The 55,663-nt window shown below is 39.6% G+C and overlaps 3 protein-coding genes and 1 long non-coding RNA gene across 5 annotated transcripts; 1 reads left to right on the top strand and 3 right to left on the bottom strand.

Annotated features, from left to right (window-relative positions):
* Positions 1-4,552: 4,552 nt before the first annotated feature.
* On the bottom strand, positions 4,553-8,630 carry atxn1l (ataxin 1-like). 2 transcript variants are annotated; one of them, XM_002937576.5, is made up of 2 exons: positions 8,383-8,630; positions 4,553-6,951 (listed from the first exon to the last, which is right to left on the bottom strand). In XM_002937576.5, exon 2 carries the CDS (start codon positions 6,834-6,836, stop codon positions 4,740-4,742), a length of 2,097 nt encoding a protein of 698 aa, XP_002937622.1. In that variant the 5' UTR covers positions 6,837-6,951; positions 8,383-8,630; the 3' UTR covers positions 4,553-4,739. The 2 variants fall into 2 exon arrangements, with proteins under 2 accessions (XP_002937622.1, XP_004913686.1); XM_004913629.4 differs by lacking the exon at positions 8,383-8,630 and adding an exon at positions 8,286-8,357.
* Positions 8,631-11,374: 2,744 nt separating this feature from the next.
* On the bottom strand, positions 11,375-15,559 carry alg13l (ALG13, UDP-N-acetylglucosaminyltransferase subunit-like). Its single transcript, NM_001017108.2, has 4 exons — positions 15,459-15,559; positions 13,384-13,546; positions 11,807-11,945; positions 11,375-11,578 (listed from the first exon to the last, which is right to left on the bottom strand). Exons 1-4 carry the CDS (start codon positions 15,540-15,542, stop codon positions 11,467-11,469), a joined length of 498 nt encoding a protein of 165 aa, NP_001017108.1. The 5' UTR covers positions 15,543-15,559; the 3' UTR covers positions 11,375-11,466.
* A 981-nt stretch (positions 15,560-16,540) lies between these two features.
* LOC105947112 lies at positions 16,541-21,209 on the top strand. The gene is made up of 3 exons (XR_001170516.3): positions 16,541-16,743; positions 18,559-18,633; positions 21,170-21,209. It is a non-coding gene; the product is annotated as an uncharacterized LOC105947112 (long non-coding RNA).
* Positions 21,210-24,059: 2,850 nt separating this feature from the next.
* On the bottom strand, positions 24,060-38,437 carry LOC100496630 (carbohydrate sulfotransferase 4). Its single transcript, XM_018093517.2, has 2 exons — positions 38,307-38,437; positions 24,060-26,417 (listed from the first exon to the last, which is right to left on the bottom strand). Exon 2 carries the CDS (start codon positions 26,406-26,408, stop codon positions 25,245-25,247), a length of 1,164 nt encoding a protein of 387 aa, XP_017949006.1. The 5' UTR covers positions 26,409-26,417; positions 38,307-38,437; the 3' UTR covers positions 24,060-25,244.
* Between the last annotated feature and the right edge of the window lie 17,226 nt (positions 38,438-55,663).

Below are 55,663 nucleotides of genomic sequence, written 5' to 3'. Positions count from 1 at the left end.
TCCCTTTCCATCTCTATTTTAGCTTGCCTGATAGCTATTTTGCATGCTTTATTTGCTTCTTTGTACCTGATGAAAGTTGCTGCTGTCCCAGCTAACTTGAATGCTTTAAAAGCACGTTTTTTCTTACCAACCTGGACACTTACACTTTTATTCAGCCATAAAGGTTTTACTTTGCGATGCCTCTCCTTGCTTACAAGGGGAATATACTATTGTGTATATCTGCAAAGCAATGATTTAAAGATGTTCCATTTTCCTTCTGTGTCTAACCCTATGAAAAGCCTTTCCCAGTTGACACATTGCCGAGATGCCCTTATACTGGCAAAGTCAAGCATTTTAGTTACTCCCTTATAGAGCTGTCTCTGCAGCATTATCTCAAAGGAGACCATGTTGTGATCACTGTTCCCCAGATGCTCACCCACACAAATGTTAGAGATGAGTTCATTATTATTAGATATTACCAGGTCCAAAATAGAGTCATTCCTAGTAGAACCGCCTGAAATAAAACCGCCTGAAATAAAAAGTTGTCATTTAACATGTTTACAAACCTAGTTGTGAAGCCTCCTCCACTTGCAACGGTAGCTGGGTCTCATTCCCCTCATCTATACGGGTGGTTTATAGCATACACCAATGATCATTTTCTTTGTAACCTTCAGCCCTACTGAAATTTCTACCCAAAGAGATTCAACATTTTCATTGGTAATGTCTTTATTACATGGCTTTAAATCTGACTTTACATAAAGACAAACCCCTCCACCCTTTTTAATCTCTCTGTCCCTCCTAAAAAGTCTGTAACCATTTAAATTCACGACCCAGTCGCATTTTTCATCCCACCAGGTCTCAGTGATACCAATTAAATCATAATTTTCAATACATGCAATAGCCTGCAGCTCCCCTAATTTACCAAACAAGCTTCGCGCATTAGCCAGCATGCAGCGGAGATGACTACTTCTCCTTCTGATATTTACATTAGCTAACAGAGAGTAATAGCTAAGGCGAATATTAGACTGTTTCCCTTGTAACAACGAAATGTTGGGCCCTTCGTGAGGGCCCATTACAGGGGTCCCTCTATGTGAATGTAATAGGGACCTAAGACTAAGATTTTTAAAGCATTGCATACATTTTTTTGACACTATATTAATGACAGAATAATGAATATGGGGAGGTGCCCCTTACATCTTACAAAAAAAAGATGGGTTCAGCATCCGACCTACTTGAGGAGCACAATGGTTCAGCTATTAAGAATTGCCATGCCAGTTGGTGGGTTTAATGTTAGGGCTCTTCTACATCTGCAAGTGTAGTGAGCACAGAGAAATTTCAAGTGCAATAGCCATGTTTTTCCCCACAATGCACTTTTCCTCCAGGATTCTGGAGTCTCTTGATGCAGCCAAGCTATGCCTGCCGCAAATGTGTCCAGTTTTCCAAATCGAAAACAATTGTGTGTGCACTTTGTCTCAAAACAGGCGCAGTTTCCTGGCATCATTTCAGTGTTCAATGTGTTTGACAGGTAATCTTTTGGCACAACTGAACTGGAGCTACCACCTGGTCCAGACGTGCGCACAGCAGCTCTTAATCTGAAACATAAGGCAGGAAGGACTAAACAACACCAAGTGCAACTATAGGGAAGGAGCACAAAAACCTTTAATAAAAGTGGTTCTCTGGCCAACTGCAAACTCCTAACTAAAACTAGAGGCCCATTGGCCAAATGTGGTATGCCAAGTTATTTTTACAAGCTCATACCTTCCTATGAGCTTCACAGTGTACTGTGTATAACACCAGAATTTTGTTATAACCCAGCCCAAGAACCTGTAGTTGTCATCGGCCCACTACATAGGGAAAAATTGGGCAGCGCTGTGTGTAGCCAAGGGGGCATATAAGACACTCCCCCAATCCAAGCGGAGCGATTTAATACTCCTTTGAGGTGTGTATTAAGCTTCATTGCACTAAACAGTAACTGAAATTCTTCTTTTTTTTTTTCACTTGAAGAAGGGTTGCTACCTTGAAACGTGCACTATCCTTTTTCTTAAATAAATGTGGCTATAAGCCTTGCACCTTCCTTGTGTTGCCCATGTTCCTCTATATTTTTTTGTTTGCTACAGTATTTCTTCAGTGAATCTGGGTGCTGTTGGGACTGGTATCAGTAGTTGAAGCAGCGTCTGTTGCATACAAATAAAGGTTACTCTTTAGTGTTTTTGTCCAGATTTTTTAATGCTGCCTGTGAAAGCTAGTTTTTGGTGGAGCTGCAATTAACAGTTAATGGCTAGTGCCAGATGAAGCAGATTCTCGCCCTGCGTTTATACGTCAGCCCCTACTCTGGCATCGGTCTTTCCCTCTGCCTGCAACCACAGACATTGCACTGGTTGGGGTACAGGCACAAGGAGTACATTTTAGCACCAAAATCTACTCCATGTGCCTTCACCTGGGCAGATGCAACGGCTCTGGGTGCAGGCACAGGGAAAGGCAGGCCAAGAATCAGCCCCATCTGGCTCTAACCTTTGCAAGGACCTGCAGGGGGTAAGGTTTTCAATTTTGTCTTTTTTAATGCACAATGATGTCCAGCGCGCCAGCTCCACTGGCTCCTTGTGGATTCCTTCTGCTGGCTCTATCCTCAATACCCCTAAACATATCAATTTCTTATACAAGAATCCACACACACATACCCGGCAATAGCTTTGGGGTTTATATGCATTTTGGTACATAGCATACTTACATAATCACAGTAAATGTGATTTAGCAGTAAAGCACAATTTTTTTTTGTGTAGCAAAATTACATATACTTTAAAGGAAAAACAAGATTGCTCAGTGGATTACAAACATACAGTACAAATTGATTTATTTAAAACAGTTACAAAAAAAGCACAACAAAATATAGATTAATGCTCTGTTAAAGATCAGGTAGCATAATAGGATAGAAGCACCTGCCTATATTCTAAGGCTCCATAGGATGCATAATAGGTTACTGGTTAATATAAGATTTTATCTTCTTTAATATATTAAACACAATGAGCTCCACATCCCTTCTTAACATATAGGACGGTCCATCCAAATAAAGGATTATTTGCACGCACACACACTCGAGAGCTCTCAGGCACTGTACCCTTTTAACACTATGGTTTGCATTAGTAAAGTGCTCTTCTTACTGTTTTTCCTTAACTGCATTTTTCTGCAGCAAAAGGGAGCAAATGCACATTTTCTAGCCTTTGGATATAGCACTGATTTGTAATATGCATGTAAGTGGACAATGAATTTCCTTTACCAGTTTTACTTGATGCCATGAACTCAAGTTATCAAAACTGAAAAAGAAAAACGTAGTAATCTGTTAGACAATGCTTTACTTAAAAATTGTGCATATATGTAGTGTCCTGTAACAGGTAGAAGAAGGCATAAATCCACTCTGACTTAGAAAAGTGGGCAAAAAAAAAATCTAAAACAATCTTATATAGCATGACTAGGTGGGCAAAGATATGCCTCATAATAAATCTTAAGAACAGTGATGTTCAATAATAAAAAATGAACTTCCATAACTGCTCTTTAGGTATGTTTGTTATAGCTGGCCGCATATACACTGATTGAGCTTACACCAAATGTCCCAGCAGTCAAAATCCAGGGATGATAAGCCAAACTGTCAGTGTATAAGGTTAGTCTTACCAGTCTGTGCTGAGCCCCTGCATATGATCAGGATATTGGTCCCATAAGCCAAACAAATAGTTAAAAGGGGTTGTTTAACTTTAAATTAACTTTTAGCATGATGTAGAGAGTTTGTTTTCTTAGACAATTTGCAATTGGTTTTCATTTAATATTTTTTTTATATATTCAGCATCTCTCCGGGAATTTCAGCAGCACCCTGGTTGCTAGGGTACAAATTACCCAGTTTAAATGAGAGGCTGAAATACGAATAGGTGAAGGCTTTAATATAAAGATAATAACATTTAGCAATAACAATAAAACTGTAGCCTTATACAATATTTGCTTTTTTAGATGTTGGGGTCAGTGACCCCTATTTGAAAGCTGGGGAGAGGCAGAAGAAAACAAATAATTTAAAAACTATAAAAAAAAAAAGAAAAAGAAAAAAGAAAAATGAAGACCAATTGATAAGTTTGCTTAGAATTAGCCATTCTATAACATAGTAAAAGTTAGCTTAAAGGTGAACTACTCTTTTAAGTAGGCTCACAAAACTTTGGCAGTTAGGGTAAACAACTAATTTGTTTTTTATGGCTAGTTTATGCTGGCAAATGACTACCTGGGTGCCTATTTACTAGCAGGTAAGGAGGAGAAGTAGGAATAAAGAAAGCTGCAAAGAAATCATCATCATAGGTGAAGTGTGAAAAAACCTAAAACATTATAAAAAGTTCATTATGCAGTGTCCACAGCCATGCATGTAAGTTTAAAAAGGAAGACCCTAAGATCTGACACCAAACAGTACATTTTCTGTCCAAAAGACTTGGTCACATTGTAGCATCTGTCATCAAGGAGTAGGATATTCTGCCTGCCTCCAGCCTTAACCAATCCATTCCATATTAACAAAATAATGAGTACATTTTAAGATATCATGATGTGGCTAACAAAGCAATAAAAAAAAAACAAAAAAAACAATGTAGTACTAATAACAGGTAATGACTGTGTAGAGTGGGTTTTTCAGTAATACCTTACTGTGTTCCTTAATTCTGCAGCAAGGCACTTGCCACAGCCTGATCATCCCTGTACTCGGCACTGTGCAAATCATTTTGTTAAGGAGCGTGCTGTTACTTCCCTGCATTTGAACGCCCCTCAATGGACAGCTTCACCTCTTGGGGAATAAAAGAGTGGCGGGCAGGCGAAAGCTGAGTATCTGCAATAGGTACATTATGTCTTTGGACACCTGAACTTGACCAGCTGGATACAGCTGAGGAATGAGGACACAAGGTCTGGACGTAGGAACTTTGACCTTTCTTCTTAAGCTGATTGTTCTTCTCGCCATCTATCTCAGGCAACAGACACTCTCTAGAATATAACACTGCTTTCTCGGTGGCATTTGACAGAGTCTTACTTGCAGAAGTACAGCTTACTGTTGAGGCATCATTCTTAACTGCACTCTGCAAACTGATTGATATACAAACGTCCCCCACCTGAAGCCGATGGCAAGGAAGTGCAAAAAGTTGAGCTGTCTGCCTAGGGCTACAGGAAGACCAGCCTTGTCCATACACAAAGAAAGGGTGTTCAGGGGGGACATCAAGACACACTTTACTCTGCTGTTCACCCACAATAAAATGAAGAGTCACAAATCCTGGCCACTGACTCTCTTGAATGTCCACAACAGTACTGGAATCTATCTTCAGGCCCCCGCTCACTTCAGCGCTCCGCACAAAGTCTTGGGTTTGAAGGTCTTCTACCTTTTTCAGTTCTCCAGTGGCCAGCTGAATAATGGCACCTTTCATAAAGTGTGAAGGTAAAGCAGTGGAATGTGGAGGCTGTTTAGACGCTACAGTTGTATGTGGGGAATGCCTATCTGAAGGAGTGTCACGGATATGCCTGTCTGGTGCCCCTTGTAATTTTGAGCTTTGACATGCAGTTGCTAGGAATGACTGCTGTGTGGGACAGGTTTTCATTTTAGCTGGCTCCCCATTTGCTGTTAATGTTGCTTTCTCTGTGTATTTAACAGGCTGTTCTGTATACATACTAATCTGTCTTCTCTCAGGAGAAGTGTTAGTCAGTTTTCCATGAACAGAATCTCTTTTTGTCTGCACCTGCTGCTCAGTTGCATTTTGTGAAAGATTTAATGGGCTTAACATATCTTTTTTCTGAACAGATGGTGAACAGAAATCTTGAGAAGCCAGACTCCCAACAACTCTCTGAACTTCCAAATCTGTGTCTGGGGTGCTCCTGTGGGTTAGCAAAGAAGCCTCTGTCCTTTGTGTTGCCAGTCCTGTGTAAACATCACCATCCACCATATTTTCTTGCCCCCTTCCAAGCTGTTCCTCTGCATTTTGGCTGTAAAGGTCTACTACTTTACTGGGCCTATGGCCAGAGACATGATCAGGCATCCTTTGTGTCCCATTTGTAGAAGTGATTGGAATATCTCTGTCTTTACCCGCATGGGGAGGAGCACAAAGTTCTGTGTTAGAATGGCATGCCAGAAGCATTTCGTTCACAGGATAGGCTACTGGCAGCTGAGAGGAATGCTGATAGAATACAGGCACTCTTCCCTTTGCAACATCCACTGGCACCACCCCCATTAGGACTGAAGGAGACTGTGCAGTGTTAAGTTTGCTTATGGAGTGGGGAGACTGAGCCTCTGAGGGTGGAGTCACACCCTCAACAAGGACAGAATTATATGGCACATAGTGAGGGACATGAGAAGCAGCTAAGTTGGCAGGAGGTGATATCACTGCTCGAGAAAGAAAGCCTGGTGGAACTGTATATGGAACTGCGTAGGGGGAACCAAGGAACTGCACAGCAGTATGTGGAATTGGAGCATAATGAATAGGTGGATAAGTAATACCTGGGTGCTGTATCAAAGGAGAAGCTACATTAAAGGATGATGGGATGGAGCTCATATTCATCACAGGATGGAGACCAGGTGGGGAAAAGGAGGCAGCAGGCACTGCAACTTTGTAAAACGTTGCATACTGATCCACAGTTACAGCTTCTGCTTCCTCCCCCGCAGCTTCATAACTAACTCCATGTCCCTGTCCTGCTGCCACATACACACTCCTCGGCCATCCTGAAGCTTCACTTGTTGTACTTTCATTAGCAGATGAGCCAGGTACCTTGGGTTCCTCCTCCACATTTACACTGTTTTGTGACAGATCCCGTTTCTTTGGTGGAAGACATTCCTGGCTCCTCTCATGTGCAGGCTTCATATTGTCTCCTACTCTGCCTGGGATCTCTGTAGTTTATTAACTTCATTGATGCCTCACAGGAATAACCTCTGATAACTCCATTTACATCCCTTGGATGTCTTGTAAACTCTAAGAGCTAAACAAAAGGGAATCTAATTAGATTAGTGATTAGCATAAGAGACACTAGAATAAAACAAATGAAAATAGCAAATCTAGAAAAATACAAATTATAGGCCTATATATAGTAACAAGAACAACATTTTCCTAGATCTAGTAACCCATAACATCCAACCAACAGGTAGCACTCAATGTTCCGTTACAGCATGAAAAACATGAGAAACACTGATGCAGCTGCTATTGGTTTCTAGACCTCAGTAAACTCTTCCCTGTCACTGCACCACCACAATAATGTCAGGATCAATAAGACAACTTATAGTGACCGACAAATGATAACAGAACAATATTCAAGAAGCAATAAACTGCAATAAGCGCTCCCCACAGCCCTCATGCCAACAGTCTATATCCCATCAATGTGATCCAATTGTTTGGCCCTCAGGCCAAATGATCAGATAAATCTAATATCGCCCACCCCAAGGTGAATATATTAGGAAAAAGTTCTGCTTTTTTTGGAGACCTTGAGTCGATCTTACAGTGTATGGCTGTCTTTTCTATTCCCTTCTTTTCATGTTCTGTAACATATCTGAAAAGGAGAATAATAGAAGAGTGCAAAGAGGAGACCTGATTTGATACATTTATTTTGTAATCAGAAGGGAACAGCAAAGTGCAGACAAAAACTGCTTTCAAATACAATTTAATTTACAAGTAAAACGTTGGATAGCACCGACCTAGGCATATAAATACATTTGCATTTGGGATTCAGGTTCTCACAAGCAGCCTACCCCATTTGATATACTAAGGACAATTTTAAAGTATTTTTCTGCAATGCTAAGACTAATATGCATTTATAAAATTACAAATACAACACAAAGCAAAGGTTTTTCTGTATCAAGCCACTGCGCACAAACACACAAAACTAACGCCCTCCCCACTCACAGGGGAAACCAATAAATATTTAACTCTGCTATAAATTATACACACGATATGTTTTCAAAGAGGATCTATTCAAACTTCTGTTTAAGGGCAACTCCACCTTCAACCCATCGTTAAAAAAGACATTCGGGCAGAAAGAGTGGGCAGCTCTTATTTTATTATTGTGTTGCAAAATGTTTAACAATTCTACTGAACACGCTAAATGTAGATATTATTCTAGTCTACTGGCTCCTGTCAAGGCCGCCAAGGAGAGGGGGGGGGGGGGGGGGGGGGAGTCGTCCTAGACCAGCGGGTTTTGAGCATTAAGGTGGGGGCCGGCAGTGCTACACCTACTTGGATACCGGCCCCCCTGCTGTCAGTGAGCTGCAGAGTTCGGGAGCTATTTAGGTTGCTACGGCGCCTGAATGTTCTTTGCCCTACTCTGCTTTATACTGCCAAATAGTCCCCCGCATTCCGTAAAACAGCCCAGCAGTCCCGAGTTCCCAAGCGCAGCCCGCAGTCCCGTATCGCTACTTACACCTCCCGTAAAACTGTTAACTGCAGGCTCCTAGCCTCCTGTCTTACAGCAAATCCCAAAGCCACAAGTCTCATCACGCGAGACTAGCGTCAGGACTAAACGTAAGCGCGATGACGCATCACGTATCCGCCTAGTGGAAGTGACGAGCCGGTGTAACCCAGTCGGACACTGCAAGTTGTTGGAGGTTCAATTGAAATCTATTTTTCCTTTGGTCGCACCTCCTACGTTTGTTGAGGACATGAAAAGAACCAGAAAATATTTTCTTGTTTTCTTGTTTATTTTTCGCCATTACCACCCAGTTTCTACCGAAGTTATGTATTTTTTTGTGCTGCTAAGAGTTGCTTACTTGTGCCAGCGAACTGGAAAAGAGGAGCCTCTTGTATACCGTCAAGATGAACAGCACTTTAACGTGCAATGTTGAACTATATATTGCTTGAGAAATACAGCCTGGCATATATAAGTTTTTAGTGTGTAGACAGAGTCCTCAGCCAGCCTAGTTTATTGTGACCCAGATGCTTTACTAGAGGCTTACATTATTCATACCCACCTACTTCTTAAATATGGGCCCAGCAAGCACAGAGGGCCCGGCGTTAGGGATTATAAATAGCAGCGATTTAGAATTCTATATAAAAGAGCCCTATATGTGAGGTCCTGCCAGCCCAAAAGCTTCTTACAGGAAGGTAATGTATTATAGTCTGGCACTTGAAGGGGTTGTTTACCTTTAAGTTAACTTTTAATATGTTCTAGAATGGCCACTTCTAAGCAACTTTTTAGTTGGTCTTCATTTTTTTTATTTTGTATTATTTGCCACCTTCTGCCTCTTTCCAGCTTTCAAAATGGCCATTGACCCCAGCAGCCCAAAAAACTATTGCTCTGCAAAGTTACAAATTTATTGTTACTTTTTTTAATCTATCTATTCAGGCCCTCTACTATTCATATATCAGTAACTCTTTCAAACCACTCCCTGGTTACTAAGGTAATTGCACCCTAGCAACCAGATAATTGCTTAAATGCCAAACTGCAGAGCTGCCGAACAAAAAGTAAAATAATTAAGAACCTACCAATAATAAAAAATGACCAATTGCAAATTAGAATAGCACTCTATATTAACTTATTGATTTTCTTGGAAAAGGCACAGTCTACTAATACTCTGTATATAGTTGCAAGAACATATAATTTTGTGCTAATGCAGGGCTGCCATCAAGATCGGGGTGGGGGCAGTTGTTTTGGGCCCCAAGGGTTTTGGATTTTAAGGGGGGGGGGGGCCTGGCTGTGCTGCACTTGGATTACCAGGTCCCCTGCCGTCAGTTGCTGCGCTGTGTACATGTTCTTTCCCCTACATAGCTGTCTCATTCACAGCTACACAGGACTGAGAGTGTGCTGAGTCTTTAGGTACCACCACAGTTACCCATGGGGTTCTGTATAGCCAACGTGAAGTTTAATCTTGAGTGGCTCCTAGTTACTGTATGTACATGACTCGTGGGTTTGTTGGAGCAGTGTGTTGTGACATTAGCTGTATCTATGGCCTGTGGAGGGGGATTAGGGTAGTGTGTTTGACCTTTAAATAGTTTTATAGTGTGTAGGACCCCTAGGTATGCTTGTGGCCTTGGGTGGGTAGTGTGTGGGACCCTGTACAGGTTTATGGCCATGGGGTAAGGAGTTGGGGCAGTGTGTAGGGGCCTGAGGTATGTTCATCACAGTAGGACTGATTTGGTGCAGCATGTGGGGCCCCTAGGTATATCTGTGGCTTTTGGCAGGGTGGAAGTGTGTATGTCCCCAAAGTATTTGCCTGACTGGCAAGGTGAGGTGATTAGGGCCCTAGGTATGATAACGGCCTTGGGTGGGTTTTGGGCCCCTGGTATGTTTAGGGCCTTGGTGAGGTTTGGTTACAAATTTGGTATACTCATTTAACTCCAAATCTGATTGATAAAGCACATGAGAAAAGTTTAGGTCTTACAGTCTGCATTAGACATACAGACATTCCTCCTGCATTATTTATCACTACAAGCATCCATACGCACAAACAACTTTCCAGACAAATATTAAGATGAAATATATAAAGATTTCTCAGATTGAAAAAAACACAAGCAATCAATAGTGTGAAATGGCATGGAGAAATTCAGTAGACATTAGGACACAATGTGATAGCAAAGAGGAGTCACAAAATCAACAGGGAAAAGAAGAGGGGACCTAAATGGAAGGCACAAGAAACTTTGTAAAGAAAAAAAAAAGTAAAATAGCTGTCAGAATAGAGAAACAAAACCACTGAAGAGGGGGAGATGAAGAATGTGAACTTAAAATCTCCTGGGGACGGGTCAAATCAGAATAAGAAAAACAGGACGTAAGATGCAGTTTTAGCTCTTGCCTTATTCTGGAACTTAGCTGTAGCCAAGGGGACCAACAGTTCTTGGTAAACTTAGATACTACTTATTATTTATGCTTTTGATTGTTCATTATTTATATATTTTGTACATGACTTACAATTCTTGAATATTCCTTGGGTTGTCAACTTCTTAATAAAATATAATTGTATGCATTTGATTTCATTGTATAGCTTGATTTTTTTATACATGTATTAAGTATTTCCCATTCAGACACACTGCAAAAGTCACAAAAGTGAAAATACGCTGAGCAATTAGAAAATGGCTTTAAACTAGGCTGTCCATCTGGAGACTAAAAGCCCATATGTGGCCCTTCAAGGCATTTTTGTGGTCATGAGTCTGCCCATGAACTCCATAAACTATTGCATCACCATTTTAGTACAAACATGTCTTCAATTAGGTTATGGGCCCACAGGATAAAAACTGTTTGGTAACACTGGCTTAGAACGTTTACATTATAATTGTTCATTTTTAAGTAAACTTCCCCTTTAACCTAATAAGTCTTTCACCTCAAGGTGTAATACTGAGGGTGGCCTGTTAATGACCCTAACCATTTCTTTACAAAAAAAAACACTCAGAAAATTGAATTATAGAAATAATAAAAAAAAAAGTTTAAAACATTTGATTTTTATTGTTAAAATAAAGAGTGCAGAGCATTCATAAGTCATAATTATTTAAATCTAGGTACAAGTATATATTTCTATTATTTCATTCCCACAACTTTATCTAAAAATGCAGCAAAATTTTCAGGCTTTCCAGGAGAAAAGTTCTTCAAGGCTGAAAGGTTCATTGTCTGTAGTGTGTTTCCAATGGTGCTATAAGTTAAAATAAAAATAAAATTTTACATAATAAAACAGTTATATCATATGAAACAGTACAGAAACACAGACACAAACAGAAAATGGCAATTAGTGTAATAAAGATAGAAATAAGCCAGTATACTACCGGAAAATTTTTTTAATATACAAGGTGCGGTAATTCTATGACCTTTGAATACTGCTCATCGGGTGGTTTCTGAAAGTGGGTGACAATTCTGCACTTACCTGCATGTGCAATAATAGAGGTGTCCATCTTTATAAAGCTGCTTTGCTAGTTCTATTTGGTGATTGGACATTAGCTGCTCATTTATCACAACAATAAGGGGTTTCCCCTCCCCAAGTGTCTCTAAACAGCTCCCAGCACCTATCAAAATAAGGAAGTTAATAAAATTAAACAGATTTTATGCAGTGCTGTCAAGGAAAGTCTTTTGAGCCAATCTTTGAGATAAAATGTTGCCACTGAGCTAATGCACAACGTTCTGTAAAAGTTTGATAATGCCCTGCTTGTCATTTCTGTGACTTTTAGGCTAGAGCAGAATTAAATTACTTAAAAATTATACAGAGGCACCTGCAGCAGGATTAAGGGCCATGTTACAACTGACATTTTCTTCTTCACTGTATCTTCACAGACACAAAAAACGCTAATTTGCTTCCTTTGGCTCCTAAATCACTGTGCATTGACCCCAGCATCAGGTAGTGCACAGAACGGATAGAAAATTGTCTGTTTTGAGTGCCTTCCCTTTAACATATGACTAGAACCCCAAAGATTTAAAGGGATGGTTCACCTTTAAGTTAACTTTTAGTATGTTATAAAATGGACAATCCTAAGCAACTTTTCAATTGGTTTTCATTGTTTATTTTTATTTATAGTTTTTGAGTTATCTTGTAACTTTTTGCAAATGGGGGTCACTGACCCGAGCAGCCTAAAAACTATAGCTCTGAGAAACTACAGTTTAATTGTTATTGTTACTTTTTATTACTTATTTTTCTATTCAGGTCTTCTCCTATCCATATATCAGTCTTTCATTCAAACTACACTTTGGTTGCTAAGGTCATTCTTTTATTTTTCATTTTGAAATTTAATGCAGGGCTAGATATTTCCCTAGTTTCTCAGGTGCCCTCAGCCATGTGACTTGTGCTCTGATAAACTTTAGTCTGTCTTTACTGCTGCGCGGCAAGTTGGGAGTGATATCTCCCCCCACATTCCCCTCAGCAGCCTATTGACAGAACAGGCAGGTGAGAAGATAACAGCTTCCTGGCACCACTGCCGAAGGATTCAGCTCCACGATTCTATGCTATTGTCCCTGCTCTACTTTGGGATAATAGCACTCATGGTAGAGAAACCATTCTGTGGAAAATGGGCCAATACCAACTCCCATTAACTTTAGGGTGATGGCACACAGGGAGATTTGTTGCCCACTGGAAATATGTGCTACCCATGGGTGACAAATCTGAAAAATTAAATCTATTTACATGGGTGACTTCAGGCATTTCTCTGGCAACTAAAAAAAAAAACAACACTGTGGAAAACTGCCCAATTAGCCTGAATTAATTGTTGAAGGATTATATATAATATAATATATATAATATATGAAAATTAATAGCTTATCTGAAAACAATTCTTTCTGAAAGCACAGGGTAAGGCAAAATGACTTGAGATGGTTGTCATACATTTATTGGTTTAAGAATACAGTTTAAATGGTAGAATTTGTTATCTGCTATTTAGTAATAAAAATGACACCATAAAAATCATAACAGGATCCCTTTAATGCTGGGTTCTACAAAGAAAAACCAGGAAATACCTGCATGGCTTATTACAAGATCTGCACTCTTGATGTCTTCCACAAGAGAGTCTTTGTATCGAAAAAACTCCAGCAAGAAGTCAGAAGTACAACATGGCGCTGGTTCTATAGTTCCTCTACCAATCTGAAGAATCAGTCTATTATAACCAAGGCCTTTGAGGATCTTGAGAGAAAGAGGAAAATAAAGAACATCTTGCTTTAAACGGATAAATAAAGCCCAAACTAAAGTTATTTTTCTTTGATTGTATTATGACTATGTGGATGCAGGTATAAGTAACAAATGGGTTCATCACCTTTTAAGTACTTTAAAAAATGTACTGCACTGTGAGGCTACAATGCTTATGTTATTATTACTTTGTATTACTTTTATTTCTGATCAGGCCCCCCTCAAATTCATTTTCCAGTCATTCAAACCACTGCTACGGTAAAATGGATCGTAGCAACGAAATAGCTGCTGAAATTCCAAACTGAAGAGCTTAACAATTCAAAACCCACAAAATAAATACGATCAACTGTCTACTTCATAATAAAACTTAATTTAAAGGTGAACTAACTATTTAAGTTGTAGCCACTGCTCAACCCAAGCACATATATTTTTAGTTCCTTTGATAGGCTAATTCTTAGCTCCCGACACTCTGATCATGTACATATTAAAAAGGTTTATTAGTGTACAGCCCAACAAAGAATGACTGTCTATGGCATCTTACAGCAGCCCCTCTGGCATTTGCCTGAATCTACAGATTGCCAGTCCAGGCCTGGCCGTTGCAAGAAAGACAGAACTGGGCTCTGCAAGGAGACTGCAGTCTGGAAAGAGACTCAGTCTTAGGGCGAAGACACACAGGGCGATTACTTGCATGATTTTTTAAAAATTCACTGTGGCTAATCTGCGTAGTGAAAACTCGTGAAAGATTAGTCACAGCAACTTCTATTCTACCCTGTGGCAGAAATGTTGCAGTGACTAATCACCCCAAGTGTCTTCGCCCTTAAATGTTCCACGTTTCTTTTACATATCGTGATGCACAGGTTAGCGAGGGGGATGTGGCATATATGGGTATGCTGTAGTGATGTGTGGGTCGAGAAATACTCAACCCACCCTCTTCCAACCCTAACCAGCTTCTCTCCCCCCTCTATTTATAGACCCGCCCATGACATCACAAAAGAAGTGGGGTGGCGAACGCCTATAAAGCCAGAAACCAGGAGTGTAAGGTTGTGAGTGGGGAGAGCTTAAAGGAACAGTAACACCAAAAAATGAAAGAGCTTTAAAGTAATAAAAATATAATGCACTGTTGCCCTGCACTGGTAAAACTGGTGTGTTTGCTACAGTAACACTACTATAATTTATATAATAAGCTGCTGTGTAGCCACGGGAGCAGCCATTCAAGCTGGGAAAAAAAGGAGAAAAGGCACAGGTTACATAGCAGATAACAGATAAGTTTATTTATATAAATTATAGTAGACTTTCTGAAGTAAACACACAACTTTTACCAGTGCAGGGCAGCAGCACATTATATTTTAGTTACTTTTATACACTTTCATTTTTTGGTGTTACTGTTCCTTTAATCTGAACCCACCTGTGACCTGCAAATGGATTGCAGAGGTTGGCCTAAACCCACAGGCCCTGCGGGTATCAGGACATCACTAGTCTGCTTGGGAGTTGTTTGTCAGCAACTGCTGAATAAACATTCTGAAACCAAAAGACCTGGGGGCACCAGAAAATAATTTCCATCATAGATTATAGTTAGACATATTAAACTGAAAATGGGGATTTGCTGTCAGTCGACTATGTTTGGTGGTGTCATCAGTCAACTCTAAAAACCTGATCTGAGTACTAGCATATTTTTTGCAAACAAGAGAAAGAGAGCAAGAGTAAATAAATGTGCTGTTTATAACGGCAAACGTTTTTTACTTTTTATTTCCTTACTATCCAACAAAATCACCTCCATCTGTATTAGCACATTGACTGTCAATGGACACACATATTACAGCCAATTCAATGTATTCACTTTGCCCACAAGGCAATCCTCTAAATGCACCACATTGTTAAACAGCAGCACAGGATGTATGTCTTTCCTTACCCTGACTGTTTCTTTTGCAGACACACAGGAGATCAGATCGTCAAAGCTTGTAGTCCCCACTGTAACAAACACAGTTTTGCCCATACTCTACTGCAGTTCTTCCGTGCGCTTAGAGCCGGCTTCAGTGGGTAATTTCCTCATGTAATAAAAGCAGTTCTCTGATTGGTGGCTGGCAGTCACATGCCTCCCATTTCTAACTTTGTTTTTGATTGGATATAGTGCATGCTGCTTGTTCTAACTAAAGAGAAGCAGGAAGCTCGATTTTCAACAGGTTCACAGATTTTATTAAATCATTTGTTTAAGATGAGAAAAACAGATCCGTGTCAAACAAAACATTTACCCCATAGTCTGCTGTCACGCTTTGTTCCTCACGTGAAAAATTTCAAAATAGCTATTGGGTGCAGATGTGATTTTTCACCAGAGTGTGGGAAGGGACAACATCCAGACTTGGAACATTTTCTGCACAATTGTGTGTGAAATGCAGCAAAATTCATGCGCAAGTTCTCTACTTTTAACACACTGGCTGCATTGGCTTCAGGCATATCACCCCCTCTGCAAAAGCCACGATGCTCATTGCATGTGGAAAAAATGCTGCATTGTGGGTAAAAACATGGCAATTGGATCAAAAATTGCACTTACAACACTGCACTTGCATTAAGTAATTGGCCCCCAATATGTCTTCGCTCACAGTTTTCAAATTAAAATATATGACATGAGAATTCAGTAGCAGTGGCCATCAGAAATAAAGCGATACTGATATCCAGTAAATTTATTTTTTCAACCATGTCATTGGATTTTTAGGGTGAAGACACACTGGGCTACTAGTAGCAGCTACTAAACACCAGAAAATACCCTGCCATAGACAATACTGAGAATGGCCTCTCATTTCAATTCATACATTGAAATAGTCCACACATTCCAGACCAGCGTTGCTCTTTCTTTCTTCTCTGTGCGTGTAAGGCCCCACGAGGCAGATTGTCAGGCTGAATATAAGCACAGCTATAAGGTTAGAAAATCTTCTAGAAGCATTTAATCCACCCTGGTGTAGGCACTCGCAGTTGATATCCATAAACTAACGCAAAACTTGGAGTTTGTTGGCAGATATCACGTGAGTTTGTCTGCACCTGGGTAGATTCAATTCTTCCAGGTGCCGGCAAAATTAGAATTAGTTTTTTTATACGGGTGGATTGTCACATACAGCCTGAGGAAGCGCAGGGCTAAGAGAAGCAGATCTACTTTCTGTGGGTCCTTGCCCTTAGGGGGAAGAGCCCTTTGAAGCAAGCAGGTAGGTGACATAAATCAAGAATGAAGCGTGCCTGCTGTCTAGTTCTCTGTGCTGTAAAGAAGAGGGGAGATGTGGAAAATGAGTGGGTTGGAGCGAGAGCCCTCCTGCAGGCAACTTCTGATGTCATCTAGCTTAAGGCTAATGCCACACGAAGTGTAGGGCGGATATTTTTGGCAAGCGTAAAAGCGCTTGCTGAAAATTCCGCCCTAAGCGTCCTACATGTGCCTGCACCCGAATGAATGAGATACGCTCGGGTGCAGGCACATGTAGCCAAGATATGCATGAAAACGCGTGACTTTGCATTATCATGCGTTTCATGCGTATATCGGCTACATGTGCCTGCACCCGAGCGTATCTCAGGCACATGTAGGAGGCGTAGGGCGGAATTTTCAGCAAGCGCTTTTCTGCTTGCCGAAAAAATCCGCCCTACGCCTCATCTGGCATTAGCCTAACTTTTGACAGACTGTTTGAGAAGCTAGAGTAGTCGGGTTGCCAGACAGTTGGGTTCAGAATCTTCAATAGGATTTACTTATAGAAATAAATCTTTCAGGAAACAACAGCCAACATGACCTATAGGTAGGTTTGGGGCGGCTGGTAAAGATACAGATACACATAACAAGATGAGACAGCTGGCAGGCAGGTGCTGGTGGGGGGAGCCGCAAGTGGGGAATGTGGGATGCTGACAAGAGGACGCAGTGGGTGGGGTGAGTTGTGCAGACACGGGGGGTGCTGATGAGTTGGATACACATAAATATAAGGATGTTGGGGGTGCATGCGCAGTAGAGACAGTGAGGGAAAAAGATGGCGGCCCCGTTCACTGAAACAAGTATGTAGAATGTAGCAGGTGTATCTCTGTAAATCTTTCATTAGGGAAGCCAGAAATATAGTGTTTTTACACAGCAATAGTAGTACTATTTCATAGTGTGCTTAATAGATTTTGACTTTCCTTGTCCTTTAACCAGCAGTTTGATGAATTGTTGGAGATATAGGGTGGGGCAGAGTTGTAAACTGTTTTACATTTGTGTCATTAGTTTACGGTTTATCCTGAATAGTAGCAGACACCAGTAAGGGATCGGTAGTGTGGAAGGCACATCAGCACAGCTGTCAGTGCATGTTCAGAGAGCTACATGTTCAGAGACTGAATTAAAATCTTGGCGCCAGCTTGCCTGACACACATGCAGGAAAGAACCTAAGGTATTATTTGTGGATAAGGTAATGGTGAAAACGACACTACAGAGCTACAGAAAAGAGAGAAGGCAAACTGAAACAGGGCAATCTTACAAGGGCCAAGTGTATGGATAGACTAGAGTTCTGATGACATTAGCCACTACTAGGACGACAGCTTGATTCTTGCACAACTATGATTTTTCTGCAGTTCTACTTAATGTGGGGTTGCCTGCTCTTTTTCTAATAAAGTATTATTCCGCAGGACTCTGTACCTGCTCTTACCCAACATTTTATTGGCCTGACTATAAACCCAGCTGACACAGTACATTTCCTATGGCAACAGCACTGATACAACTGGTCACTGTCCCTAGTATTGCCAAGAATCATTCCTTCACATCTAAACAACTATAATTTACTTATTTATACATGCCCTTATCCTATCTCACCTGTACTAGCATACATCATGTACGGACCAGCCTGCTACCCTTCCTTCTCCATTTCATTTAGTAGCCAGAATTCTCTCATAAGTTATTACATTACTTCTTATTAAACTTTTAAAGCCATTCACATTGTATGGCTTACCTTTTCCCTCGTACATTTATTTCATGCTTTTGTTTAACTCTTGATTTCTATTGTCATTTACTATAGGGAATCTGACTGCAATACTCCATGTACCCTCATGATGGCAGCCCTGAGAGAACAAAAAGAGACCTTATATTAGAGGTTGTTATCATTTATTTTTTATTTTATGTCATATTATTTTTATAGTGCCAAATATTTCCGCAGCGCTTTACAGGTTAATCATCATTCACATGCCCCAGCCATGGCCTATTTAATTAGAAGGTACTTAAAGGAGAAGGAAAGGCAAAGTCACTTTGATGTGCCAAAATGTTAGGCACCCCCAAGTGACTTAAATTGCTTACCTTGTACCCCGGGCTGGTGCCCCTGTTTGGAGAAAACAGCACCAGCCCAGGGTACCTGTAGCGGAGCACTTCCTCCTTCCTGCTTCCTTTTCCTAAAATGCCAGCAGTCGGCGCATGCGCAGTGAGTGCAAAGCCGACTTACATAGTAACATAGTAACATAGTAAGTTGGGTTGAAAAAAGACATACGTCCATCAAGTTCAACCATAATGCCTATATATAACCTGCCTAACTACTAGTTGATCCAGAGGAAGGCAAAAAACCCCATCTGAAGCCTCTCTAATTTGCCACAGAGGGGAAAAAATTCCTTCCTGACTCCAAGATGGCAATCGGACCAGTCCCTGGATCAACTAGTACTAAGAGCTATCTCCCATAACCCTGTATTCCCTCACTTGCTAAGAATCCATCCAGCCCCTTCTTAAAGTTATATAATGTATCAGCCAGCACGACTGATTCGGGGAGGGAATTCCAGAGCCTCACAGCTCTCACTGTAAAAAATCCTTTCCGAATGTTTAAATGGAACCTCCCTTCTTCTAAACGGAGTGGGTGCCCTCGTGTCCGTTGGAAGGACCTACTGGTAAATAAAACATTAGAAAGGTTATTATATGATCCCTTTATATATTTATACATAGTTATCATGTCACCTCTTAAGCGCCTCTTCTCCAGTGTAAACAGACCCAACTTGGCCAGTCTTTCTTCATAACTGAAACTTTCCATACCCTTTACCAGCTTAGTTGCCCTTCTCTGGACCCTCTCTAACTCAGTAATGTCCCGTTTGAGCACTGGAGACCAAAACTGAACAGCATATTCTAGATGGGGCCTTACCAGCGCTCTGTAAAGGGGAAGAATAACCCCCTCCTCCCGTGAATCTATACCCCTTTTAATACAGCTCAAAACCTTGTTTGCCCTTGCAGCTGCTGCCTGGCATTGCTTGCTACAGCCAAGTTTATTATCTACAAGGACTCCAAGGTCCTTCTCCATTATGGATTTGCCTAGTGCAGTCCCATTAAGGGTATACGGGGCTTGCATGTTTTTACATCCCAGGTGCATGACCTTACATTTATCCACATTAAATCTCATCTGCCACTTAGCTGCCCAGATTGCCAGTTGGTCAAGATCCTGCTGCAGGGATGTCACATCCTGGATAGAATTGACTGGTCTGCAGAGTTTTGTGTCATCTGCAAACACTGATACATTACTCATAATACCCTCCCCTAAGTCATTTATGAACAAATTAAACAAAAGTGGACCCAGTACAGAACCCTGAGGGACCCCACTGAGGACCTTATTCCAAGTAGAGAATGTACCATTAACAACCACCCTCTGTACCCGATCCTGTAGCCAGTTTTCTATCCATGTGCAAACGACTTCACTAAGACCAATAGACCTTAGCTTAGAAAGCAGTCGTTTGTGGGGAACGGTATCAAATGCTTTTCTGTTAAAGTTAGGCTTTTCACACTACTGCGCATGCGCGCGCACGAGAAATAGGAAGAAGGAAGCGCTGCAGCTACCCCGGGCTGGTGCTGTTCTCTCCGAACAGGGGCACCAGCCCGGGGTAAAAGTTAAGAGATTTAAGTCACTTGGGGGTGCCTAACACTTTGCCTTTTTTTCTCCTTTAAAGGGAATTAGTAACATATAGTTACATAGGGTTGAAAAAAGTCCATAAAGTTCAACCCCAGGGTCGGACTGGGGGGTGAAGGGCCCACCGGGGCTCCCGTCCCAGGGGCCCTGCAGGTGCCCCAGCCAGGTGCATCCCCTAAACCCCCCCCGCAGGGTCCCCCACCCAACGTCCTCCCCCAATCTGTAAATTTGACACGTCAGGGGAGGAGCGGTCGGGAGGGGGAGCGCCGGCAAGGGTCGGGTCTGGGCCGCCAGGGCCCACTGGGATTTTTCCCGGTGTCTTTGATTCCGCCCTGTCCTTCACTCCTCATATCCAGTCACTTATCAAATCATGTCACTTTCACCTAAGAAATATTTCCAAAATATGATCATTTATCACCCAAGATGCTGCCAAAGTGAAGACCAATTAATAAGTTGCTTAGAATTGGCTTTTCTATAACATACTAAAAGTTAACTTAAAGGTGAACCACCCCTTTAAAGGAGAAGGAAAGGCATATTGACATTTTAATGCCAATAGATTCGCCCCATCAGTGCCACCTAGAACGCTATATTTAATCTGAAGAAAGCTTTACCATACCTGAGTAAACAGCCCTAGAAGGTCTCCCTGTTTGCTAAAATGCTGCTATTTAGCTTGGTCTCTGTAGCTTCAGTGCACCAGCTCTAGCTCAGATCACACATTATCATGGGAGGGGAAGTGAATTCTTATGAATTCTTATAGGAGGGGGAGAGTGAGAGAGCTGCGCAGACTCTGCCCCGGGAATGAAGGATTTTTCTGAGAGAGGAAGTCTGAAACAGAAGAACATATTTACAAAAAAGGAGACAAGAAAACCTGTGTTTCTTTTGATAGAGGACTCAGTGCAGCATTTCTGTGAGTGCTTATGGCTGTATTTACATAGACCTTTCTGATAAAGCTTACTTAGTTTTTACCTTTACTTCTCCTTTAACCTGCCTGTGTGGTTTTTTTTGTAGTGTGGGTGAAACCTCACACAGACACGGGAGAAGTAACTCCTTTGTATGTGTTATGAATGTGTTGTCTAAGTGGTCAGTAGAGCATATCCTGGGTACTGCTAGGAAGAATAAACATACATGAATAACAAAGACAAAAAAACCAACTAATTTTGTGGGGATACTTTTTGTTTTTATTGTATTTTTTGTTTTTATAACAAATTAGTAAAACACAAACTTCTCCAAGAGTTAAAAAAACTAAAATAAATACAATGCATTTCCTTTTTTAATAACAGACTAATTTGTTGGGTTATTTGATGATTTTGCTTTTAAATTAAATCACACAGTATGGCACAGTAAAATTGTGGCACACAAAACAATTATTTATGATTTTTTTTCTTGCTATTTTGTAAAAGGAACAGTGTTTAAAATATTGAAGCAATTTTTGTCCATGTCTTTTCTTGTTAACATATAATTAAATTAAGTATAATCATATATTTTAGTTCTGGTGCAAATGTAATCATAGAAATGCTATGTTATGTAATCAATATAATTTGTAGCCAATACCAAATATATACCTATCACAAGTATATCTGATGAAACATTGTTTTAGAAAACACCTGCTTTTCTTGGTCTGCTTTGTGCTTTCATTGTGTTATTTATGACATGGAACCAGCAAAACGTTGCCCCTCCAATATCATTGTGAGACATGCTTGCTAGCAGTGACATGCAAGGTACTAGGCATAAGTGACACTTGTAACAGGTATGTCAAGCTGATATACTTTGGATCAGTAAGTGAGACATCCAGTGATTCAAAGCTGAGCAGTAAAAAATTGCTTTGTAAAGAGATACAGATACCATATTTTGAGATATGTATAAAGCACACAGAAAACACCCAGTGGTGTAGTTATTGCTTGTACAGGTAGGACCCTTTATCCAGAATGCTCGGGACCAATGGTATTCCGGATAAGGGGTCTTTCCGTAATTTTTTGCATCCAATAAGGATTATTTATATCTTAGTTGGGATCAATCAAGGTACTGTTTTATTACTACAGAGAAAAAGGTAATCAGTTTTAAAATTGTGAATTATTTGATTAAAATGGAGTCTATGGGAGACAGGCTTTCCATAATTCGGAGCTTTCTGGATAACGGGTTTTCTGGATAAGAAGTCCGATACCTGTATATGGGATAGCAGACTATGCACATGTGGAAAAGACTGGTAGGCAGACATTTTTCTGACTTACAGTGACAGCTAGAATATCTGTGGCTCACTCATCCTGCCTGGCAAATTCTCAGTCCTTTTATATAGGCATAGATAAGGGTTGCCACCTCACCCTTTTAATACTTGCCACATATTGAATCAACATTCTGCATGGCTAAGTAGCAAGTAATTTAGATGCATGTTGCATGGCTGCACATAAATCAGTTTACTCTGCAGCATGCATCTAAATTAATTGCTAATTATCCTGCAGGATGTGAATTCAATATGTGGCTGGTAAGGGGCGAGGTGGAAACCCTAGCATAGATACATGACCTTCTTTATCAAGTGCATAGCTCCCAGCTGTCCAGATTTTCGCGAGACAGTCCCTCTTTTGACAGCTCAACCCCCAGATTTTTACTGAAAAATCCCCCATTTCCCTTTGATCTCCTGCACTGAATGCTTAAAAAGATAAAAAATGTAGGCTAATGCCACACATAGCGTATGGCATATATTTTCAGCAAGCCGAAAAACGATTGCCGAAAATAGCGCCATATGCTCCTACCTGTGCCTGCACCCGAATGAATGGAATACGCTCGGGTGCAAGCACATGTAACCAAAATCCGCCGAATATATGAAGTCTTGTGTTTTTTGGCGGATATCGGCTACATGTGCCTGCACCCAAGCATATTCCATTTATTTTGATGCAGGCACATGGTAAGCTAAATCTACAGTAGCGGGCGTATTCCTGGCAAGCGTTTTTCGGCTTGCTGAGAAAATGCCCGTGTGGCATCAGCCTTAAAGGAAAAAGAAAGCCAAAGTCACTTGGGGGTGCCAAAATGTTAGGCACCTCCAAGTGACTTTGACCACCTACCTTTTACCCCGGGCTGGTGCCCCTGTGAGGAGAGAACAGCACCAGCCTGGGGTAGCTGCCGGCGCTTCCTTCTTCCTGACTCGCTGCGCACGCATGCGCAGTAGAGTGAAAAGCCGAACTTAAACATTAAAGTCGGCTTTTCACTCTACTGCGCATGTGCCCACCGCTGGCATTTGCAGCAACAGAAGCCGGAAGAAGGAAGCGATCCACTCCAGGTACCCCGGGCTGGTGCTGTTTTCTCCTAATAGGGGCACCAGCCCGGGGTACGAGGTAAGCGGTTAAAGTCACTTGGGGGTGCCTAACATTTTGGCACCCCCAAGTGATTTTGCCTTTCGTTTTCCTTGAATTAAAAAGTAGCTTTTGACAGAGAGCACAGAAAGCTTAATGAGCTTCGCCTGCACTTAGAAACATTGTTTCTCACATTTAATTAAATAAGTGGGCTTTTGGCAGAAAGCCCAGAAAGTTAACAAGCCACACCTGCGCTGAGATACAATTGTAACTAATAAGCTAAACAGGTCTCTTGGGGGAACTGAGACTTGCAACTTAAAGGGCAAATTCAGCTTTTTTAACAAAACTGTAATAACACATAAAACAGGACCCCATGTTGCCGCTGCATGCTGCATTTCTTTTTGTCCCTCTTTCCATTTTCAAAATGTTGGGAGGTTTGTAAGTGGGTAGTATAGTTTTCCCTATCCGGACTTGGTATATATTACAGCTGGCTCAGGACATTGCAAAAAAACAAACACAAACTGTAACATGTTGGCTTTAGAAACTGCAGCTAAATCTGCATTGGAGCTTTGCATGATTCTACAGGTATCAACATGACGACAAGCGTTGCTTTGGGTGCTTTTGGTTGCAACACAAATTTTCCATGTCCTGTTTTAGTGTTTGTGTTCATATATCTCTAGATATATAATATTTGCATCAGTATAACCAGCAGCATCTTTGCTTATTGTTTCATTCATTTCACAGCTGAGAGATTTGGCTCATATACCTGTATTTTATTTTTATACTAGCAATACTTTTCTTATCCCACACCACAGCCGAGTAGTTGAAGACATATATGGACCAGTTGCTGTCCTTAAGAGATAGCTTTGGCACACAGACATGTGAACATGTGATATAGTAGTTCACTATTCACATGGAAAAAATTGGACAGAACTGTAATAACTGTTTTAATATCTGTATTTTGTGTACAATTAATAACTCTCCACTAGGTGACAGCTGTACAGTAAATTTGCAATACCTTCTACATGAGCAGTTGGTTTTATATAAATAACTTAATTTAGAATATATATACACATTGTATGGTTATTTGGTGGGTAATATCACAATTTTGTTAAACCAATAAATACCCTTCCATAAATGTAATCATTGCACCAGTCTCAGCCCTTTGTTTCATAACTGCAAAAGGTTGTATATTTCCTTGCTGCCATCTCATTTATGTGTTTTGCAAACATTGGCAAGTACTGCCTTTAAAATTTCACCCAAATGATTAATATTTTTAGCATAACATCATTGAATGGGATGAACTTTATGGGAGCTGAAACTTACAGACATCTTTGACTGCATCGTTTATCAAGTTACAAACAATGGACATTTATTCTTGGCATCCAGTTATTACTACTGAACCCAGAGAGTGATGCTTCTGTAATTCACTTGTTTTTCTTTTCACTGTAAATTTGACATTCAATTATAGCATGTTTTCCCTTCTGGTTAAACTAGAAGTACATATACTAAATACTAAAGTAGATATACTAAAATGTATATCTATTGCTAAGGTATATTGTTACCACTGTTAAGTTTAGTAAGAGGTAACAAAATATTATATGATAGGTTTTTCTGTTCTGTCTCTGTCTTCAAAATCCTGTAGCCAAAAACATTTAAAGCTTCTTTACAAATGTTTTGGATTTTGTAGACAGTTTTGAATGGAAGGCTATCCCTCCATGCAGTGGAGACATTGCGAGCATCTCTGGAATTGATTATAAAACTCATACCTTGGCCCTTACCATGTGTTATATTGTGTACCCAAGTCTTAAGTTTGGAGGTGAAGTTAAGATTTGCAAACTGGTACATCTGCCTTGCAGTTTCAATGGGATCATTAGCAATATCTTCATAGCGCACCATGTGGTAGCGGCTACGCAACCTATTGAAGTTGGGCATCATGACAGTTCTATACATCATTACTTGGCTCTCACAGATTTGTTTTATTATCTCATAATCTGCATCCCAGTTCTTTGACTTTATGGCCCCTAAAACAATCTTGGTGTCTAAAGCAAGGGCACCAGTTGTTCTTTGTCTTGAACGAAACACCGCACGAGGATCTCGGACTAAGTGAAGAATTTTCAGGTTTATTGCTGGATCATGAAGCAGAGGATAAAGGACTTTCAAGTCAAAGAATCTCACTTCTTTAAGTACAATATGACTGTAGCTTCTACATGCTTGTTCAGTCATATTAAATGGATGTTTGGGACATAGCAATTTACAGTGAGCTTGTGGAATTATATCACTTCGTTCAAATAAATCACATACTGGAGGGGAACACAGAGCTCTGCTAGTCTCCCACTGAAAAAAGCTTGATGTAAATTTTTCTGGTGGCATGTAGGCCTCAAACACAGACATGTCACAGAGAAAAACTGAACGGACCAGATCCCTGGCTGCCATATCCAATAATTTGATGCTGTTTCGATTCATTTTAGACCACACATGCCAAACTGGCTCCATTAGATAAAATACATCAGGGTGCTGACTGAACAGTTGCCCAGTGAAAGATGATCCAGATCTCCATGTTGATAAGACGAGCAAATGAGTCTTCTGATAATTTTTTACAGGTGTGGTATGGCTGTTATGGAATTTAAAAATGATACAGACAAAAGCTAAAGTCTGAGCCATTAGAATCAAAATGGAGAACTTGCCAGTGCTGAATCTTAACATTTTCATTGGGGAAACCTGGGAATTATATAAAGAAATCTGTTTTAGTAAAAACCAGTGCATATGATACAGAAATTAATAAAGGAATTTAATAAACTGAACAATGCATCTAATCTGAACAATTTTTATTTCAACTTTACTCTCGCTAAAACCAAGCAGCCTACACATTTGGAGCATAACAGCTGCAGCATTGTTTTACATTATTTTTTTAACTTTTAAAAGAAAGCAAATGCAAAACAATGAACAAAATTATACAAATATATTTATATATTACAGCATATATATATATATGCTGTAATATATAAATATATATATATATATATATATATATATCAGATTTAGTAAGGATATACATTGAATGGCAGTTCTTTATTTGAAACAAAGAAAATTTAGAAACTGCAACAGAGATCACCCATTAACAGTTGAAAGAATGTCACATGTTAATACAATATATAGCTTTAACCCCTTATACCTCTTAGTTTCTGTAATTTCCCTGCTTGATATATTAAAGTTGGTATGGGGAATTTGTTAGTGAAGAGTGAAATTAAGTTAAAAATTGGCTATATGGAGTATAGTAAATCGGTAAATGAATGTCAGCCATGGGGACCATACCTTTTCAAATAAATTAGTAAATAAATTAGTCTTTGTAAGGAGGTTACTACATAAAAAGTAACTTCTGGCCATTTCAATCAATTAATGCTTTGTTGGTGGTGGGGGGGGGAAGTCAGATGATTTCCATTTTATTGCACTTTATCTTCTTTGCATATGTAATGAGAAAGGTTATTATAGGGTTTAGCTTAGTATGATGTTGCGAGTAATATTCTTAGACAATTTGCAATTGGTCTTAATTTTTTATTGTTTGTATTTTTTTAGTTATATTACTTTTTGTTTAGCAGCTCTTCAGTTTGGAGTTTCATCAGCTATCTGGTTGCTAAGGTCCAAATTACCTTAGCAACCAGGGTGTGGTTTGAATGAGAGGCTGGTATATGAATAGGAGAGGACTTGAACAGAAAAAGAATTATAAAATTAAGTAACAATGAAACTGTAGCCTCACAGAATAATAGTTTTTTGGCTGCTGGGTCAGTGACCCCCATTTGAAAGCTGGAAAGAGTTAGAAGAAGAATAGTTCAAAAACTAAATCAAAAATAAATAATTAAGACCAATTGAAACGTTGCTTAGAACTGCTCATTCTAAAATATACAAACAGTTTACTTGAAGATGAACCACCCCTTTATCCTTCTTTCTGCATTTTGCTAGTGTGACTCCTGCTCAATTTAATATTAATACATCAGACATTCTAAAGGGGAATTATAAAGAAAAATAAGGCAGAAATTTTTTTTGAAAAACATTAAGAAATATAAAATATTTAAAATGATAGAAAAAATTGAAGGAAAATTAAAAATAGAAAAAACTAGATTATAACACAAAAATATTTAAATAAAATTAGGGATGAGAACCGATATTGTAGTAAACTGACAGTTTTAGGCTATGGTAGATGCGGCGATTAGTCACCCATGATAAATCTCCTACTATGAATGACTAATCACCTAAAAATGACACTGGCAACAATAAAAATACTTCAGATTTACATTATTGCCAGTGGGAATATATTTTCAGGAGTTTAGTTGCCCATGGTTTTTATTCCTTCTTTTCTTTATAATTCCACTTTCCTTTTTTATTCCCCGTTTTCCTTTCTCTCCATTTTTTCCTCTTCATCTTTTCATCTAGCACTACATCCCAGCTGAGACGTAGTCAAAAAATTTGCCCAGAAGAAGGCGCTCTGGATTCTCAGCTCTCTATATAGCAATTTTATGCAATAGTTGTAGTGGGTACACATACAAAGTCACGTATTTGTTTAGCAATTCCATATTATTTCGAAAAAAATTTGCAGGGGTCATGTGGCATCTAGGACAAATAGTTGGTATGCTTGAGCTTATTTTATGGAATATATTGGGAGTTAGATAAATCCTTTATTAAAATTGGATCATCCTAACTCTAATACTAATTAAGTGGACAGAATTAAGTACATCTTTATATATATCAGAGGGAATTTCCCAAATACCTATTGTGAATTTATTGCTGCAGCTATTATGATTCAGCTTTCTGGCCAGTGGCGTCATCATATAACACACCCCATGAACACATATCAGAACTCATTTAAGACTACAAGAGCAGTCACTGTAATCAGTTGCACAAAAAATCCCATACTTGCAACAACATGTGCTCCTTGCACTTCCATATAGTTGCGCTCAGTACCATTTTGTCCTTTTCCAGAACAATTGCTCTGTAATGATTTAAGAAGGCCACTGTTGGAACCCGGAGCTACCACCTGGTTGAAAAGGTGCAGTCCCAAAGCAACCTGTGTCAATAGCCCCAGCCCATTGTTCTGGAAGAATAGGGGGCACAGGTGGCTCTCATGCTCTACACCGAAAATTATGCCAATTTGATGCATTTCACACACACAGGCACAAACACACACATACACACATGTTTAAGAGTTGTAGCTATTGCACTCTACAGAACTTATAAACTTGGTCACAAAATAATTGTTCCTCTGAAAAAGGTCACAATTTTAAAAAATTTCAAAGAAACTAATTTCTACAAATGTCTGACATTTATCAAAAATTCTAAATTTGAAAAAGCACACGCGGGTAACAGTCACAGAAAAGGTGCAATTTTTTTGACTATAGCCAGCATAAAAAAAATCTTCAAAGCAAAGAAAGATCTTCCAGGGAAGGAAAAGTACATCTGCCATTGACTTCTACATGATCTTAACAAGTTTTGGAGCATTTTAGGACTCACAGTAAATCTTGAAAAACCAATAACTTTCTTTTGGTGACTTTTAGCTCTAAAAAATCTGAATCTGGAAAAAAATATCTGACCATTAGTAAATGGTCCCCTCTGCATGCTCTTTCTGATGATGGAAAGATGTTGTGATACACGTGTCTCTGGCTCGCTTATCAAATTGGCTTATATAATATACATGACCTGTTTTCATTTCTTAATACAACATCCCTCAGCATTTAGCTCCTCAAAAGGACTGCCACTCTCTACTTCACCCTTACAATCTGTCCTAACAACTGACTACCTATGGTTTCCTATTGATTGTCCGACTATACATTGCATCTGAGTGCTATGTGCTTTTGTATTATACATATACACTATAATACATAACCAACACATTTCAGGAATATATACTGAATATTCTTTTCTCTCAGTTGGTCTGTTAGAGGAGTTTCCCTTTGGTCAAGGGAGACCTGGAAATATCCTGAAAACGTTTTACTGTGTATTCCTTGTATTTGAGATTGCTGGCCTCTTTGTCTTTCAATGGGATTTCCAATTGTAAGGCAAAGCTAATCAGGCAGACCCCTAGGCTTGTCTGCCCATGTATGAGGCCTTCCAACAGGCCTATCAGACCAATATCTGGTAGAAAATTAGAGAGATGTCGATGGGGCAGGTTTGATTTTCCCGTCGGATTGATGGCATGTATCCTTGTCATTGTTATCCAATTGTTTGGCCCTTGGTCCAATATTGGGAAAAGATCTGATTGTGGAGTGGATCTTATAATGTATGGGCAGCTTGAGTCCTGGACATAGATGACGAGGAAGGCCTAAATAGAGAAACCCAGAAAAATACCTTTAGGAAAAAAGGGAGGAGTGGTTGTATCTAATTTGGGATAGAACTCCTATGGGAAGTCATGTGCAATAAATATAACTGAATATAATTATAAGTAATATACACAGTGGGATTTAGTTTCTCATTAAACTCCATGATATCTCACATCTCCTCAGAGAAAAAAAATTGAAATGATACTTAGCTCAGTTCAGGTTTACAATTCTTGAGAACTGTTATGATTCTGGCAAAGGAGTTACTGTATAAATGATGCTTATTGACCCGTGTTGCTATAAATCATGTTCGAGGACAATAAACAATAGAGACGTAACTTACAACAGAACATGAGTGTTTGAGCTGCTGGCAGCAGCACCTTGGGCCCAAAATTGTTTGACATTATTCGCCACACCTTACAAATTTTATTGCTGCAATTACAATGCTACTCTCTTTATTAGCATAGTTTCTACAGGAAATAACCGATTATGATCAAATAAAATAGGTGATATTCTTGGAATTGGATTCCAATTTAATAATATGGGAATGTCCTTTGACTTTCCTTCTGCTTTGCATGAAATAAAAATGAATGTGTTGAAAGAATAATTCTAATTAAATGTAGATCCCGCAGAGAACAAAGAGATTCATGGCACAACCACAAAGTAATGTGCATTCTAATTAAATTTCATGGCAAAAAAAATTATTTTGGGCACACCATTGTTTTTAATGTAGGTTAAAGGTTGAGGTTGTGCTCTGAACTTGTAATGACATGAGACACTAAAATGCTGCAGCATTACTAATATTACTTGTTCTGTGTTGACCCTAGATTAAAGAGTCCAGTAGATGACACCCAGCAATTGGTGGTGCTAGCACTTCTGTGGTGCCAATAGTGTTTTGTTGCGCTGAAGGAACTATGCAATTGCATTGTAAAAATAAAAGACCTTAATAACAACTCTGGCTTACATTGTATTATTACCTCCCCTGGACTGCCTACCCCCTATAAATGCAGTGCTGCCAAATTCAGACAGTGCTGTATTCATGCTGGAGCACAAAGTCCTGCACCCTTCTTGTGGGGCAGGGTGTAAAAGTGCATCAAGCCCTGCAATTCATAGATGAGGCCCAATCAATAGGAATGTCAGTATAAGTAAGCATGCACAGTCACAGCCGGGCATTACCTGAAAACACACTCCGCAAAGAGCTAAAGAGAGATAGATGCTTTTTGCCATTATGGTGGTTTCGAGGTGGTGTAGTCCTTCCATAAGCTTGAGTATAAATGTAAACAGTACTCCAGCCTATTGAAGGATGATACCACCTCCAGCCCTCCCATGAGTAATAATACAGATCCTGCACTCCCTGAATCTAAGGCATGTTGCAGTGACTGCATAACATAAGTACCACACACTTTGCTGGTTTGGACACCTTTAAAGCCATTCTCACCTAGTAATATTGATACATAACTGTCTTTTATAGGAACATGTCGTTATCACTACAGACAGAACTACTACAGAACTGCAGATCACTGCCCAAAGTGGCCAATACAGGCCTACTTTCTTTAGAAAGCTTACCAAAATAAATACCCCCATCCACTAAAATTTTATTAATTACTTCATCTGCTTCAAACTGCATATGGGGGCAAATTAATAAATGGCCTTAAGCTTTATACTTCTCTATTAACCCATATATCAAATTATTATTTAAATATATAACCCAAAGGCATTTAGTTGGCACACATGCAGTGACTCAACATAAAATCAATATAACCCAGGGGGCAAGGTGACCTGGCTACAGTAACAGGTGAAGTACACATTAAACAGACTTATTTAGAACACATTAAGGAGCATAATGAAATATAGTTTGAAGCAAGTTTCCAAAAAGGCCCAAATCGGCAACTAAAATTTACCTGTTTATTGCCACCTTAAGTTTGCCTACTTGACATTCAGGCCACCCGGGGGGATAACCCCCCCCCCCCCAGTTTGGATACCACTGATTTAACCTTTATACAGAGAGCTGATTTAAATACTAAAAAAATAATAACTAAAAAGCTAGCCAATAACCATGCTTCTAAAAGCAAGAATGTAGCAGAACACTGTTTAACACTTTACGGTTGATTCACTAAATTGCGACAAGCATTATCGCATGCTATTTTTGCGTTAAAATTGACGAGAAAAAAACGTGCGATTCACTAAAGTATTATTGCATGCGTTAAGTCGCATATCGTGTGCATTAAATAGCACGCAACCAAATGCATTCATTTTAACACATTGCCTTAATTAGCGCACAGAAATAATACTAACGCATGATTCACAAACACTTGGGCTAAATATCGCATTAGTCTATGCGAAAATTAACACCTACTTGGGGCAGGCGGTAATTATAGAAAAGTACAGCTCATGAGCTTTTGGCAACACAATATGGACTTTGCAGTGTTATTTATTCAAGTCTGTGTTGGCCCTAAAGTGATACAGCCTCCATTTTGCAGGGAAAAGGTCATTTTCTGAACAGTAGTTTTCCGAAAGTAATGGCGTGAATGGCTAATATGGCGTGCGTTTTTTTCACACGTGGTGACAATTTGTGCGCGCTGCGTTAATTAGCGCGTATTGCGTCAAATACCACACAAAAATAGTCTTCGCGACTTAAATAACACAAACAGCATCGCGTCTAAATTTGCGCAAGTATCCTTTTAGTGAATCACGCATTAAGCCGCAATTAAATTTTTAATGCATGCTATAAATATCGCTCGTTTTATTGCACTTTAGTGAATCAACCCTTTTGTGTTATATGAGCCCATCCAACTATTTGGAGAAGCAGTTATTACAGTAAAGTGTAAAAACCCTTATGCTGTTATGCTTAATTTACAAAACATTCATTCACAACAAAAGATACATGCTAATCCATTTCAAAAAGTAAGAGCAACAAGTTCCAATGTGGGTAACCAGTCTCTCTTTTCCAGGAAACAAGGCAATGGAAGAATATTAATAGGGGCTCCGGACAGCCCGCAGGTGCAGGGAGGAGGGCAGTGACAGAGCAAGAAGGCACAGGAAGTAACGCAGTAGGGGGGAGAGGAGACATGGGCGCAGTGCGCGAGAGAGGCAGCACCATTTTGAAAAGCAGAGCAGTGTCCCTCTCACCCGCCCTATAGGAGATGTTATGCTAGCGTCATGTAGGGGACTAATATGGGTCCAAAAATGTTGGTTGTCACAGCGAGTGGTGGAATGCTTGCCCTGGGCGTCTATGGCCATGTATTGTTACAGCTGAATGCCGACTGGTGCAGATGCAGGCTCTTGTCAGGCATGGGTCCCGCAAGAGGGGTAACAAGTTGGTTACCTGGTTCTCACTTGCCCATCTGACCCCCTATGGGGTTGGGTGGCCGGCATGCCAGGTAGCCCAGGAAGGAGTATAGCAGTGGTGGTTTGGGCAAGCATTCCTTGGATATGTTAAAGTTAATACATTGATGATGTTAATATAAATGGATTTTAATCTGTAATTAAAGCTGTGACCTTCTCTATCCCAAAACCTGGATGTCTTTATTGTGTCTCGAGGGGAAAGGGTTCCAGAAATTGATATACGCGTGAGGTAAGCGTAAGGGTAAGTTGGTGGTATCCTTCATGTGGAGACTTGATGCTGCCCTTGTCATAATTATAGTTGTGTGTCCTGAGTTGCGGGTTAAGTAGCACAACTAGGAAAGTTAACAACACAGTCTTATTTTGAGTAACACAGAACAGGCTTAAAGCTGGCCATACACGCACCGATTATATCAGTCGTCTTGTCGGCCAGGTTGAAAGATTTTGATTTTCGCCCATTGAAGGCAACCAAACAAAATCTGCGTTCAGGGCTGAATCGACAGGTGGAGGTAGAATACCTATTGTTTCTACCTCCACATGTGATGATTCAGCCCTTAATGTCAGTGGGGAAAAAAGAATGATTTTTCCTGCTACTGATGGTTGCAGAAAAGATCAGAATTGCTTTGTGTATGGCTACATTAACAGCACAGTCTATACTGAGTTGCAGATTGAGTAGCACAGCAAGCAAGGAGTAACAGCACAGTCTATACTGATTTGCAGATAGAGTAGCACAGCCAGCAAGGAGTAACAGCACAGTCTATACTGATTTGCAGATAGAGTAGCACAGCCAGCAAGGAGTAACAGCACAGTCTATACTGATTTGCAGATAGAGTAGCACAGCCAGCAAGGGTTAACAGCACAGTCCTAGCAGGGAAACAACCAACATTGTACAGAGGCACACCCGAGAACAATTGCACCCCCATGGTAGTTACGCCATATGCTATCTCACTTAGACTATTGCAACCTCCTACCAACCAGTCTCCTAGACTCCCACTTTTTTTCTCTTTAAATAACTCCACTCTAGAATCTTCCTGCTCTCTCCTAAAAGGGACCTCACCCTGTAGAAACCTTTATTATGGCTTCCTGTTAAGCAACGGATAGCATACAATGTCCTTCTGCTAACATTCAAAGCCCTTCACTCATCTGTTCCTCTCAACATTTCTTCACTTGTGTCTAAATATATTCCTGGCCATCTCATCTATTCTTCTCAGGAACTGTCTTTTCACACTATCCACACCCACTGGCATATCTAGTCTAGTGGCTTGTGCCACATACCCTACCTGGATCTAAACCAAGGGCAATGCAGTGCCTTTAAGTGTAGACAAAGGAGAGAGCAGATTAGCAGTGTCTGCAGACCAACTGCAACATTTAACACAAGCCACAATACTTTCCATCTTGCTGCTCCCTTCCTCTGAAATTCCATCTATGAATTTCTCTCTTTCTCTCAATTTCTTAAAAAAGAAAGTTAGATCCTACCTTTTGAACCAGTAGAACATTTTCTGGTCCAGTCTTGATGCACACCAGCACCTTTACCATCTTGTTTGTGCCTGTTTATTTATTTATTGCAATTTGCTTGGTCTGCCCCACTCCACTTTATGATGAATCACATGCAGTGCACCTATTGAGGTAGGGGAGCCCTGAAGGCGACAGTAGCTCCAGGGTTCACAGAATGGCCTGTCATTAGACATAGCACATTTGCAGCTAAAAATTGGCACAGATGTCTTTTTGATGTGGAGTGGAGAAAGTTACAAATACAAGAATTTGAGTGCTACTTCGACCAATCCACATCAAAGTGCAAGCACTATAATGCACATTTTAATGCATAGGCCACAACTGCATCAGGAGCATTGCCCTATGCAATCACTATTATGCTGGAATTATGGGGAAAAAAACATACCAAAATTGCACCTTGAACATTGCAGAATATGCTTAAAATCACTTTGAAAATAGGAAAGACCACCAAAAGGCTTTTATCATCATTTTAGCTACATGTCAATGCAGTTATGTAATACAGGTACAGGATCTTTTATGATTAAGACCTGGGTTTTTTTTTTTTAGATAAGAGTATTTTCTGTCATTTGGATCACCATATCTTAAGGCTACAAAAACATTTAAACATAAAAACCCAGCAGAATTTTGTCACCCATATGGGTTTTATTTAAGATCAAGCACAAGGAACTGTTTTATTAATAAATAATATAATAATAGTATAATATATAGTTTTTTAACATTATTATATTAAAATGGACTCAATGGGAGACAGTCCATGATTGAGAGCTTCTCAATAATACTCAAGATCTGTCTGGCTTCACATTACTTAAAACGAATGCTGACATTTTTAGCAACACAGAAATAAAGTATAACTAGAGATATATTCTCAGTATATTATAGTTACAACATTACCTGCTGCATGATATGCATTAAACATTTTACAGACCCTAATTTATTGACATCACTAAGAATTTATACCACCCCAGCATCCTGAAGCATATTACAATTTACATTCATAAGTTAACAGGGACTGAGTTACCAATTATCCTTATCATTTTACTGTTAGCAGTATTGATGCTTATTGCTCATAAACATAAAAAGTTAATGATAGTCTAAGATTTAACATTTTTTTTTTCAGTGTTATACCTGTTATAAAGTCCACAGGTGTTCTCATAAAGCACCGCTGCTGGGCAGTGCTACATCCTGGTGCCTGTAGGAAATGAATGGGTTCCACTGCTTAAAGCAATTAAACACATTTGGAGGATTTGACACATCTATTAGCTTAGATAAATGTGCAAATATGTTAACTATTTATTGGCTGTTTAGAAAAGTGTTGTTAAAACACAAACTAGATCAAATTATTTGGAAGCCTTCAATTCAATTCATGATGACTGTTGTGAGTACAGTCCCATAGGGGAGAATTTGACCAAATAACTTTTGCGTTGCTGTGTGGTGGAACAGAGTAAATGTGAGATATAATTAAAATCACCCTAACAAAAATAACAACATAGTAAGAATCCACTACAGAAAATCTAAACCTACAAAATAACCAGATAACACATATTAAGTGGCCTGTTAAAGAATCTTGATGCGACATAACATATACATGTATATGTATATACATATACATATACATTTGTTTGTGTGCACCTTGCATCATATGATCCCAGGGGTGGCACCTAGTACTTAAAATGGCAATTTTCTATTTAGGAGTACCTAGTGGCACATAACTACTAAAAAAAAGTATATTTCTATGAAAATGGTTTATTTAGATAAAGCAGGGTTTTAGATTTTTTTTTTTAGTTTTTTGCTGTACATTTTTATATAGAGACCTACATTGTTTAGTGGTATAGTTTTCCTTTAAGGTGTGATGCCAGGATGCTGGGGCAGGAAACCTGATAAAGGTGGAGAATATGATGGGAGGAAAGGCCTGGAGCTGTAATAGCTTTGCTTCAGGAGCAGAATATAGCTTTTGAGCCAGGGAAGTGGAGTTCCCCAGTGGCAGAGTAAAGGGCAGCAGCCACAATAGATGACTGGATGTAAGACCCAGGTACTGTATATTGAGCAGCTCCATGTAAAGACTGTAAGGAAAGAAAAATGAACAGATCCTGTATACATAGCTGCATTATGTACTTAGTAGCTATAACAGATGCCAGACAGAGTTGACTAAGAGTTAAAGCTGTGTTGATGAGTTTTGCTACCACAAAAGAAGTTACTTTGTTCAGGAACATAATTTAGAGTCGTATTTATTATTCTGCTAACAAGAACAGAAAATGATTGTGTGTGTCTGTGAACAAATAAGGTGTGTGTTAGACACTAATGTGGGAAACATTGTGTTGTACTATTTGCAGTTGTTTTGATCTTATTCCCATCTGTCAAGAAGTTTAATGGGTTTATGTTAGTATCTTTTATTTCTTAAAGTAGGTAAACCTAAGTAGAGGAACCCAAAGAAGTGTACAGTTTTTATTCTTATATAGTATAGCCTTTTCTATCTATCTATCTATTTATCTCTTTGACCCTTGATGATGTGCTAAATTATCTTCACATTACCATATACTGATGCAGTTCCTAGTAAATTCAATACTTTGATACGAGAAGGGGGGAGCAGAGGGAACTACAGTCTAGGCTGGAGGAGAGCTGGCTTCTGCTACATTTTCAGAAGTCAACAGTGCAGAAAGGGTCAAACAAATACTGCTTTTAGTTACATTTATAAAGAACGTTAAAACCATTATAAATTTCAAATAATGTGTAATTGAAAGTTGCTTAGAACTATATTATCTTGTATTATGCTAAAAAAATATATTGTAAATCCCATTTAATAAAAAAAGAATGATTAAAATGTATTCATGCTGTGACCCATTAACCCCCTAAAATAAGTACATGCTCCCTAAAAATGACATTTCATTGAAAAACAGTGTTTACCAGATAATCTACAGGTAAGGTACCCCTTATCCGGAAACCTGTTATCCAGAACGTTCCGAATTACGGAAAGGCTCTCTCCCATAGGCTCCTTTATAAGCAAATAATTCTAATTTTTAAAAATGATTTCCTTTTTCTCTGTAATTATAAAACAGAACCTTGTACTTGATCCCAACTAAAATACAATGAATCCTTATTGGAGCTAAAACAAGCCTTTAGGGTTTATTCAATATTTAAATGATTTTTAGCAGACTTCATTATGGAGATCCAAAGTACGGAAAGATCCCTTATCCGGAATACCCCAGGTCCTGAGCATTCTGGAAAACAGGTCCCATACCTGTACTAATTATATTTCACTCAGCATGTAAAGCATTTTAATCTGTACAGTTATCCTATGATGAATTCAGTAAAACATTTGCAGAATTAAGGGGACTGGCAATGTTTTTGGCATTTAGGTTACTGATGTAAAATGCCAGAGATACATTTTATATAAAGCAAACAAAGACAGAATTTTATGAGATCAATCCATGATTTAAATGAATATTCATACCTGTTTTTCACCTTGTTAATTAACTGCAGATAAAAATGTTGTTTTATTTGCTTTCATTCGTCTCTGCAACCTTTTTTCTTCTCTTTTTAAATTTTCTCGCACTGTTGATTCGTGCCTCTGCTTCTCTGTCTTCGCTCACCTTTTGTGTGTTGTCTGTCCTGTACCTGGATCCCAAGTCCCACCCTCTCTATGGCTTGTGTTTGCTTCTTATCCTTGTTCTGGTCTCCTGCATACCACTAATATTAAAATTAACTGAACCTTGATGATTGAACTAGGAACAGTTGTGACAACAATGCAAACAGTATATGTTTTGTAAAATACTATATCCTGCTTCACCCAGAGTGTTTAAGTGATTACAGGCATTTAAAATGTACAGTATTTGAAAACATTTTTTTATTTCATATATTACATAATATTGTATGTATATTTTTTATTCTTAATAATATGGTTTAATCTTGTGCCACCTCTTTCCTTCATGGTTACAGACTGTTAAAGGTCTATGGGTGTCACAATACCTGCATCAATTTATATTATTTATGTTGAATAAGGTTTCATATTAGCAAAGATAAAGGCAAATGGCAAATTGGGTATTTACTCTACAGGGGGAAGAGTTCAAAAGCATACCTACCTTTTAAATGGGACCCTTGATTTAAATGAGAACTACCTAACACTCTTAGCAGAGATGGTTTTCAGTTTTAAAATGCTCTTGTGCCTGTAATAACAGTGTCAAGTGGTTGAAGTTAGTTAAGGGTGGCATGCCCATTTTCAGATACTTTTTGTTGGTAAAGAAAAGCTCCTTGTGTCATTAGCCTAAGGACAATAACAGACAGGACACTTTGCCTTCTTCTTAAAAGTTTCACATACAGCAAATGCCATTTTTCTGGATCAAAAGGTATTTTGAGGCACTTTGTCGCCTATGTGTAAAAGTCAAGAAATAAATTTGGAAAACTTGGTTCTGAAACAGGATCTTGATTTATTGTGATCACTTATCATTAACATTCTTCTAAAAAAAAAAGAGGAAAATCAATATAAACAACGTTATCCATTAGCTTTCTCATCAAACTAAAACAGTATATCTATATAAATGCCCCTTTACATGCACAAGATATTTACCATAGGCGGCAAAGCCCTAAATCAGGGGTGTCAAACTCACATAAGGGGGCCGAAATCTAAAACACAGGCTAAGTCGCGGGCCAAATTTTTTATTAATATACTTAGTAAGATACTAAGGGGTATATTTATCACAATGTGTAAAAAGTTGAGTAAGACATTACAGGTGATGTTGCTCATAGCAGCCAATAGATGCTTTGCTACTGTTGAAATCTGATTACTGATTGGATGCCTTGGGCAACATTACTGGTAATGCTTCACTCCACTTTTTGCACAGCATGATAAATATACCCCTTAGTCTTAGTTACTATGTGAAGAAAATGGAGATTGATCAGGCTGGATGGTCAGACACACTCACCAAGGGCCACATAAAACAGCCCCGGGCCTTGTGTTTGACATATATGCTCTAAATGAATGTAGTTATGCAGCAGCTGAGCAGCTACCATCTCTAATTTGAATTTCTTTTTACAGTCCCTACAGCAGTGAGCCCCAACCAGTGGTTCATGAGCACATGTTGCTCACCAACCCCTTGGATGTGGCTCTCAGTGCCCACAAACCAGGTAGTTATGTTTAAACTCCTGACTTGGTGGCAAGTTTTGGTTGAATAAAAACAAGATTTACTACCAAAGTAAGCTGACAGTGTGCATAGAGGCTACCTAATAGCCAATCTTAGCCCTTATTTGGCACCTCCATGAACATTTATGATGCTTGTGTTGCTCTCCAAGTCTTGTGATACCAACGTACAGTATGTGATAACTAGATACATATGCCTGGTTTGAGTAATATTTTGTAGGAAATCCAATCATCATGCAATATCGATAATTTTTTAACTGGCAGAATGTGTAAATAATAAGAGAGCATACCGTATATACTCGAGTATAAGCCGAGTTTTTCAGCACCGAAAACGTGCTGAAAAAGGAACCCTCAGCTTATACTCAAGTCAGGTAATATCCACAGCGCACAGCGTATCTGTCATTTGCTTCTCTGGCTAAATGCATGCAAACATCATTTTGCTTTCTTTGCTGTGTTAATGCCTGTCTCGGTGGCAATATGTTTTTACAGAAGAGATTTACATTAATATATGTTTTGAGTTGCTGTAGTTAAGCTTTCTTTTACTTTTATGTCCTTCCCGCTGGTGCCCATCCCCAGTAATGTGCTTTTTTCTCCATAGTGATGTCTCTGCGTTATAGTGAGTACTATAAAATACTTTGAACAGTAATAAAATACTTGCCCATACATCTATAGCACAGAGTATTGTATTACTACTGTGTACTACATTTTCTACCAGAATAAGCTGTGATAAATTGGCCATTCACAAGTCTGGTTTACATACGCATGTGTGCGTATGTACACATGCACGGGGGGGGGGAGCACAACCAACAACGAACCAAGCTTCAACCCACAACGGTGAGCCAACTGAGCATTGGAGTGAAGCTGTACAAGTTACAGAAAGTGCATATCACTATAGATGACCCATTTGGAGGTGTGGACCAAGCCTATGGGTGATAATCCCTGTTAATAAGGTACAAGTGCTTCCCTCAAGGCTTAGCCACTTTTATGCTTTTAATCAAATTATGATGAGTTACTATTGGGTATGTTTGTGCTACACCTTTATCAGTGCCAATTGTTTGAGAATTGCAATATTGCCCTTAATGCCTAGCTGAAAGGTACACATAAAGGGGGCCATTTACTTATTGTCTGGTCAAGACAGGGCCACCCTTTGCAGCCACCCTTTACAAACAGCAAACTGGTGTTTGTTGCTGGTGTATAAGGCTATACTGTATATACGGTACCCTTTAGTTTATTCTCAACATTTCTATTCTCTAGCATATTTTTTTTCAGTTCTCAAGCAATATCGTGTAACAAGATTATCCTGCTGTACTTCTTGTGCTTCGTATGCTTCGTGTGCTGGCTTGCTTGCACCAGCCCTACTGGTGATACCCTAGGCTTATACTCAAGTCAATAAGTTTTTCCAGTTTTTTAGGTAAAATTAGGTACCTCGGCTTATATTTGGATCGGCTTATACTCGAGTATATACGGTAATTGTGTTATACGGCACAGGCTTGTTGTTTGAATTCTGGAATCAAGCTCTTGTGAACTTATTTAATGTTCCTGTCCTGATGACACCAGCACTGTGCAACCACTGAGCCAGAAAATTCCACCTACAGAAATGTTTAAAATCAGCAGCAGTGCATGCTTATTATAGTGCAGATGACAGAAGAGCCGACACAACTTGTCATCGGCATTGCCAATCAACAGGAAGACATATTTGCAAAATAATCCCCTACTGAGAGAATAAAACAGCAAAGCTGGGGAGTCAAAGGCACTAACAGATCATACATATGGATACCAATAAAAGCAAAAAGTATGCCTTATATGCAGATATATGTTAATAAGTCTCTACTGACGTACCAATAAAACTTTTAATGTCTAATGTTTAATGTCTAATGCCAACATATGCCTATTTATAACATGTTTCACCCATGCAATTGCTGTTTGGGCCACCCAGTGCTACTTCCCTACTTCCTTGGAGTACATCTCTGCCTGAAGGTGACTTTTGTAACTTATTCTGTAACCTCACATACACACTTGCAACTTTCCCAGGTGTACCCACACACATGTACACACATACATCTTTTCTTACTTTTTTATTACTTAAAATGTACATGCACACGTGATATCTTTATCACTTATCAAACTGGATCACTTATATTTCATTTTCTTGAATTAAAGGAAAACTATACCCCAAGAATGAGGACTTTACCAACTGTTTGTTTGTTTGTTTTGGTTTGTTTGTGTACAGCATGAATCGTATGATCCCAGGGGACCACTGAGTAATTCTAAGGGGCACATTTACTAACCCACGAACGGGCCGAATGCGTCCAATTGCGTTTTTTTCGTAATGATCGGTATTTTGCGATTTTTTCGGAAATTATCGCGACTTTTTCGTTACCAATACGATTTGCGCGAAAAAACGCGAGTTTTTCGTAGCCATTCTGAAAGTTGCGCAAAATCTGGCGATTTTTTCATAGCGTTAAAACTTGCGCGAAAAGTCGCGATTTTTCGTAGAGTTAAAACTTGCGCGAAACGTCGCGCCTTTTAAGTTTTACCGCTACGAAAAAGGCGCGACTTTTCGCGCAAGTTTTAACGCTACGAAAAAATTGCGACTTTGCGCAACTTTCGGAATGGCTACGAAAAACACGCGTTTTTTCGCGCAAGTCGTAATGGCTACGAAAAACTCGCGTTTTTTTGCGCAAATCGTAAAGACGCCGAAAAAAACGCAAAAAATACGAAAAAGTCGCAAAATGTTCGTTTTCCAATCGGAATTTTTCCAATTCGGATTCGAATTCGTGTCTTAGTAAATCAGCCCCTAAGTGTCAGTGCTCCATTTAGGAGTACCCAATGGCAAATATTACTCAAAAAAAATATTTTTATGAAAATGGTTTATTTAGATGTAGCAGTGTTTTACATATGGACTCTTTTATCCAATATATTATTTTACAATGTATCATGTATATTAATTATGTTGCTTGGGAGTATAGTTTTACTTTAATTGATTTTAATGGATTTTAATGATTTTAGGTTTTAGTTGATTACACCTTTTGGACAATAAATGGTTCCAGAAAGTCGAGGCTTACAACTTTTTTCTTCTTATTTAAAGGGTTAAGATCATGCTGTTTCTTGTACCTTGGTTAACTAAATGGTTATAGTCAGGGGTTTTCCCAGTTTTATTTAGTTTTTTCTCTGTTTGTATAGCTGAAAAAAGTAAACTGTTGTTTCACAGGGTTATAAAGCTGAAAACTTTTTCTTACCGTTTATCACCTATGGTTTACTTTCATTGAACTTGCCCATTGATTGTGTACATCTAGAACTCCAATATATATTTCCAGCAATTATGGGCAACAGTCACTCTATGTGACCACTGTTGTTTTCATTGATTTTGCCCTCTGATTATGACTATTGTATGTATACATACATATATGGAGAAAAATGACCATCAGCACTAGGAATTTACTCTTCACTGTATATTAAATATGGTTGTAGGTTGTATTTACACATTAAATACACAGTGAAAAGTGAATTCCTGATTTTGCTGGTCTTTTTTCTCATTCAATGGTGATCATTGAGTGGTTTTATAGTCAATAAGACTGCCTTGCCCCCACCCCCCTTTTGCAGCTTCTGAAATCATTGATGCCGCTCATTTTGTACGTATCAATTTTTGTTCGTTACAGAGCCTATCCTACAGCATACCAAAACTATTCCATACTATATTCCCAGCAGTTTACTACCCTAATTCACATACCTAAATATGGCTGAGCTCAGGAAGGGCATCCCACAAACATAAATAAAATGAAAGTATTCTTGGGGTTCAGTATAGCAGTGGGTATTTTTGCAATCCTTGGAAACAAGCCTTTTTTCAGAAACAATGCCCTAAAACCAATAACAAATATTTCTCTGGCTACTTGATTTTAATGCCTAACACCCCTTGTTGATAGCCTATAGCTTTGCAATATTGTTTACACCATGCACAAATATTTGAATTGATGTGTTACTTCTGCTCTTAAATGGCACCAAAACGAATGCAACTATATACCAAGAAAGCGTTTCTACAACAAGATATAAAATCTGTGTAAGCAAAACCAGAACCACAATTGAAAGCCCCACAATTGCCTGGGCCCCCCTGAAGTGTCAATGGAAGTTTTACCACTGCTCTGGATCAGTGGTTATTATAGCCCGTCCATATTTTTGTAAAATGGGCTTTCAATTATGATCACAGAAAACATTATTTTTTCTTGGCATAGGAATTCAGCTTTTTGTAAAAAATTTTGGGTAGCACACCCAAAGCTTTTGTGTAGGTGTCACAAATTAAACATTAGTGGTTAATTTAAGAATTTTTCTTTACCCGTTTACAAAACAACTAAAGGCTTAAAGCATTAGGTTATGAATTATGCTCAAGGGGTTATTTATAATGCACAGAGCAGGCTGCAAAGTGAAAAAATTGGCACAATTTTCAAACAAACAAACACAGGGACAAGCAGATTTAGCTTTTCTCACCCACAGTGAAGTGGAACCAGCAAACAACAGGCACTCACTTACCCAAACCATTTCGTGATAAGACTGTGGCTCCGAATTTCTACAAAAGGAACAGATAGGGTAGCCCTTCTGCTTTCAAGTGCTTGAGTCCTGAGTTCAATCCCATCCAGGGCACTATCTGCAAGGAGTTTGTATGTTCTCCCTGTCTCTGTGTAGGTTTCCTCTGAGTATTCTGGTCTCCTCCCACACTCCAAAACCATACAGGTAGGTTAATTGACTCCTAATAAAAATAACCATAGTGTGTGTGATAGGGACCTTATATTGTAAGCCTGGCAGGGGAAGATTTGAATGATGTATAATCTTTTTGGAAATGTGTCTGTGCTATATAAATAATAGGAAATAATACTAATAAAATCAATCAGATAGCTTTATAGGCAGAAATAGCCAGAAATTCTATCCAGAGAGAGAGACAGAGATTTTGTATGCACACTACAATTCATATACAATATTCTCTTTATTAAATAAAAATAACCACAACTGCAGAGATACACAAAAAATCTTCTACCAGTATTTCTGTTCTCTTTAGTATAGCATGTTTGTTGTCTTTCTTACTGTAACTTTGGTAATTGTAGCACTGCATGTCAAAATTTCTTTTAGGTTAGACGTAGAACCTGGACACATACTGCCCTGAAGGTCACTTAGAATAAGTGGTTCCCAGGCCCAGATTTGTGGGCAGGCCACAAAGTGGAAGCCTTACGCGTTTTGTACCTTGCGGTACTTAATCATAGGCTATCATTAAGCCTATGATTAAGTACCGCAAGGTACGAAACGCGTAAGGCTTGCTGTATCATGTGTTAGTTTAATAAATATACTGTGATTTTACTTCACTTTTTGTGAACTTTTGCCATTCTTCGTTTTGAAATCCTGCCTATTGATGTTTGTGATATATCCATGATGGCTCCCTCTAGCTGAAGGTCTGGGACATGAGCACCTGGGCCCAACTACACTACGGGTGAGATTTGATGAAAACTTTTCCTTCTTATGAGCATATGTACCTCTTACCAGTGATAAATGTTCCCTAGTGTTCCTGAAATAAGAACAATCTTCAAATGTGTATTTTTGATGCCGTTAAAAGTAGATCCACCTGCAAAGGTCATTTTGACATATAAAAATTGTACATTAAAATTGGAAAATATATCATAATGGTCATGATCAAGTCTGTATGCATTTTGTTTTCAACACCTCTTTAAAAAACAATAGGTCACACTCTGAGAACTAGATTCTGGTCAGATAATTTTAACACTGTGAATTCAAGCCATTTAAAAATGAGAAGCATTTCCAGGGACAGGAAATTAAACCAGGGGCCATCCATGTGAATCAAAGACTACAATGACAACAATTGGAAAGATAGGAATCTAGAAAGATCTGCCTGATCCTCCACTGTATCTGACTTTTCTGCCCATGGGCTGAATAGATGGATACCGTTTATAGGACAAGAAAAGCTAATAATGGTAATAGCAGACTTGCTTTAGTTTGCTGAAAACTGGCCTGGGTACTTTTGAATTAGCACCACATCATGATCTTTTTCTTCTTTGTTCTTTTGTTGCCCTGGGCCATCTCATGTAACTAGTTTTGAAATAAATCTAAAATTTAAAGCAGTCATCCACTCTTTCCTGCTACATTGTTACAGGTGTGTGGGGATTCTTCTTTCACATTTGCAAATACCTTTAAAACCATTAAAATATTTTTATTACTCTTTTATTACTCTATATCTTATTACTTTTTTGTGATGCAAACTTGCAACTCCACAACCACTGATGATTTCTCTTTCTGGGTTTATCTCTACAGAATGCATGCTATTTCTGTGTTATGATAATGGCTGTATAACAAAACTAATAGAAATGCTTTACTATTACTGTATCCATTTAATAAGAGTTAAACTTTAGTTAATGTGACCTTAAAAACTGAACTTTGAATCCTATTAAACTAGATGATTTATATTTATTGCCGTTGCCCTAGTAAATCCTATATTTGTCATATGTTATATTCATATCTTTACAAGTAATTATCACTCGAGCATAACTGATAATATATAATTTAATAGATAGGCTAAGGTGACCTTCCTTTTATGCAGGACACATAAAAACGCACATGCACACAGACTGCTGTTTATAAACTGATGCCAAAACAGCCCAAAGCCATGAAGGGTTACATATTCACCAGCAATGAATGAGTGAGCATAGTCCATGACTTGTCATGGTGGTAAATAAAACAAGTGGAAATACTGGCGTATATACTGGAGTATTAGAATGAATATTCATCATTGTGATTTATGATATTACAGTAATCCTTTGTCCTGCTGCTAATTACAAGGTTACCATCCAACATCCTTAAGTGCTTTATAATAGACAAAATAGTGAAATAAGTCTTTTTTTGTAATTAAAACAAGAGGCAGAATGCTTATTGTGCTGTTGAATAAAGGTTTATGGAGGTGTATACTGCCCCTTTAATCTTAGCGTTAACCTAAAAAGAAACATTCACAGTAATCATTTTATCATTTTTAAAAAGCTAGCAGTGTTTTTTCCCCCCATAATTCCGGGATCACAAAGGGTTGATGCTCTTAGTGTAAATGCATTGCACTTAAGTTGTGTCCGATTCTGCAAAATTAGCTCAACTGCAAGTACATTTTGTCATCTCAATTGCGCGTCAGTACATTTGGGGTCATTTCTGGTGTTCACATGTGAGTGATGTCTATGCCCAATACTGTAGGAGCAACAGTGTCTATTGACACTGAAGCTATGACCTGGTCAGGAGGTGGCAGCAGCTCTAGGGTTCATCTACGTCAGTGCTGTCCAACTGGCGGCCCGCGACCCCCCCTCTGTGTGGCACCCCACCTGTCTGGCCGCTTTGATGGCTTACTCTTGTGTAAGCTTTAAATGGTATCAGTACTGTGATTAACTGCCCCCCCTGCATGGTTCTCACCTCAGATTCAGGCTGTAAATTGTTTAAAAATGTAATCCCCTGTGTTGTTCACACCTTTTAATCCCTGCATTGTTCACACCTCAGGCTCAGGCTGTAATCACCCACATATTTCTCCTGTTCACACCTCAGGAGCAGTAGAAACCCACAAATAAAACCTGCACACTACAAAAAGAACATATACTGAGGTGGTACTGCAATTAAAAAGTTTTTTAATATATAGTTATTGTGCAGACTGTAGGAGCAGTGCCAGCAATGTATCACTGTAGGGCAGGCAGAGTATGGCACACACAGGCAGGGTAGGGCAGGCAGAGTATGGCGCACACAGGCAGCATAGGGCAGACAGAGTATGGCGCATACAGGCAGCATAGGTCAGGCAGAGTATGGCGCACACAGGCAGCATAGGGCAGGCAGAGTATGGCGCACACAGGCAGGGTAGGGCAGGCAGAGTATGGCGCACACAGGCAGCATAGGGCAGGCAGAGTATGGCACACACAGGCAGGGTAGGGCAGGCAGAGTATGGCGCACACAGGCAGCATAGGGCAGAGTATGGCACACACAGGCAGCATAGGGCAGGCAGAGTATGGCGCACACAGGCAGCATAGGGCAGGCAGAGTATGGCGCACACAGGCAGCATAGGGCAGGCAGAGTATGGCACACACAGGCAGGGTAGGGCAGGCAGAGTATGGCGCACACAGGCAGCATAGGGCAGAGTATGGCACACACAGGCAGCATAGGGCAGGCAGAGTATGGCGCACACAGGCAGCATAGGGCAGGCAGAGTATGGCACACACAGACAGGGTAGGGCAGGCAGAGTATGGCACACACAGGCAGGGTAGGGAAGGCAGAGTATGGCAGGTCTTTGCTGTACTACAACCATTAATATGGGTATAGTCATGTGATAACAGGAGTGTGGTTTCAAGTGCGTGTGGTTTAAAAAGGGGAAGTGGACAAAACTGGGTATCGGCCCTCCACCACGTAGGATGGAAAAATTCCGGCCCTCGGTACCACAAAAGTTGGACAGCACTGATCTACGTCATTAGGTGCAGCAACACACAATTGGGATTGAAAGATAAGAAGGACTGAGCAGCACCAAGCGCAAATATAGGGAAGTGTGAGAAGTGCATTTTGACACATGCACCTTTAGTAAAAGTGATGTTACATGCAACTGACTGTGGAGAAATTGCACACAAGGGTGCGCAGTGCTGTACAATCTTACAAAATACAAAATTACACACAGGGAGGACAAGTGTTATAATAAATAAATACATTAAATATATATAAATGCACAGGGAATAAGTGCCATGTGGTATGAGACACAGTAGGAAGGAGGTCCCTGCCCCGTAGTACTTGTGAACATAAATGAGCTCTTTGATTTACCCCATTGAGTTTAGTGCCAAAATAAATCATAACTCCAAGGGACTAGCACAGAAACATGTTTTGGCACTACAAAGTGTGACAAGGAAGTATGAAAAAGATGTAACAATCGTGATACAACAGGCAAATAAAGGGTAAATTCTGGCGGTCTTGAATGAAAGTTTTTATTGCTTATGTATGGACACAAGTGTAGTTTAGGTCCCCACAATTTCCCAACAATCAGTTATGCATAAAACTACTTTCATTAAAGGTACTTGCATCAAAATGTGCTCCTTTCACATCCATATAATTGCACTTGGCGCCACTCAGTGCTTCCTGCCTTTTGTTCCGAATCAGTAACTGCTGTGCCTGTTGGCGCAGAGGTACCCTGGAGCTACTGCCACCTCCTGACCAGACAGTACTTCCAGGGTCCCCTTCACACCCACCGTCATTATGCACAGCACACTTGCACCTAAACGATCACATATGGCAAACTACGCCAAATGGTATTCGATGTAATTGCATCTGATTTGTGACAAAATATTTGCTAAATCAGACACAACTGCACTTTACTTACTATACTTTCAGACGTACATGTGCTCTTTTATGTAGGGGAGGCTACGAGACAACAGAACCCTATAAAGATATTTAGGAGTGTGTTGTCATCTGTAGAGAACAAAATTTCGAGTTATTATATGTATGATATGAGTGTAAGGGATATTTTTATTACTCCAGTTTTCCACCATTTACCTAAGATTCCCTTGCAGATATAACGGTAGGACTTGGTTTAGATATTATATCAGATATATCTGATACATACATACAATAGTTAAGGTGGCCATACATCATAATATTTGCTCGTTTGGTGAGGTCGCCAAATGTGCGGATCTTTCACCCCATACGCCCACTTAAGGTGGGCAATATCAATCTAATTCGATTGTGTCTATTGTGGGCCCCCACACACACCTCTTGTATTTACACCACTGTGGCTAGCAAACTGGGAGTGGAATTATACCATTAGTATAAAGAGCACTATTTAACTAGAAAGGGAAGTTTGAGAACAAACTTCATGTTGGGTTGAAAAACGTGGAGTGCTGGGTGAGTGCTCCAAAAGGTAGTTTGGTTTTAAAAAGACTGAGGGAAGATTCTCTCCAAGGAAATCAGGGAGGGCATGCCAAATGTAAGGGGCAGCCAAACGATTGCTCTGCGAGGAACGAAGGAGTTGCCCAGGAACGTACGGAGATACAAGGGAAGAGATGTAGTGAGGAGCAGAGGAATGGAGGGCTTTGAAGCTTAAGAGAAGGAGTTTGTAAGATATTCTTTGTTTAATAGGAAGCCAAGATAAGGACTTTAGCAGGGGAAGGGCCTGAACTCTCCTGGATGAGAGGAGGAGAATTCTGGCAGCAGTATTTAATATAGACTGTAGGGGGGAAAGATGGGAGTTAGGGTGGCCGGTGAGTAGCAGGTTGCAGTAGTCAAGTCGGGATAGGATGAGAGCATGCATGAGCAGCCTAACTGTTGCAGTAGAATTTTAGAGTAGAGATTTTGGCAATATTGCGTAAGAAAAAATGACAGGTTTCGACGGTGGTGTTAATATGGTCAGAGAAGGAGAGGCAGGAGTCAAAGATCACCCCCAAACAACGTGCCGAATCAACCGGGTTGATGAAGGTGCCATCAATAGAGACAGTAAATGGGGGGGGGGTAGGACCAAGGTTAGGCGGAAAGAGCATTAGTTCAGTTTTTGTTAGGTTTAGTTTGAGGTGGCGTTGGTTCATCCAACTGGAGATAGCTAGGAGGCAGTTAGAGATTTGAGTCTCAGTTTCAACTGTTAATGAAGGGGTCAACAAATAAATTTGGATATCATCAGCATACAGATGATATTTAAAGCCAAACGAACGGATAAGATCTCCCAAGGACAGCGTGTAGAGAACAACAACGGCCCAAGTACAGAGCCTTGGGGTACCCCCACATTAAGAGGAACTGGAGATGAGGTTTTGTTAGCATAGGAGACAGTGAATGAACAGTTAGAGAGGTAAGAAGAGATCCAGGATGCAGCCTGACTATGGAGACCAATCGAATGCAAAATTTGCATCAGGAGGGAGTGGTCGACCGTATCAAACACAGCCGATAGATCAAGGAGGATTAGTATAGAAAAGTGACCTTTGGCTTTGGCAACCTGAAGATCATTCGTAACTCTGCACAACACCGTCTCAGTAGAGTGCGCAGGCTGAAAACCAGATTGCATGGGGTCTAATAAATTATGGGCGTTAAGAAAGTTAGTAAGACGGGAGAAGACAATACACTTTAAGATTTTGGAGGCAAGCATAGAAGAGAGACAGGACAGTAGTTAGAGAGACAGGACGGGTCGAGCGTGGCCTTTTTAAGGATAGTCTTGACACAGGCCTGTTTGAAGAAAGAGGGGAAAATTCCAGAAGTCAGAGAAGAGTTGAAGATGTGAGTAAGAACTGGAGTAAGCTCAGCAGCACAGTGTTTAATCAGAGAAGAAGGCATAGGGTCAAGAGAGCAAGTGGTGAGCGGAGTTGACAATAGCCGGGAGACTTCAGAGACAGTTATGGGACCAAAAGTGCTAAGACATGCAGAAGGGGGCTGCAGAAGGAGGAGCTGGTTTGTATTAGTAGAGGGGAGAATCTGATTGCGGATGGACTCCACTTTGTTCATGAAGAAATCAGCAAGGTCCTGGGGAGAGTAAATAAAGTGAGGTAATGGAGTCTGTGAGGGACGCAGAAGGGTATTGAATTTAGAAAACAGGCGTCGCGGGTTGGATTCATTATTGTTGATAAGGGTATTGTAGTATTCCTGTTATATATTAAAAACCATTGTGCAAAGTTTGGGGACCCTGGTTTTAATAGTGTCTGGATGGCAGCAATTTAAATTTCCCCACTTAAAAGTCAACAAGTGACATCTGATTGGCGGTTGGTGGCTCCACCCACTTTTTCTAGCCTGTAACTGCAGTTACCCAGTGACTAACTCTGCAAAGTTTAGGGACCCTAGGATTAATAGTTAAAGAACGGCAGCAGTTTAAATTTAAACCAATAAAAGTCAATATTGTGGTTGGTTGAAGTCACCCAGTGACAAACAGTGTGTGAGAATGGCAGCATTTTAAATTTAAAACAAAAAAATTCAATGGATGAAATCTGATTGGCTGTTAGTGGCCCAGCCCAATTTTCCTAATATTGAACTGCACACCACTTACATACATACTCTCAGAGGGTGCTTGACTTCCTCAGCCACTCCCAAGCCTTTTTTCATGTATCTTTGCAAAGGGGAAGAAGCACACCAATATGCCACAATGCTTTTAACTCATTTATTTGCAGAAACAAATGGCACATTCTGGGGGCAGAATTTCTTAGAAAAGCTTAGAAAAGCACAAGCAACTTGCTCCGCTATAGGGTGAAGAAGTGTGGAGAGTTTGGATGTTGTACCCCTAAAACTGTAGGAGGAAGAAGAAGAAAAAGCAGAGAAAGAAAGAAAGCTGAAGTCGAAGAACAGTATGTTTTTCAACCCAACATAATAATAATTAGGTTCTTATTATGAAGGTTTACTAGTCCTTTGCACAGATTATTAAAAAGAAAGTCTTTCTTTTTGGGTGGTACTCATTTTGATAGAATCAGATACAGTTTTGACATGATTTTTTTGGACATGATTTTTTTATTTGGGCCTATGTAACCATGTAACTATGTTTCTTTGTTTGTATTATTTTAGTTGTGTTACGAATATAAGGCTTTTGCAAGTACATCAACAATATGTCTAATTAAACATTTTATTAACTGAAAATCAAAATGTGTGCTTATAAATGTTGACCTGCAGTAAGTGTACCATATGGCATGCAGCTTGCATGACACACTCGCTGAAAGTGTGGATTAAAGAGCATTTGGCAGATATGCATTGTGTAAAGGAAAAGACACCTGTAGGTAAATATTTAGTTTCCTGTAATGAAGGTAATGTATCAGCTCTAACTAGACATTCATGAGGGCAGGGGAAATTTTTTCAGAATGGAAATACCCTGGATTTTTTATTTGGAGACCTTTTTAACTAAAAAAAAGATTTTATTTTATAAAAAATGTATTTTGGTAAATCATTTTATTCCATATCCTACAATAAAATGTGACATTTTTATGTTATCTGCAATAAATGGTTATGTGTGTATAGAAAACTGGAGGGACAGACTAGGCAGCTTTTTGGCATGTGCATGGCCAGATTGATACACATGGCACAAAGAGCATATTTTTGAGCTGGCAAAGAGGTGCCCAACCTGCTTATACATTCTCTGCCCTGGGTTAAGTTGATGCCAACGGAGGCTAGAAGTGTAGGTTCTCCCAAACCAGAGCACTTGCACCTGGATGATTTTTGAAACAGGAATGAGTTAGAGTTTGAAATTTGTGTTATTAATCATCTATAAACTATAGGGGTTATTTGCAATATGAAAGGCAAGTTAAATATTACAAAAAACAGGTGCAATCTGCCATTTTTGCCCTCTACAACCTGCATTTCATGGTTAATACACTGCTGCAGGTCTCTGCCCTGTGTTTTGGGGCATAGAGACCTGCAGCTGCTGCTATAAATGCAGAATTCCCTGCGCTCGGTAGCATTGTATTCATTAGCAGTGGGAGGGCATGTTGGCATCCTCCTTCCCATTCCCCATCTATTGTAACCTGAACATCATTAAGATGTGCCCTATCAATAAGGGCAGTAAGGACAGGTTCCGGCCTGTGCCCATTGACGCTTAGCATGAGTTTCAGAACACAGCCGCCAGTCCCCAGGCAGACATGCTGTCTACATGAGCACTAAGGGGTGCATGCCTGCCTGTGGTCTATGTAAATGACACCTTATAATTTTCATTTTTAAAATAACCAGAGTTAAAACAAGAATTGTTTCGTTATTTCTAGGTCTAATTTGTTTTTTTCTGCTTTTGTGCAATGTAACTGCAATAATAAGTGGTAGCAAGAAAGAAGAGCTGTCTTAGTGAACAATTTGCAATAGGTATGCAATTACCAGCCAACAGCAATCCAGACCCTCTCTGCCATACGCCATGCCAAACTGATGCTGATGTCCCTGGGGCAGTGAGGCCTGAAAGGACTTGAGAGGTAGATAATTAGACAGATAACCAAAAGTCCATTATGTAGGGGAATTATCTATGCACTCGTAATTTAATTATCTTTCAATTTACCTCTCAAGTCTTATAGAGTAGCCTTAAAGTGGTTCCCAAAATAAGAGGATCTTCTCCCAATATGCCCACCTAAGGTGGGTGATATTGGGCTAATTTGATCAAATAAGAGCGGTGGGCATAGGCACCATCAGACCAGGAACCACATCAGTGAGCTGATGTGGTTCTTGATCTGACAGAAAATCAAACCTGCCCAATTGAGGTCTGGCCAATTTTAGGCCAGATATTGGTCGGGTAGGCCCTTGGGGGTGCCCATGCACAGGCAGATAAGCTGCTGAATCAGCAACTGAAATCTGCCCATGTATGTCCAGCTTAAACAATATCTGGTGAATTTTAGGCCATATGTCGGTGCAGGATTTGGGCCCAAACATAGCAAAATATGGTTGAATGCTGTAGAGCAGTGATCCCAACCAGTAGCTCACCAGCTACAAGTTGCTCACCAACCCACAGTGGCCTCAAAGAAAGTGTCTATTTTGGAATTTCTGGCTTAGAAGTAAGTTTTGTTGCATAAAAAACAGGTGAACTGCCAAACAGGTATATTTTTCATGCTTGTGTTGCACTTTTTAAATTTGAATAGGCTCACGGGTAAAAAAGGTTGGGTAACCCGCTGTAAAGAATCATCCACACAATGCTTTGAGAACAGGGATTTACATGCCTTGCTTTCTGTATTATTAAACTGTTACCTTATGAAACTGTTTCACCTTTAAACATCAGGTAAAACATGTCCACATAAAGTTTGTTTGAAACCTGCACACTAAAGTATTCTGAAATGCTCCTCTCTAAGGAAGCCAGTATAATTTTCAGCTCCAACAGCTGCTCCCTTTTGGTCTAAGGCTGATGCCACACGTGGCGTTTTTACGCTGCGTATTCTCTAATTCTCTCGGCGGCTGAAAAACGCACGATATCATCATCCATAGAAATAACTTGAAAAGACTCGAAGCAAACCACACAACGCGTAAATACGCTAGAAAACGCGATACCACGGATTTTTCAAGCGTTTGCCGAAATACGCCAGTATTTGCACAGCAAGCTATTCCTATGTATACACAAAGGCAGCTGCCAGACCTAGCGGAAATCCGCAGCGTTTTTTTACTATTTCGCACTATTAGCACCATGGGAACGGGATTTGCTACGTCACCAGTACTAGGCTGAAAAACGCCATAGTCAGGGGCTGTGTGACTTGTGCTGTGTTTTTAGGCTGAGGAAATACGCAGCGTAAAAACGCCACGTGTGGCATCAGCCTTACAACACAGCTACCACTGTGGTCAGACTTTGCCAAATTTCCTTGGATTTAACAGCTTCAAGATCCACTAAAGTCATTAAATTTTAGTCTGGAGGTGCTTAGGCAAAAGCAAATTTTTTCCTGCATTTAAATGTGAATGTTCAGTTCATCTTTAAATAAATACATGGACTTTTTTTTACTATTTTATTTGAATTATGTGAAATTAAAAATCACTTAAAATTACTTTGGTGTAAAATGTACTAGTTTTCAAGCATGCAAATTTGTCTTCATGAGAAAATACATACATTTTTTTCCATGCTTGAAAGTTTACCAAAGGAAAAAGTAGGTCTAATCCTTGCATTGTGGCAAGGTAACACGTATGCTGCTGATTTCTTGCTTTCACATACGCACTCTATAGAATTCTAGCTGATCTCCCATCATTAGGCACATTTGATGAATAGCATATTTGTC

This window comes from Xenopus tropicalis, chromosome 4, assembly GCF_000004195.4.
Source record: "Xenopus tropicalis strain Nigerian chromosome 4, UCB_Xtro_10.0, whole genome shotgun sequence".
Lineage (NCBI taxonomy): Eukaryota > Metazoa > Chordata > Amphibia > Anura > Pipidae > Xenopus > Xenopus tropicalis.
Note: the sequence above shows the minus strand (reverse complement) of the source record. Positions and strands in the feature narration are given on the sequence as shown.

What these genes read in the sequence shown, in the direction of transcription:
- atxn1l (XM_002937576.5), bottom strand. Translation starts at nt 6,836, where the DNA reads ATGAAGCCTGCACATGAGAGGAGCCAGGAATGTCTTCCACCAAAGAAA.
- LOC100496630 (XM_018093517.2), bottom strand. Translation starts at nt 26,408, where the DNA reads ATGAAAATGTTAAGATTCAGCACTGGCAAGTTCTCCATTTTGATTCTA.
- alg13l (NM_001017108.2), bottom strand. Translation starts at nt 15,542, where the DNA reads ATGGGCAAAACTGTGTTTGTTACAGTGGGGACTACAAGCTTTGACGAT. An exon ending in CTGCAAAAGAAACAGTCAGG is followed by an intron (nt 13,547 to 15,458) that starts GTAAGGAAAGAC and finishes CTTTCTCTCAAG; the next exon opens with ATCCTCAAAGGCCTTGGTTA. An exon ending in TCTTGTAATAAGCCATGCAG is followed by an intron (nt 11,946 to 13,383) that starts GTATTTCCTGGT and finishes TTATTTTGATAG; the next exon opens with GTGCTGGGAGCTGTTTAGAG.